This window comes from Macaca mulatta, chromosome 19 (genome assembly GCF_049350105.2).
Source record: "Macaca mulatta isolate MMU2019108-1 chromosome 19, T2T-MMU8v2.0, whole genome shotgun sequence".
NCBI lineage: Eukaryota > Metazoa > Chordata > Mammalia > Primates > Cercopithecidae > Macaca > Macaca mulatta.
Genome location: NC_133424.1, coordinates 50,087,437 through 50,151,196, shown reverse-complemented (window position 1 = coordinate 50,151,196; position 63,760 = coordinate 50,087,437). Strand labels below are relative to the sequence as shown.

The window sequence follows — 63,760 nt, the reverse complement described above, 5'->3', positions numbered from 1 at the left end:
TCAGAAGTGGGAGAGAGGCCTGAAAAAGCACTAGTAAAAACAGCCCATGTTCAGAAGTCTCAGAAACCCCCCAGTGCTTTCGGGAGAACATTTCACACACACGGACACACATATACAAACTCCATATATGAATGCTTTGGGCTGCAAGTAATAGCAAACCCACAGAGATGTGTAGTCTGTCCAGATGCTCACTGATGTCACTGACATCCTGGGTTCCTGTTTCTCTGCTCTGCGATCTCTATCTAGTTTTATCTTCATCCTGAAGATAAGGTTGTTAGTGAAAGGCTGCCAACACCACTGCGACATGCTTTCTTATTTGAGTTCAGCAGAGGCAAGGGAGAGAGAAAGACAGAATAAGAGAGAGAGAAGCTGTCTTCCTGGGGGACTCCCTCGAGAGTGCAGAGGGAGCTGTGGGGTGTTTGAGGGGAACGAACAGTAATGATACTGATCAACAGTTACATGCAACTTTCTGTGCTGCAAGCACTGCTCTTAGCCTTCCCGTGCGCCCTATTCCACCAACTCTAGGTGGAATGTGCATAAGGTGCTCTGTGCATAAGAGCCATCTCAGAAAGAAAAAAAAGCAGCCAGGTGCAGTGGCTCACGCCTGTAATCCCAACACTTTGGGAGGCCCAGGCAGGCAGATCACCTGAGGCCAGGAGTGTGAGACCACCCTGGCCAACATGGTGAAACCGTGTCTCTACTAAAAATACAAAAATTAGCTGGGTGTGGTGGTGGGCACCTGTAATCTCAGCTACTCAGGAGGCTGAGGCGGGAGGATTACTTGAACCTGGAAAGCGGAGGTTGCAGTGAGCCGAGATCGTGCCACTGCACTCCAGCCTGGGCGACAGAGGACTCCATCTAAAAAAAAAAAAAAAAAAGCCTGGTGTGGTGGCTCACACCTGTAATCCCAATACTTCGGGAGGCAGAAGAGGGCAGATCACCTGAAGAGTTTGAGACCAGCCTGACCAACATGGAGAAACCCCATCTCTAATAAAAATATAAAATTAGCCAGGCATGGTGGTGCATACCTGCAATCCCAGCTACTCAGGAGGCTGAGGCAGGAGAATTGCTTGAACCTGGGAGGCAGAGGCTGCAGTGAGCCGAGATCGCGCCACTGCACTCCAGCCTGGGCAACAAGAGCGAGACTCCATCTCAAAAAAAAAAAAAAAAAAAAAAAAAAAAAAGCAGAAAAGACCACTGTTGATTAAACCGCAACAGATCGTCTATTTTAACACCCATCCCAATTCCATGGATCAGTGAAATACCCCATAGTAGCTCATTCGATCCTCTCCACAACCCTATGAGGTAGGTAGCATTATCATCCCCATTTTATACAGGGGGAAACGCAGGTCAGAAAGACTGAGCGGCATGCCCAGAGTCCCCCAGTGAGCCAGAGGTGGAGCCTGGATTTGAACCCGGGCAGTCTGGCAGCAGAGCCCTGGCTCTTATCTGCTCTCCACACTGCCTCTCTGCTTCCAGTCTGAGTTTGGAGAAGTAGGCCCAGGAATCACACAGACAGCTCAAAGTATCTGCCTATTGGCATATGAAAAGGTGCTCAACATCACTGATCATCAGAGAGATGCATATCAAAACTACAGTGAGATACATCATCTCACCCCAGTTAAAGAGCCTTATATCCAAAAGGCAGGCAATGACAAATGCTGGCAACGATGTGAAGAAAAGAGAACCCTCGTACCCTGTTGGTGGGAATGTAAATCCGTACAACCACTATGGAGAACAGTTTGGAGGTTCCTCAAAAAACTCAAAATTGAGGCCGGGCGCAGTGGCTCATGCCTGTAATCCCAACACTTTGGGAGGTCCAAGCAGGTGGATCCCGTGAGGTCAGGAGTTCAAGACTAGCCTGGCCAACATGGTGAAACCCCATCTCTACTAAAAATACAAAAATTAGCCAGGCGTCATGGTGCATGCCTGTAATCCCAGCTACTCCCGAGGCTGAGGCAGGAGAATCACTTGAACCTGGGAGGCAGAGGTTGCGGTGAGTGAGATCACACCACTGCACTCCAGCCTGAGGGACAGAGCTAGATTCTGTCTCAAAACAAAAACAATGACAACAACAACAAAATCCACCCTAAAATTGTGCTACCATATGATCCAGCAATCCCACTGCTGGGTATATATCCCAAAGAATGGAAATCAGTGTATCTGTTAAGGAAATATCTGCACTCCCATATGTATTGCAGTACTGCTCACAATAGCCAAGATTTGGAAGCAACCTTGTCCATCAGCAGAGGAATGGATAAAGAAAATGTACATATGCACAGTGGAGTACTATTCAGCCATAAAAAAGAATGAGATCCAGTCATTTGTAACAACGTGAATGGAACTGGAGACCATTATGTTAAGTGAAATAAACCAGGTTCAGAAAGACAAACATCACATGTTCTCACTTATTTGTGGGAGCTAAAAATCAAAACAATTGAACTCATGGACATAGAGAGGCTGGGAAGGGTAGGTGGGGGTTGCGGGGGAGGTGAGGATGGTTAATGGGTACAAAAAAAATAGAAATAATGAGTAAGACCTACTATTTGATCACACAACAGGGCGCCTATAGTCAATAATAACTCTCTATTTTGCAATAACTAAAGCAGTATAATTGGATTGTTTGTAACACAAAGGATAAATGCTTGAGGGGATGGATGCCCCATTCTCCAGGATGTGGTTATTATATATTCTGTGCCTGTATCAAAACATTTCATGTACCCCATAAATAAGGACAACTACTATGTACCTACAAAAATTAATAATTAAACAAATATGTATCAGCCTATTGGTCAAGGCTTAGCTGGGTGGCCACAGTGCGCTTCCCAATACCCCTAAATGAACTTACTGTCTAAAATGGAGGCTCCTTGGCCAGGCGCGGTGGTTCACGCCTGTAATCTCAACACTTTGGGAGGCCGAGATGGGCAGATGACCTGAGGTCAGGAGTTCGAGACCAGCCTGGCCAACATCGTGAAACCCCGTCTCTATTAAAAAAAAAAAAAAAAAAAAGAAAGAAAATTAGCCAGGCTTGTTGGCGCACGCCTGTAATCCCAGCTACTTGGGAGGGAGGCTGAGGCAGGAGAATCGCTTGAACCCGGGAGGCAGAGGTTGCAGTGAGCCGAGATTGTGCCACTGCACTCCAGCCTGGGCAACAGATAGACTCTGTCAAAAAAAAGAACAAGGTGGGCGCGGTGGCTCAAGCCTGTAATCCCAGCACTTTGGGAGGCCGAGACGGGTGGATCACGAGGTCAGGAAATCGAGACCATCCTGGCTAACACGGTGAAACCCCATCTCTACTAAAAAATACAAAAAAAACTGGCCGGGCGAGGTGGCGGGCGTCTGTAGTCCCAGCTACTCGGGAGGCTGAGGCAGGAGAATCGCGTGAACCCGGGAGGCGGAGCTTGCAATGAGCTGAGATCCGGCCACTGCACTTCAGCCTGGGCGACAGAGCGAGACTCCGTCTCAAAAAAAAAATAAAAAAATAAAAAAAAGAACAAGGAAGTGGGCAGCCTGGATTGACAACGGCCACTGTCCTTGCTCAACAGGGAGACCAGTGCAGAATGGACCTGACCCTGTAAATGACAGGTGACCACAGGTAACAATATAAGTCACCATTTTGTCTCCACATATTGTGAACCACCAGTGCTCCCTTAACCGTGGCAACAGGGTTGATGATGCTCTTAAGCCCTCCAATTAGAAAACCGGCTGCAGATGCCCTTCCCTAGGGCTCTGTTCCCCTAGAATCACTATCAGTCAGGAACTGATTATCAGTAGGCTGAATCACGGCCCCCAAATATATTCAGGACGGCGATGGTCTCTTTTTTTTTTTTTCTTTTTTTTTGAGATGAAGTCTCGCTCTGTCGCCCAGGCTGGAGTGCAGTGGCAGGATCTCAGCTCACTGCAAGCTCCGCCTCCTGAGTTTATGCCATTCTCCTGCCTCAGCCTCCCGAGTAACTGGGACTACAGGCGCCCGCCACCTCGCCCGGCTAGTTTTTTGTACTTTTTAGTAGAGACGGGGTTTCACCGTGTTAGCCAGGATGGTCTCGATCTCCTGACCTCGTGATCCACCCGTCTCGGCCTCCCAAAGTGCTGGGATTACAGGCTTGAGCCACCGCCCCCGGCCGCCGGTGATGGTCTCAATGTTTGTATCCCCTCTGAAATTCACATACCGAGGCCAGGAGCAGTGGCTCATGCCTGTAATCCCAGCACTTTGGGAGAGCAAGGCGGGAGGATTGCCCGAGCTCAGGAATTCAAGGTCAGCCTGGCTAACATAGTAAGATCCCCATCTCTACAAAAAATTGGCCAGGCATGGTGGGATGCACCTGAAGTCCCAGATACTTGGGAGGCTGTGGTGGGAAGATCACTTGAGCCTGGGCGGTCGAGGTCGCAGTGAGCTGTGACTCCAGCCTGGGCAACAGAGAGAGACCCTGTCTCAAGAACAAACCCCAAAATTCATATATGGAAATCCCAACCCCCAGGGTGATGGTATTAGGAGGTGCAACCTCTGGGAAATGATTGGGTCAAGAGGGCAAAGTCCACATGAATAGGATTAGTGCCCTTATAAAACACGCCACAGGGAGCGCCCTTGCCTCTTCCACCATGTGAGAACCCAGGGACAAGACCCCCTCTATGAGGAAGCGGGGCACTTATCAGACACCGAATCTGCCAGCACCTTGATCTTGAACGTCCCAGCCTTTACAACTGTTGAGTTTAAATACATTTCTGTTGAGTTTAAACCTCCCAGTTTATGGTATTTTGTTACAGCAGCCTGAACAGACTAAGACGGGAACCCAATCCCTGGAACCTATAAATGTTATGTTATACAAAAGAAGCGTCTTTGCAGATGTGAGAAAGTTAATGATTTTTTTTTTTTTTTTTTTTTTTTGGAGATGGAGTCTTGCTCTGTCACCCAGGATAGAATGCAGTGGCGCAATCTCAGCTCACAGCAACCTCCGCCTCCTAGGTTCCAGCAATTCTCCTGCCTCAGCCTCCTAAGTAGCTGGGATTACAGGCGCATGCCACCATGCCTGGCTAATTTTTGTATTTTTAGTAGAAACAGGGATTTGCTGTGTTGGCCAGGCTGGTCTCGAACTCCTGATCTCAGGTGATCTGCCCACCTTGGCCTACCAAAGTGCTGGGATTACAGGTGTGAGCCACTGCACCTGGCCAAGTTAATGATTTTGAGATGAGATTATCCTGAACTACCTGTTAAGCCATATATGCCATCACAAGTGTCCTTATAAATGAGAGGCAGAAGGAGGTTGCACACAGAAGAGGAGAAGGCAAAATCACTCCAGCGGCAGAGATTGGAGTGATGCAGCCACAAGCCAAGGAATGCTGGCAGCCTCCAGAAGCCAGGAGAGGCAATGAATGGCTCCCCCTTGCCTCCAGAAGGCAGGCAGTCCTGCCACTCCTTTGACTCCAACCCAATGAAACTGATTTTAGACTCTGGCCTCCAGAGCAGCAAGAGAATAAATGCCTGTGTTTGAAGCCATGAAGTTTGTGATAATTCGTTACAGCAGCAATGGGAAACTAATACAGGACTCCAGCAGAGAGGCTGAGCTGACCAGCCCTCCTGGAGCCTGCATACAGTTAACAAGTCACAGTGACAGGGAAGGTGGCCATGACCAGTGGCTGGATGAGTGGGACGGTGAGAGGGAGCTGTGAAGTCTATGGAAGGTTTCTGAGAAAATCAGAGTAGGCAAAGGGGGTAAAAGGGGCAGGGTGGTGGCCAGGTGTGGTGGCTCACACCTGCAATCCCAGCACTTTGGGAGACTGAGGTGGGAGGATCACTTGAGGCCAGGAGTTTGAGACCAGACTGACAACATAGTGAGACCCCATCTCCATAAAAAATTACAATTATAGGTTCTGTGTGTGCACCTATAGTCTCAGCTCCTTGGGAGGTTGAAGTAGGAGGAATTGCTTGAGCCTAGGAGTTCAAGGTTGCAGTGAGCCACGATCACACCACTGCACTCCAGCCTGGGCAACACGACTAGACCCTGTCTCAAAAAATAAAAATAAAAATAAAACACTAGGAGTTCAAGAAAAGGCAGGGTGGTTAAAGTATTAAAGGCAGTGGTCAGGGGAAGCCTGACTGGGAAGGCAATATTTGAGCAAACTTTGGAAGGAGGGTAGGGAGTGACCCACAGGGAGGGACAGCCAAGCAAAGGCCCTGTGGTGGGAACAGAATAATAAGCAGCGGCCGGGCTGGGTGAGCAAGGAGCCCATGGGAGGCCACAGAGTCAGAGCAGGGCGGGGCAGATCATGTGAGACCTGGTGGGCCCTGAGGGAGGACTTTGCCCTTTACTCGGGGCAGGATGGCACCCCAGGCGGATTCTGGGCAGAGGAGTGACACAGGTGTTCACAGGCTCCCTATGGCTGTGGAACAGATTGCAAGGGTGGGGTGGGGAGGAGCAGGGAGTCTGTGGATGGGAGTGATGGTCCAGATGGAGACAAGGGTGGACGGATCCAGGGTGGTGGCCATGGTTGGGGGAGAAGGAGCAGGTGCTACGCTGGTTTTGTGCAGCTGGAGCTGCCTGGGTTTGCTGAAAGGTTGGGTGTGGGCGTGAGAGATGGACTCGGCCTGGGCACCGCAGGATGGAGCTGCCTGGTACTGCCCAGGGCACAGGCCACAATGAGGCTGCCTGTGCCAGCCCTGTGGGGGCCGTGCTGCCTTCTGGTTCCAGATTGTGAGCCAGGATGCAGCATGGTGTCCTGGGTGTGGACCGGCTGAAGATGACTGTTTGCCACTGTCCCCAGGTGGATGGCAATTTCCCAGCCTCTCCCACAGGCCTTTGTATGGGGACCAAGCAGGGCCGGCGGCACCTGGGCTGGGTGGGGCTGTGGCCAGCTGGGTTACAGCAAGGCACAGAGGCAGGAATGGATGGGAATGAGTCCTGTGGCCCCTTGGGGGCAGGCAGGAAGCCCCCAGTGCCCTGACTCCTAGAAGGAGGAGGGAAGTGGGCAGAGGGAGGCTCGGAAAAGCCTGGCCTGGGGCAGGAAGGGGTTAAGGTGGTTCTGTGAGCCTAAAGTAGGCTTGGGCTCAGAGCACACTAAAATCTGCCTCCTCCTCTGTCTAACGCCTCGGCAAGGTCTTTCTAAGCCTCCCTTTGTTCCCCCTAAACAGGATCAAAATGCCCATTGTTGTTGAGACTAAATGAAGTCATTTATGAAAATGTTTAGCATCATCAATGCTTTACAACCTCATGTGGAATTGGGGCAGGCAACACCTGGGGGTTATGAGGGAAATGGTTTCACATCCTTGCTCTGTGCTTCTGGGCTTTCCTGAGCCTCATTTTCCCCAAAATTAAGCCCCGATTTTCCTTTTCCTTCCCCTAATCCTGCCCCATTCCCCTTCCCAGTAAATGGCAACATGGCTGGAAATCTTGGAGAACTCCCGAGTCTGGAAATGCTGGACTTCGCTGTTTCTCTCACACCCACCAGGAACATCCTTGGACCAGGCAAGTGGGGGTCCTGCACTGTGTGGTACTTTCCTCTAAGTCCCTCTCCAGTAGCTGGCGCCAGCCAAGCGACAGTGCTCTCAGGGCAGGGCACGCCCAGTTCAGACCAGGACCTGTGCAGGCCCGTCCCGTTTCTCCCCTTTAGGGTGCTCTGCAGAGATCTAGTGCCACCTCCACCACCGCCCCTGTGGGCATAGGCTGGAAGCTGCCAGGAACTCTAGGACTCTTGCTCTGTGGCTGGACCCCAGTTCCAGGACTGCTGCCTGGCAAGCACATGGCGCCCCCTGGTGGCCACCAGACTGGTGCCACCACGAAGATTCTGGACGTCCCTGGGCACAGGACACATTCAGGGCATTGGGTCATCAATGGTCCATGACCATCTCTTAGAGTGGAGCCAGGTAGATGGGTCCATGTATCAACTTTCTTTTTTCTTTTTTTGAGACAGAGTGTTACTCTGTCACTCAGGCTGGAGTGCAGTGATGCAATCTCGGCTCACTGCAACCTCTGCCTCCCAGGTTCAAGCGATTTTCCTGCCTCAGCCTCCCAAGTAGTTGGGATTACAGCTGCGTGCCACCACGCCCAGCTAATATTTGTATTTTTAGTAGAGATGGGTTTTTGCCGTATTGGCCAGGCTGATCCCGAACTCCTGGCTTCCAGCAATCCACCTGCCTCGACCTCCCAAAGTGCTGGGATTACAGGCATGAGCCACCATGCCCAGCTAAAATACAGATTATATACACATAGGATGTCTTCTGGTACTTCATATTTAAATAGCCTATTATCTCAGAATTGTACTTTCCCCAGTGTTTAGACTGAGGCTAGTTACTTCATAAACTTGGATTTACAATAAGGCAATGCCCCTATTTTATTTTATTTTATTTTATATTTTATTTTATTTTTTATTTTTTATTATTATTTCTTTTGAGACAGAGTCTCACTTTGTTGCCCAGGTTGGAGTGCAGTGGCATGATCTCCACCAACTGCAACCTCCGCCTCCCGGGCTCAAGCAGTCCTCCTGCCTCATTCTCCCCAGTAGCTGGGATCACAGACGGGTGCCACCGTGCGCAGCTAATTTTTGTATTTTTCTGTAAAGACAGGATTTTTGCCATGTTGCCCAGGCCAGTCTTGAACTCCTGAGCTCAAGCGATCTGCTTGCCTTGGCCTCCCAAAGTGCTGGGATTACAGGCGTGAGCCACCGTCCCTGGCAGGCAATGTCCTTTTAGAAAGGAGCTATTTTATTTCCTTGCTATCTGCGAAGATTCCTTCGTTTCTCCCGCAGAAACTGGTATTCATGGCCTGTAACTCCTGCTGCCGGGAAGAAAGACATCAGGCTCTTGAAGAACTGGCCAGTTTCTTCTCCATAATGGGCAAATTGTGCCTCCCCCCTCCCCTGGGCCAGATGCTGTCCAGTCAGTCACAGCTGGGCTCCAGGAGGGACAGACACGTGGTCACTGTATCTGCTTTGCTTATTCTCACAGGTTGAAGGGGTATTGAAGGCTAAGACAAGGTCCGTGTTGAAGGACTCTAGTGGCCAGGCACGATGGCTCACGCCTGTAATTCCAACACTTTGGGAGGCTGAGGCAGGAGGATCGCTTGAGCCTAAGAGTTCGAGATCAGCCTGGGTGACATACTGAGACCTCAGCTCTAAAAATAAAATTGTAAAAAGTTTTTAAAATCTTGGCTGAGTGCAGTGTCTCCCACCTGTAATCACAGCACTTTGGGAGGCCGAGGCAGGCGGATCACTTGAGGTTGGGAGTTTGAGGCCAGCCTGGGCAACATGGGGAAACGCCATCCCTACTGAAAATACAGAAAAATTAGCCAGGCGTGGTGGCGTGCACCTGTAGTCTCAGATACTCAGGAGGCTGAGGTGAAAGAATCACTTGAACCTGGGAGACTGAGGTTTAGGTGAACTGAGATCGCTCCGCCTGGGCGACAGAGTGAGACTCTGTCTAAAAAAAAAAAAAAAAAAAAAAAACTTTATGAATGCAGGGATGATGGCCTAAGGACAGACTTGGGTGGAAGGTGTGTGGTTCTACATTTCTATCAGGAAATTCCAAATATGGTCATTTAACATGACCAGAAATTTCTTGCTCACATTACTCTGGTTAAAACTTTTTGGGGCCACGTATGGTGGCTCACATCTGTAATCCCAGCAGTTTGGGAGGCCGAGGTGGGCAGACCACGAGGTCAAGAGTTCAAGACCAACCTGGCCAACATGGTGAAATCCCATCTCTACTAAGAATACAAAAATTAGCTGGGCGTGGTGGTACGTGCCTGTAATCCCAGCTACTCAGGAGGCTGAGTCAGGAGAATCACTTGAACCTGGGAGGCGGAGGTTGTAGTGAGCCGAGATCACGCCACTGCACTCCAGCCTGGGCGACAGAGCAAGACTCTGTCTCAGAAAACAAACAAACAAACAAACAAAAAACTTGCGTTACGCTGGGTGCAGTGGCTCATGCCTGTAATCCCAGTACTTTGGGAGGCAGAGGTTGGAGGATTGCTTGAGGCCAGAAGTTCGAGGCCAGCCTGGGCAACATAACAAGACCTCGCCTCTGCTTAAAACATCTTTTTAAAATTTTTAAAAGATGCTGAGGCAGGAGAATCGCTTGAACCCGGGAGGCGGAGGTTGCAGTGAGCCAAGATCGTGCCACTGCACCCTAGTCTGGGTGACAGAGTAAAATTCCATCTCAAAAAACAAAAAAAATTTTTTTAAGAGGCTTGCATTTGATCCTTTTGTAGTTCGTAAACTCGATGATTGGGTTTTCACACTCTTATGTGAGATGCGTGAAATGGTTTGGCTGTGTCCTCACCCAAATCTCATCTTGAATTGTAGCTCCCGTGATTCCCATGTGTTGTGGGAGGGATCCAGTGGGAGATGACGGAATCATCCAGATGGTTTCTCCCATACTGTTCTCATGGTATTGCATAAGTTTCACGAGATCTGATGGTTTTGTAAGAGTTTTTCCCCTTTCACTTGGTTCTTATTCTCTCTCTTCTCTGCTGCCATGTAAGACGTGCCCTTTGCCTTCCGCCATGATTGTGAGGCCTCCCCAACCACGTGGAACTGTGAGACCATTAAACCTCTTTTTCTTTATAAATTACCCAGTCTCAGGTATGTTTTTATCAGCAGCGTGAAAACGGAGTAATACAATGTGCCTCCCTTTTAAACCCTGTTATGACATTGGCACATTACTGTCTGACAAGAAGAATAAAGATTGGCATTGGCGTTTGTGTTCGTCATCCACCCAGCCCAGGAAATCCTCTGACAAAGTCGCCAGAAGCCGGTACTCATGGATGTCACAACAGATGAAGCAGCCTCCTGAGGCAGTGTCATGAGGAACGATGTGACCAGTGTTAAACAGATAGCCGTACAGATCAGCAGAGGTGGCCAGGGGCAGTGGCTCATTCCTGTCATCCCAGCACTTTGGGAGGCTGAGGTGGACAGATCACCTGAGGTCAGGAGTTCGAGACCATCCTGGCCAACATGGTGAAACCCCATCTCTACTAAAAATACAAAAATTAGCTGGGCGTGGTGGCACTTGCCTGTAGTCCCAGCTACTCGGGAGGCTGAGGCAGGAGAATCACTTGAACCCAGGAGGCAGAGGTTGCAGTGAGCCAAGATTGGACCACAGCACTCCAACCTGGGGACAGAGCAAGACTCCATCTAAAAAAAGAAAAATAGTCATAGATAAATAAAAAATAAATAAAAATAAAATAAATAAAAAATTTAAAAATCAGCATAGGCAAGGATGTTGAGTGTAACAGCAATGCTGCCTCTTTTGCATGCTGAGGGATATTAAGTTAGCCCAAAATGACACAGGATGACAAAAAAGGAATATGAGGAGATGGTACCTGGACACTCTGGAGGATTTCATGGCCATGGGTTCAACAAAAAGTAAGTATCTAAGTATCTCTTCTCTATGCGTTATTCTATGTCATTGATAAATCACTATACCTCACTTGGGTCCATGAATTTGGTAACAAATTTTTCTTTTTTTTTTTAATTTTCCCTTTTTTTAGGGTGCTGGTAATCCCAGCACTTTGGGAGGCCAAGGCGGGCAGATCCCAGCAGTTCCAGACTATCCTGGGCAACGTGGCTAAACCCTGTCTAGTCAAAAAAGAAAAAGAAATTAAATTGTTTTTTCCTTTTTTTAAAAAAATAGAGATGGGCTCTCTTCGTGTTGCCCAGGCTGGTCTCAAGCTCGTGACCTGAAATGATCCTCCCACCTCATCCTCCCAAAGTGCTGGGATTACAGGCGTGAGTCACCACACCTGGCCACATCTTTCAATCAAATTGTTGCTATAGACAGGGACTTCACAAAAAACATCACCTGAGGCCGGGCGCGGTGGCTCACGCCTGTAATCCCAGCACTTTGGGAGGCCGAGGCGGGCGGATCACAAGGTCAGGAGATCGAGACCACAGTGAAACCCCGTCTCTACTAAAAATACAAAAAATTAGCCGGGCGCGGTGGCGGGCGCCTGTAGTCCCAGCTACTCAGGAGGCTGAGGCAGGAGAATGGCGTAAACCCAGGAGGCGGAGCTTGCAGTGAGCCGAGATCGCGCCACTGCACTCCAGCCTGGGCGACAGAGCGAGACTCCGTCTCAAAAAAAAAAACAAAAAACAAACAAACAAACAAACAAAAATCACCTGATATCCTGAACATGTTCTGTGTGGCCCAGTATCTCATGCCCAATTCTTCAGCAAACGCTCTGGGCACCTTCAAATCTATCCAGAATTAGCCACTTCTCCTGGCGCCTGTGCCCTGGTCCTGGACTGGTCCATCCTTCTGTCTCACCTGTTTCTGAGCAGAGTCCTTCTTTCTCTGTTCCTTACTTCCTCCGGCCCCCACACACAAGAAAAACAAACCTGGTTTCTCCTGCTGCATTCTCACAACACAGAATACTTCAGGGACTCTGGATGTATAGGGGGGTTTTCTCTTCCACACCAAGTAATTCGACAGCAGACACCAGTTGGGTGTCTTCTCATTCAGTTCAGTTCTGACACTCGCTGGGTGTGGTGGCTCATACCTGTAATCCCAGCACTTAGGAAGGCCGAGGAGGGCGGCTCACTTGAGGTCAGGAGTTCGAGACCAGCCTGGGCAACATAGCAAGACCCTGGCTCTACAAAATAATTAGTTAATTAAAAAAATTTCAGGCCGGGTGCTGTGGCTCACTCCTGTAATCCTAGCACTTTGGGAGGCCAAGGCGGGAGGATCAGTTGAGCTCAGGAGTTCAAGACCAGCCTGGGCAAAATAGTGAGAACCTATCTTTGTTGGATTTTGAAGTGAAGGTGAGGGTTAAAGAAAGACACACGCACAGAAGGAGGGTGGCTTGACAGCAAATACAGGCTCTATGTCCAGCATAAAACCAACAGAAGTGGGGGACCAGCCTAATGCCAGAGCCCATCGCTATTTACAGGCTGGGGCAATTTATAGGTATGGGTGGGAGGGGTCTGGGCAGTCTGGCTTGCTGCCCGGCAGGATATTGTATTGATAATATCTTCCAGTAGGATGTCATCATGGTGTTCCTTGGACTTTTGTCCAGCAAGATATGATAAGGATGCTTTTTTTTTTTTTTTTTTGAGACGGAGTCTTGCTCTGTCACCCAGGCTGGAGTACAGAGGCACGATCTCAGCTCACTGAAACCTCTGCCTCCCGGGTTCAAGCAATTCTCCTGCCTCAGCCTCCCAAGTAGCTGGGACTACAGGCATGCATCACCATGTCCAGCTAATTTTTGTATTTTTAGTAGAGACGGAGTTTCACTATGTTGGCCAGGCTGGTCTTGAACTCCTGACCTCAAGTGATCACCCTGCCTTGGCCTCCCAAAGTGCTGGGATTATAGGCATGAGCCACCATGCCCAGCCGACTGTACATACATCTTATTGTAAATCACAATATCACAATGCCTGAATCAGATCACATCCCTCCTTCAAACCCTCCCATGGCTGCATCTCACTCACAGGACAAGTAAGTTCCTACCACAGCCCACAAAGCCCCCACAGTCTGCCCCATCACCTCTCAAAGTGCATTTCCTACCACTCTCCCCTTGGCTCTAGCCCCACAGCCTTCTTGCCCCTTGCTCCTGCCTCATGGCCTTTGCACTTGCTGTTCTCTCTTCTAAGAGCACTCTTTCCCCAGATAGTGATCTTGATGCTGGACAGGAAAGCATCAGAATTGGGGCTTAGCCTGGGAGGGATCTTGTCTTCACTCAGGAAGGAATTCAAGGATGAGCCCGTGGTGTTTGACAGCAATCTTTTAGAGAACACTGCTGCTCCTTGCAGAACAGAGCTGGCTCATAGGCAGTGCACCCAGACTAGACAACTTATAGGCTGTTGGCAACTATTTATACTCACTTCTATCCACTTTCAGTGACATGCAAATTAGGGGGCGGGTTAATGCAAATTGAGAGGGTGGGTCATTTAGAACTGTGTGAAATGGGAGATAACTTCCAGGTAGCAAAGGGGCGGTAACTTCCAGGTCGTTGCCATGGCATTTGTAAACTGTCATGCTCTGGTGGGAGTGTCTTAAGCTAATAGACAATGAGAGCAGCTAGGGATTCCTGCCTAGGGGTTGGCTGGTTTCTGCCAGTTTCTTTACTTCATCCCGTCTGGACCAGATCCTGTTTTGGTCAGCAGGGTTGTGACCAGAAAACAAGTCCTGCTGGTCTCCTACCTCAATCTGGCTTAATCCTTTATCCCCTCCAGATCTCAGCTCAAAGGTCAGCTTCTCAGAGAGACCTTCCCTGGGTGCCCTGCCTGAAACTTACAGCTCCCTCCCGCTCTTCCTACCGCCTCCCTGGCTTAGTTTGCTTTCTGCCTCCACAGCACTTACCACCCTCGTAGGTTCTATTTATTTACATCCTTCCTTACTGCCTGTTTTACGCTATAGAACGTCAGTTCCTGGAGGGCAGACATTTTACCCCTCTCTTTCACTGCCCCAGTGCCTAACCCAAAGCCTGGCAAACAGCTGGTGCTCAGCAAATGCTTGCGAAATGTGAGTGAGGATGGCACTTCCTCACGGGGCCATGGTTTCATGTTAACTAGCTTCTGTGTGGGGCTGCCACATGAGGATGGTTACGGGCCATGTCAGGAAATCATTGCGTGGCTATGGGAATAAAGGTGCCAGCCCATGTTTAATTCAGGAAGAAATTTGTTTATTTATTTATTTATTTATTTATTTATTTATTTTGAGATGGAGTCTCACTCTTGTCACCCAGGCTGGAGCGTAGTGGCATGATCTCGGCTTACTGCCACCTCTGCCTCCTGGGTTCAAGCGATTCTCCTGCCTCAGCCTCCCAAGTAGCTGGGATTACAGGCACTTGCCACCACACCTGGCTAAGTTTTGTATTTTAGTAGAGATGGGATCTCACCATGTTGGCCAGGCTGGTCTCAAACTCCTGACCTCAGGTGATCCACCTGCCTCAGCCTCCCAAAGTGCTGGGATTGCAGGAGTGAGCCACTGCACCCAAATTTCTACTTGATTTCTTTTTTTCTTTCTTTTTTTTTTTAATGGGGGTCTTGCTATGTTACTGAGGCTGGTCTCGAACTCACAGGCTCAAGTGATCCCCTTGCCTCAGCCTCCCAAGTAGCTGGAATTACAGGCACACACCACCACATCATGCTGCCAGCTGGAAATATCTGATGGGCAGAACTAATGATTCCAAAAGTCCTTATTCCCTTCTGCCTCATCTGTTCTTGCTTCAAAGGTCAGTTCAGCCTTGCTGGGAAGACTCTCTTCTCCCATAAATGATACACATTGGAAAAAAAAAAAAAAAAAGATACACATTGGATTATTTTCTCCTTTTTCTACAGATTGTTGTTCCAAAATTATTACACTGTATAGCATTGTTTTATGTGCTTTTTGTTTTGTGTTTTGAGACACAGTCTTGCTCTTTCACCCAGGCACGAGTGCAGTAGCATGATCTTGGCTCACTGCGGCCTCAACCTTCTGGGCTCAAGTAATCCTCTCGCCTCTAGCTGAGACTACAGGCACGTGCCACCACACCCAGCTGATTTTTATTTTTATTTTTTGGAGAGAGGGGGTCTTGCTATTTTGCTCAGGCTGGTCTCAAACTCCTGGCCTCAAGCAATCTTCCCTCCTCAGCCTCCCAAAATGCTGGCATTACAGATGTGAGCCACTGTGCCTGGCCAAGGTTGTGGTTTTTGCAGAGTCTTTCGTGATAGTTTTGTGATCAGGCACACAAGTGTGAGAACCCTATCTTCATGGCCTTCCCCAGCTCTGTTTTTCAGGGTTTTCTTAATCTTAGTGACTCCACAGTGACTCTGACAACTTTCACATTTCTCCTTTTTGATTAAGATCTTTCTCCAAAAGCATCACTGATTGATCATCCTGTATTTGGGTTTTGATGTATCTTGGTGCTGTGATGTACCTGTCCCAGTTGCAATTCATGTTGTGGGGAAGTGACTGGTGTCCAGAAGTATCAAAACTGTAGCAATCCCTCCTCCTTTTTTTTTTTTTTTTTTTTTTTTTTGAGACAGAATCTCACTCACTCTGTCACCCAGGCTGGAGTGAAGTGGCGTGATCTCGGCTCACTGCAACCTCCGTCACCCAGGTTCAAGTGATTCTCCTGCCTCAGCCTCCCAAGTAGCTGGGATTACAGGCACACACCACCACACCTGGCTAATTTTTGTAATTTTAGTAGAGATGGGGTTTCACCATGTTGGCCAGGCTGGTCTCGAACTCCTGACCTCAAGTCACCCGCTTCGGCATCCCAAAGTGCTGGGATTATAGACATGAGCCACTGTGCCCAGCCTCAAAACACTTTTAATCTAAAGCCTGAGAAGGAACTGGAAAAAACAATGTATTTGAACAACAAGGGAAGTGTGACGGGAGTGGCTCTCAGACTAAGTCTTCATGGCATCTATTATTAAGTTCAGTTTTATCTGTTCTGTAGTCTTTTATTAACATCTCAAAATGCTGGGCCAACGTTATTTTGTTAGGAGTTGTACTGAATGCAAAAATTTAACAACATACAAAGTTGTTTTGTTTCGTTTTGTGTTTTGTTTTTTAGAGACAGGATCTTGCTTTGTTGCCCAAGCTGGACTGCAGTGGTACAATCCTAGCTCACTGCAGCATCCACCTCCTCGGCCCAGGTGATCCTCCTGCTCGTCTGCCAAGTAGCAAGTGTGGGAAATGTGACTGGGGGCTACATGCATCAGCTAACGGAACAAAAAGTTTTACAATGCTTTTTTTCATACAGTGTCTGGAATTTACAGATAACACAAGTAGTTTAGGTCAGGAGTTGATGTTATTATTATTACTTTTTTTAACTCCTAGGGCCAGGTGGTGGTGCCAAGGTTGTCTGGCTATTTATCTTACTTTTGTTTCTTTCTAACTTTTTGCTCTCTCTCTTTCCTCTTGTCTTGTGAACGAAGCAAGGTAGGGGGAGGAGGGCAGCAGGAGTAGCAGTGGTCTCCTTCCTTACTGCCAAATGAAAAGGATAGCATTAAGGGGGTAAAAATCTTATTATGAGTTAGTCTTGTTCCAAATGTCTTGGGAAAAGCCGTCTGCAGTGTGAAAACATCAACTTCTCCCGATTTTCAGTTTGTACGTCTTTGGTCATGATGTCAGACAGTTTGGTGAGCTTTTGTGTGGCCTATACATTGGGCACAAGGTTTGTTCCTTAAAATTGGTCTCATTTCAGTTTATAGAGCTTTGGAAACAGAGCAGCTTTTACTTTATTTATTTATTTATTTATTTGTTTGTTTGTTTGTTTGTTTATTGAGACAGACTCTTACTCTGTTGCCCAGGCTGGAGTGCAGCAGAGCAATCTCAGCTCACTGCCACCTCCACCTCCCAGGTTCAAGCAATTCTCATGTCCCAGCCTCCCGAGTATCTGGGTCTACAGGTACATGCCACCAAGTGCGGGTAATTTTTGTAATTTTATTAGAATGGGGTTTCACCGTGTTAGCCGGGCTGGTCTCGAACTCCCAACATCAGGTGATCTACCCACCTCAGCCTCCCAAAATGCTGTGATTATAGGCATGAGCCACCTTACCCATCCAGCTGTTGCTTTTAGTTGGAGAGCTGTAGCAATACATTGGAGGAAGTCAGGAGAATTCAGGAACTCGTCCAGTCTATAGGTAGATAACAAGAACTTAAAAACAATGCACAGGGCTGCAATCTATTAATAGGTATATTATAGTTTTTCTTTAGAAACGTAAATTTTTCTCTCCACATTTATCATATAGGAATCTCAGATTTAAAAACCTCTTGAGGCTCAGAAGCCAAACCAAGGCAGACTTTAGATTTTACCAATAGGTTCTTAAGGTTCTTAAGGTTCTTGGGCCTGCCAGAAATGGGCCATTTTTACTCATTCACTGTAAGACTGAGAACTCTTGCAGCCAGGCATTTTATGTATATTTTAAAATACAATATTTCAGGCCAGGCATGGTGGCTCACACTTGTAACCCCAGCACTATGGGAGGCCGAGGTGGGTGGATCATCTGAGGTCAGGAGCTCGAGACCAGCCTGGCCAACATGGTGACACCCTGTCTCTACTAAAAATACACACACACAAAAATTAGCTGGGCATGGGGTGCACACCTGTTATCCTAGCTACTCGGAAGGCTGAGGCAGGAGAATCACTTGAACCTGGGAGGCAGAGGTTGCAGTGAGCCGAGATCACACCACTGCACTCCAGCCTGGGTGACAGAGTGAAACTCGGTCTCAATAAATAAATTAATTAATTAATTAAAATAAAATATGACACTTCAGTCAGAGCCTTGTGATATAGCCAGTGTTTTCTGTTGTATCTTGCTTATAAAGAAAGGGCAGACTTTTTCTGAACTTACATAAATAAAAATAAGAATACTCACAAATAGTTTCCAGATTTTGGAGGAATCAAGTGAGGGGAAAAAGCAAATGCTTTACCTTTGTTTTTTTGGTTTTGTTTGTTTGTTTGTTTGCTTTTTGAGGAGTCTCGCTCTATTACCTGTCACCCAGTCTGGAGTGTAATAGCAAAGTCTCAGCTCACTGCAACCTCCATCTCCTGGGTTCGAGCAATTCTCCTGCCTCAGACTCCCAAGTAGCTGGGATTACAGGTCTGTGCCACTATGCCTGGCTAATTTGTGTATTTTTAGTAGAGACAGGGTTTCACCATTTGGTTAGGCTGATCTCAAATTCCCGATCTCAAGTGATCTGCCTGCCTTGGCCTCCCAAAGTGCTGGGATTACAGCCATGAGCCACCACGCCTGGCCAAGATCTGATGGTTTTATAAGGGGCTTTTCCCCGTTTGCTCAGCACTTCTCTCTCCTGCTGCCCTGTGAAGAAGGGCATGTTGCTTCCCCTTCTGCCATGATTGTAAGTTACTTGAGGCCTCCCTAGCCACGCTGAAGAACTGTGAGTCAATTAAAACTCTTTCCTTTATAAATTATCCAGTCTTGGGTATTTCTTCATAGCAACTTGAGAATGGACTAATACAGTAACCTTAAATTTTAGTGAAAACCTGGGAAGTAAGAAATCTTGAATTGTCTGTCACATATCAGTATTTTGTAAATGAAAGTCATTTAATAACTTTACAAACATGTTTTCCCATAATTTTTATATGTATTAATAGACTCCAAAATATTTAGTTTTTATAATTATAAGAAGCCAGCTGGAGCTGGGCATGGTGGCTCATGCCTGTAATGCCAGCACTTTGGGAGGCTGAGGTGGGTGGATCACTTGAGGTCAGGAGTTCGAGACCACTCTGGCCAACATGGTGAAACCCCATCTCTACTAAAAATACAAAAATTAGCCCAGCATGGTGGTGGGTGCCTATAATCCCAGCTACTTGGGAGGCTGAGGCAGGAAAATCTCTTGAGCCCAAGAGGTGGAGGTTGTAGTAAGCTGAGATCATTCCATTGAACTCCAGCCTGGGAGACAGAGCAAGACTCCATCACAAGAAAAAGAAGAAGAAAAAAAAAAGAAGCTGGCTGGGCACAGTGGCTCATGCCTATATTCTAGCACTTTAGGAGGCCAAAGCAGGCAGAACACTTGAGCCCAGGAGTTCAAGACCATCCTGGGCAACATGGCAAAACTTTGTCTCTACAAAAAATAAAAAATTTAGCTAGGCATGGTGGTGCACACCTATAGTTCCAGGTACTTGGGAGGCTCAGCTGGAGGATCACCTGAGCCCAGGGAGATTGAGGCTGCGGTTAGCTGTGATCATGCCACTACACTTCAGACTGGGTGACAGAGTAAGACCCTGTCTCAAAAAATAAATAAATAAAAATTTAAAAATATAAGAAGCCAAGAACAAACATATATATGTTCAGCAATTTGTTTCTGTTTATCTTATTTAAAAATGACCCAGAAATTTAATGAATATCTATTATTTAATTTACCATAACATAATTTAGAGATTTCAAGTTATATAAAAAGTTCATTTTTAAGCATATATCCCATTTACACTTACCCAAATTTTTTTAACATTTACCTAGATTCCTTAGGAAAATTTAGATATTAGACAAACCTAGCAATCACTTTGTTATTTCTCATTTCACAAAATTTGTAGCCTGTAAATATATGATTATTTTGCCAATATCTCAGAAGACACAGGTATTTTTATTAAACCAACCTTACTTTAAAAAATTACACCAGGATAATTCTATTTTAGACTAGGTTTATAGCTTTATAAACTTTGTGCCAAATCCTGTCATATTATAATATCTAGCAGTGACAAATATAAAACTGACCATTAAACCCAGGAAAAAAAGTTTATACTGACAATTTTGAAGATGTTTATGTTTTTAATTTTACCAATAATTTAAAAACCAGCTTATTTATTAAAGATTTACTTAACTTACATGAAATAAAAGGCATTTGGGTTATTATATATTTTATATTTTGTATTTTATATGAGCACTCTTTTTTTTCTTTTTTTTGAGATGGAGTCTCACTCTGTCTCCCAGGGTGGAGTGCAGTGTCATCCCAGCACTGTGGGAGGCCGAGGTGGGCGGATCACTTAAGGTCAGGAGTTCGAGACCAGCCTGGCCAACATGGTGAAACCCCATCTCTACTTAAAAAATACAAAAATTAATTGGACATGGTGGCTCATGCCTGTAATCCCAACTACTCAGGAGGCCGAGGCAGGAGAATTGTTTGAACCCAGGAGGCAGAGGTTCCAGTGAGCCAAGATCAAACCACTGCACTCCAGCCTGGGCAACAGAGCGAGACTCCATCTCAAAAAAAAAAAAAAAAATGTGCACAAGAATAGGCCATAATATGTGCCAGCTGGAAACCGCCCCCCCAACAGAAAACCTGACATGCCTTAATGTTTGAGAATCCCTTTCCACTTCGTATTAATCTTCCAAGAGCAAAGAAAATCCTGTAAATCCTGTCAGGGAACGTCAGGAGTTTAGACAGGTATTTTAGATAATGGTGACCACCCTGGTGGCTGTTAATTAGCCATCACACACCCACCATTTAGAATGTTTATTTTTCACATGCCTATAATCCCAGCTACTTAGGAGGCTGAGGCAGGAGAATCACTTGAACCTGGGAGGTGGAGGTTGCAGTGAGCCGAGATTGCGCCATTGCACTCCAGCCTGGGCAACAAGAATAAAACTCTGTCTCAAAAAAAAAAAAAAAAAAAAGAATTTTTATTTTTGCTCTTGAAAGATTTTTTGGAAACAAGCGAGTGAAGGGTCAAACCAAATCAAAAGAAACCAAGATAAAAGTGTTCACAGAAATGTTAACTGAGGTGTGCAGATCAAACAAAATATGAAACTAGGTGCACAAACCAGAAGAGGCGTGCCTCACAGATAGAACGCAAACTCTGCAGAAACCAAGAGTACGCAATTCACAAAGACACTGCTCTCTATACCGGGAAGGGCTTACCAGAAAAGACAAAAAAGTATTTTATCATTTCAGGAAGGATGTATGGTCCTTTACTAAGGTGGTCTTGTCCAAGCCGGGCACGGTGGCTCACGCCTGTAATCTCAACACTTTGGGAAGCTGAGGCAGGTGGATTACTTGAGGTCAGGAGTTCGACACCAGCCTGGCCAACATGGTGAGACTCCATCTCTACTAAAAATACAAAAATTAGCTGGGCATGGTGGCTCACCTGTAATCCCAGTGACTTGGGAGGTGAAGGCAGGAGAATCACTTGAACCCAGGAGGTAGAGGTTGCAGTGAGCCAAAATCGTGCCACTGCACTGCAGCCTGGGTGACAGAGGGAGACTCCATCTCAAAAAAAAAAAAAAAAAGGCAGGGGGTCTTATGTAAACCAGATCTCAAATAATACCAAAAAGACTCTAACAAAATAAATCAAAAAGCCTCTTAACAAAAAGAAGGGAGGCTCAGCCTGAGATGGGACTCACCATGGTAAAAAAGAAGAGCCATCCATGTAAGGAGAGAGCTCAGAGAGCCCAAGTGAGCTGCACAGCAATTCCAAGAACCACCAATTCCTTCAGATAGTAATCTCATGCAGGTCCCATTTCTGACACCATATATATCAACTTAATCAACAAACAGAAGAGGTTCTATAAAAGAAGAGATGTTTGCCTCAGGCCCGTTGGCTCACACCTGTAATCTCAGCACTTTGGGAGGCTGAGGTGGGCAGATCACCTGAGGTCAGGAGTTCGAGACTAGCTTGACCAACATAGTGAACTCCCATCTCTACTAAAAATACAAAAAAAGTAGCTGGGCGTGGTGGTGGACGCCTGTAATCCTAGCTACTCAGGAGGCCAAGGCAGGAGAATCACTTGAACTGGGGAGGCAAAGGTTGCAGCGAGCCGAGACTGCGCCACTGCACTCCAGCCTGGGCAACAGAGCCAGATTCTGTATCAAAAAAAAAAAAAAAAAAGAGAGAGAGAGAGAGAGAAAGGAGAGATGTTTGTTTGGGAATACAGCATTGCAATGAGAATCTGCATGCCATAGTGAACTATGTGCAGATTCAGGCAGGTAAAGGAAGACAAAGGCTCTTACAAGAAAAAATGAGGAGGAGTTTTGAAATAATTATCCTTGGCTACAAAGATCAAGATCAAGGGTGACGCCAATTCGAGGTCAGACAGGCAGTTCTTCCACAGAGGGCTTTGTAGAACCATTTTTTGTGTAAAGTTGTAATGCCCTTAGGGCAAGTTTATGGTTTCTGTAGAGTCTTTTGTAATTGTTTTTGTTATCAGGTGTATAAATGTGAGAACTCTGTCTTCACGGCGTTCCCTGGCTCTATTTGTCAAGGTTTTCTTTTTCTTTCTTTCTTTCTTTTTTTTTTGAGACGGAGTCTTGCTCTGTCGCCCAGGCTGGAGTGCAGTATGACGCCATCTCGGCTCACTGCAACCTCCATCTCCTGGGTTCAAGTAATTCTCCTGTCTCAGCCTCCTGAGTAGCTGGGACTACAGGCACACACCACCATGCCCGGCTAATTTTTGTATTTTTAGTAGAGACGGGGTTTCGCCGTGTTGGCCAGGCTGGTCTCGAACTCCTGATCTCAAATGATCCGCCTCCCCCTCAGCCTCCCAAAGTGCTGGGAATAAGGCATGAGCCACTGCGTCCGGCCCACCCAGGAAAATATTCAAGGGCAATCCAGAGGTAGGAGAAACAGCTTTATTGAAGTGGCAGTGTCACAGCTTGGTGGCCGCTACTGCAGAGCAGGGCTATTCATAGGCAGGCAGTAGCAGCCCAGGGCAGTTCCGCAGTCATATTTATACACATCTTTAATTTTGCATGTAGATTAAGGGGCGGTTCATGCAGAAATTTCTAGGGAAGGGGGAGTCATCATTGGGTCATTGCTACAGAAAGGGGCAGTAACGCTACGGTGTTGCCATGGCAATGGTAAACTGACATGGCATACTGGTGGACCTGTCTCATAGAAAGCTGCTTCCAGCTGAGCGCGCTGGCTCACACCTGTAATCCCAGCACTTTGGGAGGCCAAGGTGGGTGGATCACCTGAGGTCTGGAGTTTGAGACCAGCCTGGCCAACATGGTGAAACCCCATCTCTACTAAAAATACAAAATTAGCCAGGTGTGGTGGCGGGTGCCTGCAATCCTAGCTACTCGGGAGGTTGAGGCAGGAGAATCACTTGAACATGGGAGGCAGAGGTTGGAGTGAGCTGAGCTTGCACCATTGCACTCCAGCCTGGGCGACAGAGCAAGACTCCGTCTCAAAATAATAATAATAATAATAAATAAAGCTGGTTGGGTGCAGTGGCTTACACCTGTAATCCCAGCACTTTGGGAGGCTGAGGCAGGTGGATTGCGAGGTCAGGAGATGGAGACCATCCTGGCTAATAGGGTGAAACCCCGTCTCTACTGAAAACACAAAAAATTAGCCAAGCATGGTGGCACACTACTGTAGTCCCGGCTACTTGGGAGGCTGGGGCAGAAGAATCGCTTGAATCTGGGAGGCAGAGGTTGCAGTAAGCCAAGATCGCACCACTGCACTCCAGCCTGGCAACAGAGTGAGACTCCATCTCAAATAAATAAACAAATAAATAAAGTAATAAAGCTGCTTCCCACCCTCCCACCCTCCCGCTGTCCCCCACCGCCCTGTTTTACCAAGTCCTCAGTCTGATCTGGTGTCCGAGCCCCACCTCTGGAGTCAAGTCCCGCCTCCTACCTCACTCTAATCTTGTTACAATGGCCTCTAGGGAGAGCTGTAGTCAAGAAAGTCACATTGGTGGAACCTCTAACACCCTTGGAATTATTTGTGCAGCCCACTTCTCTGTACCCGGAGGTCCATGACATTTCTACTTCTGCAAACCGGACCAGCAGGACTTTCCCCAGCTTCCCACCCACACCCCAAGCAGAGAGAGAAGCTTGCAGCCCCTACTCACCTCTTGCTTTGCATCAGTGTTGCTCAGCCTCATCAGAGCCAATGCCCCTGATTTATAGCAAATAATTTCTCATGCCGCCTTTATTACCTTGAAATGAAATACTTAGATAATAAAACCTAGCTCCAAAATGCCCTAACTATAATGTAAAGGGGAAATAAAAGGAGAGAAATTTAAGTTAGCCGGGCGTGGTGGCATGTGCCTGTAATCCCAGCTACTTGGGAGGCTGAAGCAAGAGAACCACTTGAACCCAGGAGGCGGAGGTTGTAGTGAGCCAAGATCGCGCCACTGCACTCCAGCCTGGGCAACAGAACGAGACTCCATCTCAAAAAAAAAAAAAAAAAAAAGAATACGTGTATCAACATGCAAGGGATGCTTGGCTTGATTCCTGTAAGATTCAGCTACTCAGTGCTTTGTCCTGGAAGCATCAGCTTTGGCATCTTCTGGGAATTTGTCACAAATGTGGACCTGATGATTTGGAATCCCCAAGGGGTTTGGTATAGCTCTAGAACATTTCCCCCTCTGTGTGGAGTCTCTGAAGCAACAGCTCCATAAAACCCACAGCTGGCCCTCCTAAATTAAGAGATTTTCTGGTTTGCTGAACTGAAGAACAACTCTGCTTTATCCATTACAAAGAAGGTAATTTTGAAAGTACCAATCTGTTTTTTTGTTCTCTGTTTCTGCTCTCCTCAGCCCTTTTCTTTCTATAAAGTATAGAGACAAGGCCAGTGTGATGGCTCACACCTGTAATCCCAGCACTTTGGGAGACCAAGGCAGGAGGATTGCTTGAGGCTAAGAGTTTGAGATGAGACTGGACATTGTAGCAAGACCCCATCTCTGCAAAAAATTTTTTTAATTACCCAGACATGGTGGGACTATAGCTGTGCCTATAATCCCAGCTATTCGAGAGGATCACTTGAGGCTGGGAGGTCAAGGCTGCAGTGACCTGACTCATGCCTGCAATCCCAGCACTTTGAGAGGCTGAGGTGGGAGGATGGCTTCAGCCTGGGAGGTCAAGTCTGCAGTGAGCCAGGATCACACCACTGCACTCCAAACTGGGTGACAGAGTGAAACCTCATCTCAAAAGAACTTTTTAAAATTTTTAACAAGTGAAGGGACAGGTGAAACTTTCCATCCACCATCTCTGAAGGCTTGATCATTTGAGTCTCTGAAATAAACTTGACAGTAGACAAATTAACCAGAGAAAAGGCACACAAATCCATTATGTGCACACACAGAGAAACCCCACAAAGTATGAGATTCAAAGACAGGCCAGATGGTTGAAGCTTAAATAGCATTTTGAGATACAGAAATAGATAGGGGCTAGGAGGCTTCTGGACCATGGCGGTGATAAGCTAAGGTAGGGTGAGGGGCAGAACTGCACTGAGAACAAAGGTCATCTTATTTGCAGATAAAGTCTCTCAGGTAGCAGTCCTTAGAGGGATCCGTGAAAGTCTGTCTGGGTGTGGTGTCTTTGGGGTGGAGTCCAAAAGTCTTGCCCTTGGGAGGAGAATTGGGGACTGGAAAAAGACACTGACTTTTCAGTATCTGCCCTTTTGACCTACTTGGATTTTTTTTTTTTTTTTTTTTGAAATGGAATCTTGCTCTGTTGCCCAGGCTAGGGTGCAGTGGCGCAATTTCAGCTTACTCCAACCTCTGCCTCCCAGGTTCTAGCAATTCTCCTGCCTCAGCCTCCTGAGTAGCTGGGACTATAGGTGCATGCCACCACACCCAGCTAATTTTTTATTTTAAGTAGAGATGAGGGTTTCACCATGTTGGCTAGGCTGGTCTCGAACTCCTGACCTCAAGTGATCTGCCCGCCTCGGCCTCCTGAAGCGCTGAGATTACAGGCATGAGCCACAGTGCCTGGCCAACGTACTTGAACTTTTTAAACATTTTAACTGTTAAAAAAAAATCAGGCCAGGTGCAGTGGTTCATGCCTGTAATCCCAGCACTTTGGGAGGCCAAGGTGGGAGGATCACCTGAGGTCAGAAGTTCGAGATCAAGCCATTGCACTCCAGCCTGGGTGACAAAGTGAAAAAAGTTTAAAAAAAAAAAAATCAAATACTTGGGTCATCATATCTCATTATCAACAAGATTCCCACTGCTTACACATTACATTAAAACTAATATATTAGTTTTAGTGGGCACAGTGGCTCATGCCTATAGTCCCAGCACTTTGAGAGGTAGAGGCAAGAGGACCACTTGAGCTCAGGAGTTCAAGACCAGCCTGGGCAACAGGAAGACCTTGCCTCTCCTTTAGTCCCAGCTACTCAGGAGGCTAAGGCAGGAGGATTGCTGGACTCCAGGAGTTTGAGACTAAAGTGAGCTATGACAGAGTGAGACCTGGTCTCAACAAATATATATAAAAGATTTTTTTTTTAGACAAATTTTCACTCTTGTTGCCCAGGCTGGAGTGCAATGGCGCGACCTCAGCTCACTGCAACCTCTTCTTCCTGGGTTCAAGCCATTCTTCTGCCTCAGCCTCCTGAGTAGCTGGGACTACAGGCACACACCACCACACCCAACTAATTTTTGTATTATTATTATTTTTAGTAGAGATGGGGTTTCACCATATTGGCCAGGCTGGTCTCGAAATCCTGACCTCGTGATCTGCCCACCTCAGCCTCCCAAAGTCCTGGGATTACAGGCGGGAGCCATCGCGCCCAGGTTTTTGTATTTTTAGTAGAGACGGGGTTTTACCATGTTGATGAGGCTGGTCTCAAACTCTTGACCTCAGGTGATCCACCTGCCTCGGCCTCTCAAAGTGTTGGGATTACAGGCATGAGCCACCGTGCCCGGTTGAAACGAAATTTTTAAAATGAAAATATATGTATTGAGAAGAAATTAAACCAGCACAATAGTTCATCCATCTCTCCTAATTCAGGGTCTGCCTCTCCTATCCACTCAACCCAACCTCATTATGCCCCATTTTCCCTTGTCTGCTCTAATTTTTCATAGCACTAATAACTGTTTAACACACACACATACTTATTATGTTTACTGTTCATCATGGCAGATGCACATTACAGGCTCGTTTAAAGTGTATGCACTAATACAACTGTTTCATCCTTTTTTTTTTTTTTTTGAGACAGGGTCTCGATGTGTAGCCCAGGCTGAAGTGCAGTGGCAGAGTGCCAGCTCACTGCAGCCTCAACCTCCCGGGCTCAAGCCATCCTCTCACCTCAGTCTCCCAAGTAGCTGAGACTACAGGTGCACACCACTATTTGCAGCTACTTTTTAAATTTTTTTGTAAAGACGGGGTCTCACTGTGCCGCCAGGGCTGGTCTCAAACTCCTAGGCTCAAGAGATCCTCCTGCCTCAGCCTCCCAAAGTGCTGGGATTACAGGTGTGAGCCCCCATGCCGGGCCCCATTTATTTCTTTTCTGCATTTGTGGAGAGGATTCTAAGAGGGTCAAAAGGAGGTTTTATTCTATTTATTTATTTATTTATTTATTTATTTATTTATTTATTTAAGACAGCATCTCACTCTGTCACCTAGACTGGAGTGCAGTGGCGAGGTCTCGGCTCACTGCAACTTCTGCCTCCCTTGTTGAAGTGATTCTCATGCCTCAGCTTCCCAAGTAGCTGGGATCACAGGCATGTGCCACCACACCCGGCTAATTTTTGTACTTTTAGTAGAGACGGGGTTGCACCATTTTGGCCAGGCTGGTCTCGAACTCCTGACCTCAAGTGATGTGCCTGCCTCAGCCTCCCAAAGTGCTGGGATTACAGGCGTGAGCCATCCTGCCTGGCCTGGAGGTTTTATATTTAATTATTTCCCTGATACTATGTAATTTGCTCATTATGCCAACAGTTTATCATGTCTGTCCCTCCAGAAGGTAAGTTCTTTGTAGGGAAGAATCCATGTCTGGTTTTGTTTGTTGAGGTCTTAAATTATGTATACGGCTCACAGTATGTCGAAGCCAAATAAAATATAGAGATATAGAGACAAATCTCTAAATTTAAAATGTTTTATCGCGGTGGCTTATGCCTGTGACCCCAGCACTTTGGGAGGCCGAGACGGGCAGACGACCTGAGGTCGGCAGTTTGAGACCATCCTGGCCAACATGGTGAAACCCTATTTCTACTAAAAATACAAAAATTAGCTGGGCATGGTGGCGCGCACCTGTAATCCCAGCTACTCGGTAGGTTGAGGCAGGAGAATCACTTAAACCCAGAAGGAGGAGGTTGTAGTGAGACGAGATTGCCCCACTGCCCTCCAGCCTGGGCGACAGAGCGAGACTCTATCTCAAAAACATAATAAAACGTTTTATTTGGAAAGCAAGAATTGAAATTCGAGGCATCCACACAGACCAGGTGGTCTTCAGTACATTCAAAGAACAAAGAGGTTAGAGGTTTTCATAAGAAACAGAAATGTTAGGTATTGTTTTGCAAGAAAGATCATTGACACTACCAACGTTGTGGGGAGCTGGCAAGTTCTGATTGGTAAGTGACAGCAGAGGGAAAAACCAGTCTTAGAGTCGCAGCAGGCTGTTTCAGTACCAGTTAGACTGCTTCCAGGTTACAACAGGCAATTTTAACAGCCAGGCTTGCAGAGAATCACATTCTTGGGGCAATGGTATCTGCCCTAAGTGTTTTTTTTCCCCCTGGTCTCTCAACTTTGTTTTCGTTGGATATGACAAGAAGGATCCAATTCATATGATCAACTCTCACAATAGTTTTTTTCCTGTTTGTTTTTTGAGACAGAATCTCACTCACTCTCTTGCACAGGCTGGAGCGCAGTGGTGCAGTCTCTGCTCACTGCAACCTCCCACTCCCGCGTTCAAGTGATTCTCCTACCTGAGCCTCCAAATGAGCTGGGATTACAGGTGCGAGCCACCACGCCCAGTTAATTTTTGTATTTTTAGTAGAGATGGGGTTTCACCATGTTGGCCAGGCTGGTCTCGAATTTCTGACCTCAAGCGATCTGCCCGCCTTGGCCTCCCAAAGTGCTGGGATTACAGGCATGAGTCACCGCACCCAGCCACAATTGTATTTTTATTGGACAGAGCTGATCTAGAGGTTAAAATGAGGTGTTCCGGAGCTAAGCTGGCTGGATTCAAGTCCCTACTAGCTGGTGATCATAGGCAAGTCACCTGGCCTCTGCTGGTCTCAGTTTTTTCACCTGTGTGAAGTAAAGGGCGTAACAGCACCTACTTCATGGGGTTGCCAAATTGGCTGTCAGCAAAACCGTCCATAAAAGTTGGCTGGTGTTACTACTGGTTGCAGCATTCATTTTTAGCAGCTGGAGCCTGTTTTCTCCTGTGAAGTGAAGATAACCATGCCCGACCTTATAGGTGATGGAAATTTTTTAACACGTTAACGGATATGAGGCCTCCCACTCAGAAGCCTGACCAAAATAACAACGGTTGCTCGGAGCCAGACGTCTCATTGCCACTAACGAATTAGGGACATTTCAAGGGGCCGGCTGGAGGGGAAGGCAGTGAGCGGCAGACTCTGGATCCCCACCTGGCCCCCTCGCAGGAAGCAGGTTGGGTCTGGAGAAGGGAAGGGAGTAGGTGGGAGGGGCTGGGGAGTAAGAAAGAGGATGCAGGGGTGGGTGACGCTGGCTAGTAAGAGGGGAGGGGCGTGGGGAGCTTGCAACACAGCTAGGGTATCCCGGGTAGGAGCGCCGCCAGGCCCTGGGGTAGGATTTGGGGTGGGGTGTCGGTGGGGCCGCCGAGGGGGGCTGATTGCACGCAATTCGGGGCATACACACAGACCGCGGGGTCTCCGAGATATCGGGGCTATCAAGGACGGGCTGGGGGAGGGGGATTCGGGGACGGGGCTCTGGGATGGTGAAGGTAGGGGTGCGGCTGGCTGAGTCAGGGCAGGCAGAGGCTGCGCGCCGCGGAGGCTGCTGGTCCCTGACGCCTTGACCCTTCCTCTCCCGCAGCCACAGCCGGGCCTGGCGGGGGGACCATGGGCGCCTGGGCCTCTAGGGGCCGGGCCGCCCGGGTCCCCGCGCCGGAGCCGGAGTCGGAACCCGAAGAGGCGCTGGACCTGAGCCAACTGCCCCCGGAGCTGCTGCTGGTGGTGCTGAGCCACGTCCCCCCGCGCACGCTTCTCGGGCGCTGCCGCCAAGTGTGCCGGGGCTGGCGAGCCCTGGTGGACGGCCAGGCCCTGTGGCTGCTGATCCTGGCCCGCGATCACAGCGCCACCGGCCGCGCGCTACTGCACCTCGCCCGCAGCTGCCAGTCTCCCGCCCGTAACGCCAGGCCTTGCCCCCTTGGCCGCTTCTGCGCGCGCAGACCCATCGGACGCAACCTTATTCGCAACCCCTGCGGCCAAGGTGGGATCTCGAAAGAGGAAGTCCAGGATGCTGGGCCACTGTGGGAGCGGCGGAGGGGCCGGAGGGGCGGGGCCGCAGTGGAACCGGTGGGAAGGGCCGGAAGGGCAGGGCCGCAGTCGGACCGGTGGGAGGAGTCGGAGGGGCTGGGCAGCATCGGGAGCCGGTCGGAGGTGTCGGAGGGGTGGGGCAGCATCGGCACGCCGGGTGCGGGGCTGGCTGGGCAGAGCTTCACTGGTTGCCTGTGGGAGGGGTAGGAATGGGGCAGTTCTGGGAGCCAGAGAGAGGGGCTGGAGGGGCAGGGCTTTGCTGCAAATCGGTGAGAAGGGTCAGAGGAGCGGGGCTTTGAGTGAGCTGGTGGGAGGGGCAGGGGGCGGGGCCTCGGTGGGGGGCCAGGAGTCTCACTAGGAACCAACAGGCGGGCGACTGGAACTTGGGCACAAGCCTTTTTTATTTCACAGAAGGCCTCCGAAAGTGGATGGTGCAGCACGGTGGGGACGGCTGGGTGGTGGAGGAAAACAGGACAACCGTGCCTGGGGCCCCTTCTCAGACGTGCTTCGTGACCTCATTCAGGTGAATGCCCCTGCTATCCTAAGGTCTGGCGCCTTGTTGAGAAAGGCCTGCCTGTTCTCATTACCCTGTCTCCTGCATTTCCCAGCTGGTGTCGCAAGAAGCAGGTCTTGGACCTAGAGGAGGAGGGTCTGTGGCCAGAACTGCTGGATAGTGGCAGGATTGAGATTTGTGTCTCTGACTGGTGAGTGTGACGATTAAAATAGCCCCTTGCTAAGCACTGACCACATGTGACATGACCTTTTTATGGGTGACTTAATTTAGGCCTCCTAACCCCTCCTTACAGATAAAAAATCTGAAGTTCCAGCCGGCCATGGTAGCTCACACCTATAATCCCAGCACTTTGTGGGGTCGAGGCAGACAGATCACTTGAGGTCAGGAGTTTGAGACCAGCCCACCCAGCATGGCAAAACCTCGTCTCTACTAAAAATACAAAAAAATTAACCAGACCTGGTAGTATGCACCTGTAGTCCCACATACTTAGGAGGCTGAGGGAGGAGAATCGCTTGAACCCAGGAGGTGGAGGTTGTACCACTGCCCTCCAGCTTGGACAACAGAGTGAGACTCAGTCCTGGAAAAAAAGAATAAAAAGAAAAGAAACTGAAGTTCAGAGAGGTGAAGTGACAAACATACTCACAGTTCTAGTGATTAGCAGAGTACACGCCCTGAACCTCTCTGCTCATGCCCAAAGGGATGTGGATTGGAAAACAGAAGATGAGAGGCCTCGGGCCCAGCTCAGTCTTGTCGGTAAATGAATGAGATGCTCCTTGCCTTAGGAGGAGAAAACATAGCATAGTTGGCCAAGAGCTTAGGTTCTGGAGCCAGACCTCCCAGATTCAAACCCTAGCCTGCGGCTTTGTAGCCTTGGGCAAGTCACAGCATGCCTCTGTTTTCCCTGTTTACAAGATAGGGCTTTTGCAGTGACAATTATTACATGGCAAGCACATAGCAAGTACTTTATATGAGCACCTTTTTTGAACCTTGATCCTGTGGGAAGGTGTATTTCAAGCCCTCAGATCATTCAGAGCTTCGCAGGAAACTGAGAGGTTGAGAAAGGGGAGAGGTTCGGCTCATTGCAACCTCCGCCTGCCAGGTTCAAGTGATTCTCCTGCCTCAGCCTACCGAGTAGCTGGGACTACAGGCACATGCCACCAACTGAGAGATTGGGACAGGCTGGGCATGGTGGCTCACCCCTGTAATCCCAGCACTCTGGGAGGCCAAGGTGGGCGGATCTCTTGAGGTCAGGAGTTCGAGACCAGCCTGGCCAACATGGCAAAACCCGTCTCTACTAAAAATACAAAAAATTAGGCAGGAGTGGTGGTATGCGTCTGTAATCCCAGCTACTTGGGAGGCTGAGGCAAGAGAATCACTTGAACCCGGGAAGTGGAGGTTGCAGTGAGCTGAGATGGTGCCACTGCACTCCAGCCTGGACAACAGAGTGAGATGCCACCTAAAAAAAAAAAGAAAAGAAAAAAAAAGGAGGAGATGGCTTGCCTGGGTCACACAGCCTGGGCTTAGCAGAACCTGGTATAAGGCCCAGACTCATCTGACTCCGGAGCTTGTCCTCTGTGTCGATGGATGGTCTTGAAACTGGGGTGCATGAAGACTTTCCAGGGGGTATATGACCCAGATGGTTTTATGGGAGTCAAATTTCAGGTCCACTACAGCCAGAAACCCCCTATTATACAATTAATCTGCTATAGATTACATCTGTGTGGGAAGCATCATATGGTTCTCCTTCCCCAAGCTCTTTCTCAGTGTCCCCCTTCTCTAGTTTTATAGGAAAAAAGCCCCTCACTAAGGTGTCATCCCCAGATGTAAGGACTACTAGGGAGCCAGGCAAAGTGGCCATTGGAAATTTGGGGCCTTAGCAAATCTACTTTTTTTTTTTTTTTTTTTTTTTTTTTTTTTGAGACGGAGTCTTGCTCTGTAGCCCGGGCTGGAGTGCAGTGGCCGGATCTCAGCTCACTGCAAGCTCCGCCTCCCGGGTTTACGCCATTCTCCTGCCTCAGCCTCCGGAGTAGCTGGGACTACAGGCGCCCGCCACCTCGCCCGGCTAGTTGTGTTTTTTTTTGTATTTTTAGTAGAGACGGGGTTTCACGGTGTTAGCCAGGATGGTCTCGATCTCCTGACCTCGTGATCCGCCCGTCTCGGCCTCCCAAAGTGCTGGGATTACAGGCTTGAGCCACCGCGCCCGGCCTACTTTTTTTTTTTTGAGACAGTCTTACTCAGTGGCCCAGGCTGGAGTGCAGTGGTGCGATCTCAGCTCACTGCAACCTCTGCCTCCCAGGTTCAAGGGATTCTCCTGCCTCAGCCTCCCAAGTAGCTGGGATTACAGGTGTGCACCACCACACCTGGCTAATTTTTGTATTTTTAGTAGAGATAGGGTTTCACCATGTTGTCCAGGCTGGTCTCGAGCTGCTGATCTCAGGTGATCTGCCTGCCTCAGCCTCTTAAAGTGCCAGGATCACAGGCCTGAGCCACCTTGTCTGGCCAGCAAATTCACTCTTAATCAAGGCACCATAACCCTACTCCCCAACTCCATCTCATTAAGAGATACATCTCCAATAAGATTTTAATTTTTATTTTGTATTTTTTTTGGAGAGAGAGTCTTGCTCTTTCACCCAGGCTGGAGTGCAGTGGCATGATCTCAGCTCACTGCAATCTTCACCACCCGGCCTCAAGCAATCCTCCCACCTCAGCCTCCTGAGTAACTGGGACTACAGGTGCATACTGGCTAATTTTACGTGCCTGGCTAATTTTTGAATTTTTTGTTTTTTTGAGACAAAATTTCAGTGGTTGCCCACGCTGGAATGCAATGGCACCATCTCAGCTTACTGCAACCTCCACCTTCTGGGTTCAAGTGATTCTCCTGCCTCAGCCTCCAAAGTAGCTGGGACTACAGGGATGCACCACCACACCTAGCTAATGTTTGTATTTTTAGTAGAGACGGGGTTTCACCATGTTGGCGAGGCTGGCCTCGAACTCCTGACCTCAGGTGATCTGCCCGCCTCTGCCTCCCAAAGTCCTGGGATTACAGGTGTGAGCCACCACGCCTAGCCATATTTTTTGTAGAGACAGGGCTTTGCCATGTCACCCAGGCTGGCCTTGAACTCCTGGATTCAAGCAATCCTCCCACCTCTGCCTCCCGAAGTGCTGGGATTACCAGTGTGAGCACCCACACCTGGCCAGATTTTATTTTTTATTACTATTCATCAAACTATGTGACGTATTTGTGTTGTTTTGATCAGTGGGGTACTATTTGATTGTGATAATCAGTGGCTCCCGAAGTTTGCTGCACATCATAAAGGTAACTTTTAAAACATACAGTGCCCAGGGACCAGTCATACCAATTAAATCTGAGTGTCTGAGGGTGAGAGCCAGGCACCAATATTTTTTTGGGTTTTTTTTTTTGAGTTTTGAGACAGGTTCTCCCTCTGTCGCCCAGGCTGGAGTGCAATGGCACGATCTCAGCTCACTGCAACCTCCACCTTCTGGGTTCAAGAGATTCTCCTGCCTCAGCCTCCCAAGTAGCTGGGATTACAGGCAGCCACCATGCCTGGCTAATTTTTGTATTTTTAGTAATTTTTGTATTTTGTATTTTAGTAGAATATTTAGTAAATTTTGTATTTTGACCACGTTGGCCAGGCTGGTCTCGAACTCCTGACCTCAAGTGATCCACCCGCATTGGCCTCCCAAAGTGCTGGGATTACAGGCATGAGCCACCATTCCCAGACAGGCATCAATATTTGTGAGAAGTTTAGAGCTCATTACAAAGTTTGGGGATGGAATCCCTTAGACCATCCTCACTTCTGACACAATATGTCACAACAATACAAATATGTAGTTTGATGAGTAATAATTAAAAACAAAATCTGATTGGGCATGGTGGTTCATGCCTGTAATCCCAGCACTTGGGGAGGCAGAGGCAGGAGGATCGCCTGAGTCTAGGAGTTCAAGACCAGACTAGGTGACGTGGCAAAACCCCATCTCTACAACTCTACCAATTGCAAGTTTGGAGGACTTCCAAACCACCTTCACAATTCAATAATTCATTGGAAGAACTCACAAAAAGCTACTACACACTTCTGGTTTATTACAGGGAAAAGATACAGATTAAAGTCAGCCAAGGAAAGGAGGGCATAGAGCAGCATCCAGGGAAAAGATCAAACACAGAGCTTCTGTTATCCTTCTCCCGTGGTGTCAGGACGTGTTACCATGCTGGCACTGATGTGTGACAAGATGCATGGAATTTTGTTGACCAAGGGAGTTACCTTGAGCCTCGGTGTCCAGAGTATTTCTTAGGTTCATTACATAGGTGTGATGGATTGATCAATTGCCCACATGGTTAATCTCAGTCTCCAGGTCAACTGATGTTCCCTGACTCCCAGCCCCCACAGAAAGTCACATGGTGGGTCTTTCTGGAGACTCCCCACTGAGACTATTTCTATGAGTGTGACTGGCCCCTGCCCTAAATCACATTGGTAGACTATCCAGTACCACCTGGGTCACCATTAAAGACACTCCTGTCTGACACAACATTCCAAGGGTCCAGAGATCACCTCCCAGGAGTCCCTTTAGAGGAACTGGATTTGCATACATGGGAAGGGCATTCGGACAAGGCAGGACAAGGTAGGCAGACACCCAAAGAGATGGGGTGGCAGGTCCAGCCTTCATGGCCTCCTTCCTCCCACAGGTGGGGAGCCCGACACGACAGTGGCTGTATGTATAGACTACTTGTCCAACTTCTAGACGCCAACCAGACTGTTCTAGATAAATTCTCTGCTGTGCCTGATCCCATCCCACAGTGGAACAACAATGCCTGCCTTCACGTGAGTCTTCTATGGGGGTTTGGGGAAAGGATGTTGGGGGCCTATTGCTGTGAAATAAATCACCCCAAAACTTAGTGGCTTAAAATCAATGACAGTCTGGCTGGGTACAGTGGCTCACACTTGTAATCCCAGCACTTTAGGAGGCCAAGGCAGGCAGATCACGAGGTCAGGAGTTTAAGACCAGCCTGGCCAACATGGTGAAACCCCATCTCTACTAAAAATACAAAAATTAGCTGGGCGTAGCAGCGGGCGCCTGTAGTCCCAGCTACTCGGGAAGCTGAGGCAGGAGAATCGTTTGAACCTGGGAGGCAGAGGTTGCAGTGAGCCGAGATCACGCCACTGCACTCCAGCCTGGGTGACAGGGTGAGACTCTGTCTCAAAAAAAAAAAAAATTAATGATAGTCATTTGACTACTTCTCGTGATTTCTATGAGTTAGTAATTTCAGGAGGGCTCACCTGGGCAGTTCTGGCTCCTGACTTTCAAAGTTCAGACAGTGACATTCTGACGATGTCTGGAGCTGCAGGCCAGGGCGGTGGGTGGTGTGTGTGTAGCAGTTGGTGGCTGGCCAAACATCTCTTTCTTCATTTCGTCTCAGAGCTTCTCCATGGGATCTCTCTGCTTGGGCTCCTTTGGGCTTCCTCACAGCATGGCGGCTCCTAGGCAGTCAGAATGCTTATGTGGTTGCTCAGGGAGGAGGGTTCTAGAGAAACAATAGAAGCTGCCTTGCTTTTTCTGACCTAGCCTTAAAAGTCACTTGGCCAAAGTCACTGAGCATAATTTTCACCACATTCTTGGTGACAAGCAAAGCCACCTAGATTCATGGGGAAGCGAATTAGATTCTACTTTTTTTTGAGGCAGAGTCTCACTCTATCATCCAGGCTAGAGTGTAGTGGCGTGATCTCGGCTCACTGCAACCTCCGCCTGCCAGGTTCAAGTGATTCTTCTGCCTCAGCCTCCTGAGTAGCTGGGACTACAGGCACATGCCACCAAGCCTGGCTAATTTTTTTTTTTTTTTTTGTATTTTTGGTAGAGACGTGGTTTCGCCATGTTGGCCAGAATGGTCTGGAACTTCTGGCCTCAAGTGATCCACCTGCCTCGGCCTCCCAAAGTGCTGGGATTACAGGCGCGAACCACACCGCGCCCATCCAGATTCCACTTTTTGATGAGGGAGTGGAAGATTCTATAAGATTCTAGAAGAACATGTGGCCCAATGGGAGATTTTATAGCCATCCTTGGAAAGTAACCATCTGCCAGAAGGCCCCAACCTCAGCTTTAGAGGGGAGGCTGTGGCACAACGGGGCTGAGCCCCTCCTCTGCCTACAGGTCACCCACGTGTTCTCCAACATCAAGATGGGCATCCGCTTTGTGTCTTTCGAACACTGGGGCCAGGACACACAGTTCTGGGCTGGCCACTATGGAGCCCGTGTGACCAACTCCAGTGTGATCGTGCGAGTCCATCTGTCCTAGTCCAGGACTATCCTTCTTGCAAGACAGCCTGACTGTGCCTTCCAGGGCCCGGGACCATTGGCTGGGACTCACCATTAACCAATTGACCACTTGTACCTCCCTGGCATACTGAGAATTCCTGGGTCCAATCAAAGGCCCTGACGGGCCCCGTCTTCAGGTTCTAGAAACTACCAGAAGAAGCTTCTTCCATCTTATCTACCTACTGTAGCTGCTGCTTTGGGGGGGCCTACTCTACTGAGGGGAACCCACAGGTGAGCCTGGGGGAACGCCCATCTTGGAGAAGAATTCTCGCCCTCCCCTCTCTTCTCTTCCCACCCAAAACCCTCCGATCCAGCCCCAGACCCCTCTGTCCCATCCCCTCCCCTCCCCGCCATTGACCTCTTGTCTCCTATTGTTTCTGCCATAGGGACTTCTTTGGTCCCTTCAGAGAAGCCCTCTACTCGTCTCTGAACTTAGAGCCTCATCCTTAGGGCTCAGAAAGTCCTAGCCCTAAGGGTGCGAACCTCACCTCCTGGGGCTTCCAAGCTGCAGGGCTGGGACCAGGTCATGCAGCTGAAAATCCACGTTAAAAAAAAAAAGTCTGGGCCGAGCACAGTGCCTCATGCCTGTAATCCTAGCATTTTGGGAGGCCAAGGCAGGCGGATCACCTGAGGTCAGGAGTTCAAGACCAGCCTGGCCAACATGGTGAAACCCCGTCTCTACTAAAAATCCAAAAAATTAGCCGGGTGTGATGGTGGGCGCCTGTAATTTCCAGCTACTCAAGAGGCTGATGTAGGAGAATCGCTTGAGCCTGGGAGGCGGAGGCTGCAGTGAGCCGAGATTGCGCCACTGCACTCCAGCCTGGGCAACAGAGCGAGACTCTGTCTCAAAAAAAAAAAAAAAATTGGGCCGGGTGTAGTGGCTCACACCTGTAATCCCCGCACTTTGGGAGGCCAAGGTGGGAGGATCCCTTGAGCCCCAGAGTTCAAGCCCAGCCTGGGCAATGTAGTAAAACCCCCATCTCTACAAAAAATACAAAAGTTAGCCAGGTGTGGTAGTACACACCTATAGTCCAAGCTACTTGGGAGGCTGAGGTGGGAGGATCATCTGTGCCCAGGTTGAAGCTATAGTGAGTCATGATCATACCACTGCACTCCAGCCTGGGTGACAGAGTGAGACACTGTCTCAAAAAAATAAAAATAAAAAATAAAAAAAGAATTTGGAGATGGATCTGCCCACTCTGATTTCTCTGAAAAACGAGGTAATTCCCTGAGCCCAACCCTGATCCTCAAGGACCTGTAATTGTGTGGTATTTAAAATTAAAATAACATTATTTTTCATTTTGACTTTTTTTTCAAACAGTAAGAATAATATATCAGCAGCATGTATCTGCCAATCATATGTAATAAATTTCTTATTTTGCCAAAACTGCTTCAGATCTTTTTAGTAGAAATGCAGTGTTGCTGCCTTGGTTGAGAATCGTAAGTAGTCCCAGTTGAGGAGGGAAACCATACAAAAGAAAACACCGGCTGAGGCCGGGCGTGGTGGCTCACACCTGTAATCCCAGCACTTTGGGAGGCCGAGGTGGGTGGATCACTTGAGGTCAGGAGTTCAAGACCAGTCTGGCCAACGTGGTGAAACCCCGTCTCTACTAACAATACAAAAAATCAGCTGGGCGTGGTGGCAGGTGCCTATAATCCCAGTTACTCGGGAGGCTGAAGCAGGAGAATCATTTGAATCCGGGAGGTGGAGGTTGCAGTGAGCCAGGATCGCATCACTACACTCCAGCCTGAGTGAAAGAGTGAGACTCTGTCTCAAAAAAAAGACAATAGGCCGGGCGCGGTGGCTCAAGCCTGTAATCCCAGCACTTTGGGAGGCCGAGACGGGCGGATCACGAGGTCAGGAGATCGAGACCATCCCGGCCTACACGGTGAAACCCCGTCTCTACTAAAAAATACAAAAAACTAGCTGGGCGAGGTGGCAGGCGCCTGTAGTCCCAGCTACTCGGGAGGCTGAGGCAGGAGAATGGCGTAAACCCAGGAGGCGGAGCTTGCAGTGAGCTGAGATCCGGTCACTGCACTCCAGCCTGGGCGACAGAGCGAGACTCCATCTCAAAAAAAAAAAAAAAAAAAAAAAAAGACAATAGGTCCAGCCTCTGGAAAGCTGACTCCCTGGATCCCCTGGCTGATTTTGGTGAGTGCTGGCTACAATAAGGAAACAAAAAAGCATGGCCCAAGTGACACCTTTGGCTTTTTTCCCTCTCTTCTGTGGGCTGCAAGAGAAAGGGCCAAGACTTTCCCAAAATGAGTTTTTGGTGGGTCAAATACAGTTAACAGTTTATAGGTACCGTCTCCTCCAAGTGGGAGTAAAAGAGATTAAATCCATTGCCGGCCAGCTCAAAGCTTTCGATAAGCCAGATGGAAAAAAAAAAAAAGAGTAAGAAAAACATACACAGTTGGCCGTCTGTGTGGGTGACTTCTGCATCTGTGGATTCAACCAACTGTAGATTGGAAATATTCGGGAGGCTGGGCACGGTGCCTCACGCCTGTAATCCCAGTACTCTGGGGGACCGAGGCAGGTGGATCACCTGAGGTCACTTCGAGACCAGGCTGGCCAACATGGTGAAACCCCGTCTCTACTAAAAATACAAAAATTGCTGGGTGTGGTGGCTCATGCCTGTAATCTCAGCACTTTGGGAGGCTGAGGCAAGCGGATCACCTGAGGTCATGAGTTCGAGACCAGCCTGGCCAATATGACAAAACCCCATCTCTACTAAAAATACAAAAAAATTAGCCAGGCATGGTGGTGGGCACCTGTAATCCCAGCTACTTGGGAGGATGAGGCAGGAGAATTGCTTGGACCTGGGAGGCGGAGGTTGCCTTAAGCCAAGATCATGCCATTGGTATCCAGCCAGGGCAACAAGAGCAAAACTCTGTCTCAAAAAATAAGTAAAATAAAAATGCAAAAATTAACCAAGCGTGGCAGCGGGTGCCTGTAATCCCAGCTATCTGGGAGTCTGAGGCAGGAGAATTGCTTGAACCTGGGAGGCAGAGGTTGCGGTGATCCAAGATCGCACCACAGCACTCCAGCCTGGGCGACGGAGACTTTGTCTCAAAAACAGACAAACAAACCAAAAAATTAGCCAGTAATGGCAGCACACATCTGTAGTCCCAGCTACTCAGGAGCCTGAGGTGGGAGGATCACTTGAACCTGGGAGGCAGAGGTTGCAGTGAGCCAAGATCACACCATTGCACTTCAGCCTGGGTGACAGAGCAAAACTCTGTCTCAAACAAAAGACGATATTCGGGAAAGACTGGATATGGTGGCTCACACCTATAATCCCAACACTGTAGGAAGCCTAGGCAGGAGAACTGCTTGAGCCCAGGAGTTCAAGACCAGCCTAGACAACATAGTGAGACCCATCTCAACAAAAAATTTTTTTAATTAGCTGGGCGTGGTGGGGGGGTGTGTGCCTGTAGTCTCAGCTACTTGAGAGGCTGAGGTAGGAGGATCACTGGAGCCCTGGATATTGAGACCACAGCACTCCAGCCTAGGAAATGGAGTGAGACCCTGTCTCAAAAAATAAATAAATAAATAAATAAAAATAGAAAATGCTTGGGGAAAAAAACTTCCACAAAGTTCCAAAAAGTAAAAACTTGAATTTGCCCCATGCCAAGTACTATGTTGAATCCATGAGAATGAAGTGATGTGCGAACATTACACGGTTGATCCACACATTATACAGTTAACCCATGAACAACGTGACGGTTGGGGTGCCGACCCTCCTTGCTGTTACAAATCTGAGGATAGCCAGGTGTAGTGGCCCACACCTGTAATCCCAGCGCTTTGGGAGGCCGAGGTGGGTGGATCACAAGGTCAGGAGTTTAAGACCAGCCTGGTCAACATGGTGAAACCCCGTCTCTACTAAAAATACAAAAATTAGCTGAGCGTGGTGGCGCAGACCTGTAATCCCAGCTACCCGGGAGGCTGAGGCAGAAGAATCTCTTGAACCTGGGAGGCAGAGGTTGCAGTGAGCCAAGATCACGCCATTGCACTCCAGCCTGGGCAACACAGCAAGACTCCATCTAAAAAAAAAATTTTTTTGAGTATAAATTTTGATTCCCCTAAAACTTAACTACTAATAACCTACTGTTGACCAGAAGCCTCACTGATAGCATAAATGGTCAATTAACACATACTTCATATGTTATTATATTATATACTGTATTCTTACACTAAACTAAAGAAAAGAAAATGTTGGGCAAATTGTAAGGAAGAGAAAGTACATTTACTGTTCAGTAAGTGGAGGTGGTCATCATAAAAGTCTTCATCCTCGTCGTCTTCACAATGAGTAGGCTGAAGAGGAGGAGGAAGAGGAGGGCTGGTCTTGCTGTCTCAGAGGTGGCAAAAGTGGATGAGGTGATGGAGGTGGAGGGGGAGGCAGGAGAGGCAGGTACTTCACAGAAATACGTCATAGTTTCTGTCTGACTTTTTGCTTTTTCATTTCTCTAAAAATGTTTCTATATGGCACCAAACCTTCTTCCACGGTTTGCTTTAGTGTCAGTTCCTGTATCATAGAAGGGTCCATGTCATGAAAGAAGTCAAAAACATCTTCAATTAACATCTTCTGGCCGGGCACGGTGGCTCACGTCTGTAATCCCAGCACTTTGGGAGGTGGGTGGATCACCTGAGGTCAGGAGTTTGAGACCAGCGTGGCCAACATGGCAAAACCCTGTCTCTACTAAAAATACAAAAATTAGCCGGGCATGGTGGCAGGTGCCTGTAATCCCAACTACTCAAGGCTGAGGCAAGAGAATCACTTGAACCTGGGAGGTGGAGGTTGTAGTGAGCCGAGATTATGCCACTGCACTCCAGCCTAGGTGACAGAGTGAGACTCCATCTCAGAAAAAAAAGAAAAAAAAATATTCTGTTAATTCCTCTGGTGTAGAATCTATTAGCTCTTGAATTTCCCCAAGATCCATAGCTTGAAACCCTTCACCCCTTACTTTTTTTTTTTTTTTTGCCATATCGACAATCTCTTTAATGATTTCCTTGATTGGCTCTGTTGTAAATCCGGTGAGGTCATGTACAGTTTTCTCCTGCAGGAATTTATTATTTTCACTCAACGGCATTCGTAGCTTTTCTCTAACAAGGACGGCATCTTCAGTGGCGTCATCCTTCCAGACTTTCCTAATGTTCTCTATATCAGTCTTCTCTTCCATGGTGTTGACAGTCCTTTCCACAGTGTGTAATGAGCCTTAAAGCTCCTTATCACCCCCTGATCTAGAGGCTGAAGTAGAGGCATTGTGTTTGGGGGCCATGAGATCACTTTGACACCGTCAGTGTTGAATTCATGAGGTTCTTGGTGGCCAGGGACATTATCTAGTATCAAAGTAACTTACTGGCAAGGTACTTCCTAACTTCAAGGACAAAGCGTCGGTGGAACCAACCCAGAAGAAGGGTTCTCGTTGTTCAGGCCTTCTTGTTGTACAACCAAAAGACTGGCAGCCTTATCTTTGAAGGCTTGGAGGTTAGCAGTTTTCTATGTAAGGGCAGCCTGATCATAAATCTGACAGCATTTGCACACAACGGTAGGGTCAGCCTATCCCTACCTGCCTTAAGTGCTCACCTCTCTTCCTTACTAATAAATGTCCTTTGAGCCATTTTTTTTTTTTTCCAGAATAGGGCACTTTAGTCTGCATTACAAACCTCTTCATGATGGAGCAAGGTGTGGTTCATGCCTGTAATCCCAGCACTTTGGGAGGCCAAGGCGGGCGTATCGCTTGAGGTCAGGAGTTTGAGATCAGCCTGGCCAACATGGTGAAATCCCATCTCTACTAAAAATATAAAAATTAGCTGGGTATGGTGGCGGGTACCTGTAATCCCAGCTACTCAGAAGGCTGAGGCAGTAGAATCGCTTGAACTCAGGAGGTGGAGGTTGCAGTGAGCTGAGATTGCGCCACTGCACTTCAGCCTGGGCAACAGAGTGAGACTCTGTCTCAAAAACAAAACAAAACAAAAACCCCTCTTTAGGCAGATATCTTTCCTCCTCAATGATTTCCTCACTAGCACCTGGGAACTCATCTGCTGCCTTTTGGTTGGCAGAAGCTGCCTCTCCTGTTACCTTGATATTTTTTTAGCCAAACTCTTTAGAATTATCAAACCATCCTTTGCTGGTATTAAATTCTCCAGCTTTATATCCTTCACCTTCTTTTTTCTTTAAGTTGTCATATAATGACTGCACTTTTCCTAGAATTATATTAGAATCTATAGGTATGTCTTTTTTACAGCAATTCTGCACCCACAGAAAAACTACATTTTCTTTCTTTCTTTCGTTTGTTCTTTTTTTTTTTTTTTTTTTTTTGATGGAGTCTTGCTCTGTTGCCCCAGCTGGAGTGCAGTGGCGTGATCTGGGCTCACTGCAACCTCTGCCTCCCAGGTTCAAGCGATTCTTGTGTCTCAGCCTCCCAAGTAGCTGGGATTACAGGCACCTGCCACCATGCCCAGTTAATTTATGTATTTTTGGTAGAGACAGGGTTTTGCCATGTTGGCCAGGCTGGTCTCAAACTCCTGGCTTCAAGTGATCTGCCCACCTCAGCCTCCCAAAGTGCTGGGATTCCAGGCCTGAGCCATCACACCTGGCCTTGCATTTTCAGTATGAGATAAAAAGATATTTCACAAAAAGTGCAAGGATTTCCTGCCTGCCAGCATAACTGCGACCACTTCGGGAATGTCATTTTCTTTTTTTTACAATGCTCCTCAATGCTGAATTCATCTTGAAATATCAGGCACCTGCAGCTGCAGACCTCAATCTATGATACATATCAAGCAAATCAACTCTTTCTTGTAATGTCATGACTTGTCTATTTCTTGGGAGCACTTTCAGTTTCACCAGTGGCACTCTGTATGGGTCCTGTGGTGTTATTCAGGGTTTACGATATTGCACTCAACAAGATGAAAAATGAACGAGAACCAGAAGAGATCGCTGTATACTGGCTATGCAATTTGCTGGAGAAACGGACTCCTTGGAGACGATTAGCATCACATGGTGTTTAAGCTAATACTCACAACACTTCAGCTCACTGCAACAACAACAGGAGGTGGCTACGAAATTATTACAGTAGCGTTACTTCAGTTAATTTCGTTCAATTATGATTTCACACTGCATCTTTGCATTGGTTTACATTTCTCTCAACTGCAAATAGTACCATGCAAAGTCTTGTGTTTATGTGTGTAAGTTTCGGCCAACATGGTGAAACCCCATCTCTACTAAAAATGCAAAAAATTAGCTGGGGGTGGTGGTGGGCGCCTGTAAGCCCAGCTACTTGGGAGGCTGAGGCAGGTGGATCGCTTGAACCTGGGAGGCTGAGGTTGCAGTGAGCGAGATCACGCCATTGCACTCCAGCCTGGGTATCAAGAGTGAAACTCCATCAAAAAATAATAATTAATAAATAAAGTATATGGGAGGATGTGTGGAGGTTATATGCAAATATCACTGCATTTTATATAAGGACTTGAGTATCTGTGGATTTTGGGATCTGTAGGGGTTTCTGGAACCAATCCCATGGATACCAAAGGCTGCCTGTAGATTCTATCCATATCTTTAGCCTACAGGTTGCAGCAACCCTGCCTTCTATTCCAACTATTAAGTGTTTAATTTATTGATAGACATTTGAGTAGATTTGCAATGAGAAAAAAAAATGGAGAAATTTGAAAAGCTCCTTTGTATTTTGTGACTGTTTCATCTAGATGTATGATTTTATTTTATTTTATTTTATTTTATTTATTTTTGAGACAGTGTTGCTGTCACCCAGACTGGAGTTCGGTGGCTCAATTTCAGGTCACTGCAACCTCCACCTCCCAGGTTGAAGTGATTCTCAGACTCCCAAGTAGGTGGGATTACAGGCACGTGCCACCATGGCTGGCTCATTTTTTTGTATTTTTAGTCAAGACAGGGTTTCACTATGTTGGCTGGGCTGGTCTCAAACTCCTGACCTCAGGTTATCCACCCGCCTTGGCCTCCCAAAGTGATGGGATTACAGGCGTGAGCTACCACACCTGGACTAAATGTATGATTTTTTTAAAAAAATCAATGTAAAATGTTTATGCTTGCAATATACACTATGGAGATCATCTGAATTAGAGAAAGCTGCAAAAGTCGTTGTGTGTATATAAAACAACTCCCTTGCTTTTTGCCAACAATGGGAGGATTGGAATTTTAATTCCGAGTATTGGAAACAGAACAAGTACAGTCTCTGTAAATGATGATTTTTGCCATGATTTTGGCTTACTGAAGGCTTTGGAGAAAGCAAGAAGCAGTAAAAAGAGCGACGCAATCTCTGGATGGAAATAAACTTTTGGAGTTTCACTTTAAAACAAAAATTTATTTTTTGAGACAGGATCTCACACTCTTACCCAAGCTGGAGTACAGTGGCGCGATCATGGCTCACTGCAGCCTCGACCTCCTGGGCTCAAGTGATCCTCCTGCTTCAGCCTCTGAGTAGCTAGGACTACAGGCACGTGCCACCACACCCAGCTACTTTTAGAGTTTTAAAAAACACTTTTTAGTCTGCTAATAAGCCCTTGTTAAAATCAAGTGCTGGACCCTTAAAGGCAGCTGATGGGGCAGCCTGGTGTGCATATTTTTTTATATGTCTGAAAAAGTTTTGTTTCTTTAATATACTTTTTGTTTTTGTTTTTTTTTTTTGAGACGGTCTCACTTTGTTGCCCAGGCTGGAGTACAACAGTGCGATCTCGTCTCACTGCATCCTTGACCTCCTAGACTCAAGCAATCCTCCCACCTCAGCCTCTTGAGTAGTTGGAATTACAGGTGTGTGTGCCACCACACCCAGCTAATTTTTTGTTTACTTGTTTGTTTGTTTGTTTTGACAAATTAGAGACAAGGTCTCACTATGTTGCCCAGGCTGGTCTCGAACTCCTGAGTTCAAGTGATCTTCCCACCTCAGCCTCCCAAAGTGCTAGGATTACAGGCGTGAGCCACCGCACCCAGCCTAGACTTTATTTTTAGAGCAGTTTTAGGTTCACAGTAAAACTGAGCAGAAAGTATATAATTATCCTATATCCTCTGTTTCCCCCAGCCCCTCACACACACACACACACACACACACACACACACACTCCCGTCCCCTATCAACATCCCCCACCAGAGTGGTACATGTTATAATCAATGAACCTATGTTGACACATCCTTATCACCCAAAGTCCATCGTTTGCATTAGGGTCAAACTTGGTGTTGTACATTCTCTGGGTTTGGACAAATGTGTAACGACATGTATCTACCACTGTGGTATCACACAGACTAGTTTCACTGCCCTAAAAGTCCTCCGTGCTCTACCGATTCACTCCTCCCTCCCTCAACACCAGATGACCACTGGTCTTTTGTTGGTTTTGTTTTGTTTTTGTTTTGAGATGGAGTCTTGCTCTGTCACCCAGGCTGGAGTGCAGTGGCACGATCTTGGCTCACTGCATCCTCTGCCTCCCGGGTTCAAGAGATGCTCCCACCTCAGCCTCCCGAGTAGCTGAGATTACAGGTGCCCACTACCACGTCTGGCTAATTTTTTTGTATTTTTAGTAGAGATGGGGTTTTACCATTTGGCCAGGCTGGTCTCGAACTTCTGACCTCAAACGATCCACCAGCTTCAGCCTCCCAAAGTGCTGGAATTATAGGCATGAGCCACCCTGCCTGGCCAACCACTGATTTTTATATTGACTCCATAGTTTTGCCTTTTCCAGAATGTCATATTGTTGGAATCATACAGTATGTATCCTTATCAGATTGGTCTCTTACTTCTTGATATGCAGTTAAGGTTCCTCCAGGTCTTTTCATGGCTTGAAAGATCACTTTTAGAGACAGGGTCTCACTCTGTTGCCCAGGCTGAAGTGCAGTAGCATGATTAGACCACGGCTCACTGCAGCCTAAAACTCCTGGGCTCAAGTGAGCCCCCTGCCTCACCTCCCGAGTAACTGGGACTACAGGCGTGTGCCACCACACCTGCCTCTTTTTTTTTTTTTTTTTAAGATGAAGTCTTGCATTGTTACCCAGGCTGGTCTGAAACTCCTGGGCTCAAGCGATCTGCCCACCTTGGCCTCCCAAAGTGCTGGGATTACAGGCATGAGTCCCCAGACTCAGCCTTTTTTTAGAGACAGAGTCTTGCTCTGTCACCCAGGCTGGAGTATAGTGATGTGATTATGGCTTACTGCAACCAGTGCCTCCCAGGCTCAAGCAATCCTTCTGCCTCAGCTTCCCGAGCAGCTGAGACCACAAGGGCACACCACCACATTCAACTGTTTTCTATTTTTTGTAGAGATAGGGTTTTGCCACGTTGCCCAGGCTGGTCTCAAACTCTGGGATTCGAGCAATCCACCCACTTTGGCCTCCCAATGTGCTGGGATTACAGGTGTGAGTCACTGCACCTAACCTCTTTTTTTTTTTTAAGACAGAGTTTTGTTCTGTTGCCCAAGCTGGAGTGCAATGGTGCGATGTCAGCACACTGCGAACTCCGTCTTCCAGGTTCAAGTGATTCTCCTGCCTCAGCCTCCCAAGTAGCTGGGATTACAGGTGTGTGCCACTCCTATTGAGTTTTAAGAGTTCTTCGTACATTTTGAATAACAGTCCTTTATCAGATATGTCTTCTGCAAATACCTTCTCCGAGTCTGTGGTTGTCTTCTCTTTTTCTTGAAGGTATGCATTTTTGTTTGTTTTTTTTTTTGTTTTTGAGACAGGGTCTCACTCTGTTGCCCAAGCTAGAGTACAATGATGCAGCCATGGCTCACTGCAGCGTCGACCTCCCGGGCTCAAGCAATCCTCCCATCTCAGCCTCCTAAGTAACTGGGACTGCAGGTGCCCACCTCCATGCCCAGTTAATTTTTAATTGTTCTGTTCTTTTTTTTTTTTTTTTGGTAGAGACACAGTTTCACTATGTTGCCCAGGCTGGTCTTGAACTCCTGTACTCAAGCAATCCTCCCCGCTCATCCTCCCATAGTGCTGGGATTACAGGCAAGAGCCACTGCGTCCAGCCCGTGCATGTCTTTGAGTGCATCATTTCCAACTCTAAGACTGACAAGGGAAAAGGGCTCAGGAAAGCCTTGTTTGTCACTTGCACTTGAAACAGAACCTTCTAGCCTGCATCGTCTTGGCTTTGCTGCAGCCAAAGAACAGCCACTGATTTGTGGCTTCTTGAATGCACAGATCCTAATGGCCTGGACCTGACTGTAAGCCAAAACCTGATACTGCTCTCTGTTCTGTGCTGTTTCAGTCTCAGCATGTGCTGTGCTAAATTGAAAACGGGCACACACTCCAGGAACAGGACTTTGACTGTGAGACCATTGCAGACTTAGGGCACCCTCTGTGGGACCTAAACTGAAAACATCATGGATGCTGGCTGGACCATCTGGATCACATACAAATGCCCACAGGAAAGGGCTTCTTATTCTTCTTCTTCTTTTTTTTTTTTCCTAGACGGAGTCTCACTCTCTCACCCAGGCTGCAGTGCAGTGGCCAGATCTCAGCTCACTGCAAGCTCCGCCTCCCGGGTTCACGCCATTCTCCTCCCTCAGCCTCCTGAGTAACTGAGACTACAGGCACCCGCCACCACACCCAGCTAATTTTTTGTATTTTTAGTAGAAATGGGGTTTCACGGTGTTAGCCAGGATGGTCTCGATTTCCTGACCTCGTGATCCGCCCACCTTGGCCTCCCAAAGTGCTGAGATTATAGGCTTGAGCCACCGCACTGGGCCAAGGAAAGGGCTGCTTCTTTGAGGAAACCATCTACAATCAACTGACTTCTTGACTTCTTGGCTCTTTATTTCTTTCTTTCTTTTTTTTTTTTTTTTTTTTTGAGGCGGAGTCTGGCTCTGTCGCCCAGGCTGGAGTGCAGTGGCGCGATCTTGGCTCACTGCAAGCTCCGCCTCCCGGGTTCCTGCCATTCTCCTGCCTCAGCCTCCCGAGTAGCTGGGACTACAGGCGCCGCCACCACGCCCGGCTAATTTTTTTGTATTTTTTTTTTTAGTGGAGACGGGGTTTCATTGTGTTAGCCAGGATGGTCTCGATCTCCTGACCTCGTGATCTGCCCGTCTCGGCCTCCCAAAGTGCTGGGATTACAGGCTTGAGCCACCGCGCCCGGCCTATTTCTTTCTTTTTCTTTTCTTTTCTTTCTTTTTTTTTTTTTTAGACAGAGACTCCCTTAGTCGCCCAGGCTGGAATGCGGTGGTGCGATCTCGGCTCACTGCAACCTCCGCCTCCTGGGTTCAAGCAATTCTCCTGCCTCAACCTCCCGAGTAGCTGGGATTACAGGCATACACCACCATGCCTGGCTAATTTTTGTATTTTTAGTAGAGACAGGGCTTCACCGTGTTGGCCAGGCTGGTCTCAAACTCCTGACCTCAGGTGATCCTCCCACCTCGGCCTCCCAAAGTGCTGGGATTACAGGCGCGAGCCACCACGCCCAGCCATTGAATGCATTTCTAACCTGTGATTCCTGCCAAAAGCTGTAAGTTCAAGGAGGGCACCTCTCAGGGACTGTGACCTCTCTGGCTGCTTCTGACAGGTTGGACACTTGGGAGATGCCTCATTTCTGTTGCCTTGTGCTCAACTTTCTGGATTGGTTGCAGTTTGCAACCGTGGCCTGTAGCCTGACTCTACTTCCCCACTTCTCTCCTGCTACACACACCTTAGGAAGGCAGTTTGATTACTGAATGCAGCTGTCCCCAGAAAGGGACTGAGCTTTTGCAGGAAGCTCATTGGATGATGATCAGTTAAGAGGTTGTAGGAAACCATTTTGAAAATTTAGGATTTTTGTGGGTTTTTTTGTTTTTGTTTTTTGTTTTTTGAGACAGGGTCTCACTCTGTTGCCCAGGCTGGAGTGCAGTAGTGCCATCTTGACTCACTGCAACCTCCGCCTCCCAGGTTCAAGCAGTTGTCCTGCCTTAGCCTCCCAAGTACCTAGGACTACAGGCCCACGCCTCCACATCTGGCTAATTTTTGTATTTTTTTTTTTTTTTTTTTTGTAGAATCGGGTTTTCACCATGTTGGCCAGGATGGTCTCAAACTCCTGACCTCAGGTGATCCAGCCTCCTTGGCCTCCCAAAGTGCTGGGATTACAGGCATGAGCCATCGTACCCAGCCTCTGTTCTTGATATATAAGCTGGTAACAAAAAAAAAAAAAGAAGAAGAAAATTTAGAATTTCATCCTGACCAATTCCTGGACACGATGTGTCTTTCTAGTCAACCTGTATAAAAATGTTTTTTCTGTGAAATGCTTCCATCCCTTTTGTACCCAACCCTTCTGGATGAAACATTTAGATGAGAATTTAAAAATGAGGCTTGGCGCGGTAGCTCACGCCTGTAATCCCAACACTTTGGGAGGCTGAGGCGGGTGGATCTCCTGAGGTTGGGAGTTTGAGACCAGTCTGGCTAACACAGAGAAATCCTGTCTCTATTAAAAACACAAAATTAGTAGGGTGTGGTGGCAGATGCCTGTAATCCCAGCTACTCAGGAGGCTGAGGCAGGAGAATTGCTTGAACCTGGGAGGCGGAGGTTGCAATGAGCAAAGATCGTGCCATTGCACTCCAGCCTGGGCAACAAGAGCGAAACTCTGTCACAAGAGAAAAAAAAAAAAAAAAAGTTAATAAATTCAGGAAAGTTTTGGGATACAAATCAATATTGAAAATCAGGGCTCAGCTCAGTGACTTATGCCTAGAATTCTCAATACTTTGGGAGGCGAGATGGGAGGATTGCTTGAGGCCAAGAGTTCAAGACCAGCCAGGGCAACAAAGGGAGACCCCCCCCCCCATCTCTGCGAAAAATAAGAAAAGAAATTAGTTGTATTTCTATACACTAGCAATGCCAATCTGAAAATGAAATTAAGAAAACAATTCCACCTGTACACTGAAAACTACAACATTGCTGAAAGAAATTAAATAAAAGCTAAATAAATAGATACCCCATGTTCATCAATTGGAAGACTTTTTATATATATATTATATAATATATATATTATATATATTTATTTTATATATATATTATATAATATATATTTTTTATATTATATATATATATATATTTTTTTTTTTTTTGAGACAGAGTCTCACTCTGTCACCCAGGCTGGAGTTCAGCGGCGTGATCTCGGCTCACTGCAAACTCTGCCTCCCAGTTTCACACCATTCTCCTGCCTCAGCCTCCCAAGTAGCTGGGATTACAGGCGCCTGCCACCACGCTCGGTTAATTTTTTTGTGTTTGTTTTTTTTTTAGCAGAGACAGGGTTTCACTGTGTTAGCCAGGATGGTCTCGATATGCCGACCTCAGGTGATCCTCCCGCCTTGGCCTCCCAAAGTGCTGGGATTACAGGTGTGAGCCACCGTGCCCAGCCTATATTTTTAAGATGGCAATACTCCCTAAATTGATCTACAGGTTCAGTTGCAATGCCTATCAAAAAAAATTTTTTTTGAGAGAGAGAGTTTCTCTCTGTTGCCCAGGCTGGAGTCCAGTGGCACAGTCTCAGCCCACTGCAATCTCCACCTCCCAGGTTCAAGCAACTCTCATGCCTCCGCCTTCCAGGTAGCTGAGATTACAGGCAAGTGACACCACACCCAGCTAATTTTTTGTATTTTTAGTAGAGATGGGGTTTCACCATGTTACCCAGGGTGGTCTCAAACTCCTGACCTCGGGTGGTCCACCCGCCTCAGTCTCCCAAACTGCTGGAATTACTGGCATGAACCAAATTTTGATAGGTGCCTGGCCACCTATCAAAATTTTAAGAGCCTTTTTTTTTTTTTTTTTTCCAGAAATGGGCAAACTGATCACAAAATTCACATAGAATTGCAAGAGCTTCCAAATAGCCAAAACAATCTTGAAAAAGAAGAACAAAATTGGAGGTTTCATACTTTCCAGTTTCAAAACTTACTACAAAGCTACAGTAATCAGAACACTATGGCCCTGGCATAAGTGATGCTGGACAGGTGAGCCCCAAAGTGGGACTTAGCCCATGAGGTTCTTGGCTTTGCCCAGGAAGGAATTCAAGGCCAAGCCAATGGTAGAAGAGAACAGCTTTACTGAAGGGGCAGTGTTACGGCTCCAGCCCTGTTACAACTCTGACTACTCCTGCACAGCAGGGCTGTAGGCAGAGACTAGCAGCTCAGGGCAGTTTTGCAGTCATTTATATCTACTTTTAACACATGTAAATTAAGGGGCGATTTATGCAGCAATTTCTAGGGAATGGGTAATAACTTTTGGGTCATCGAGTCATTGCCATGGAAGAGCGGGGGATAACTCCCTGGTGGTGTGACGGCAACAGTAAACTGACATGGCACACTGATGGGCGTGTCTTATGGAAAGCTCCTTCCACCCCAGCCCTGTTTCAGCTAGTCCTCAATTTGGTCCAGTGTCAGAACCCTGCCTCTGGAGTCAAGTCCCACCTCCTACTTCATAGGGAGAGACATAAATCAATGGAATAGAATCTAGAGTCCAGAAATAAACTCATACACCGATGATCAATTGATTTTCAACAATGGTGCCAAGACCGTTCAATGGGGGAAAGAATCATATTTTCAACAAATGGTGCTGGACAGTCACATCAAAGGAGTGCAACTGGGTCCCTATCTCACACCATATACAGCAATTAACTCAAAGTGCCTCAAACACCTAAATGTAAGAGCTAAAACTATAACATTCATAGAAGAATACAGGGATACATCTTTATGACCTTGATTTGGTGATTGATTCTTAGATAATACTAAAAGCACAAGCAACAATAGAAAAAAAAAAAAGGAAATTTGACCTCATCAACATTTTAAACTTTTAGGCTGGGTGCAGTGGCTCACACCTCTAATCCCAGCATTTTAGGAGGCTGAGGCAGGAGGATCACTTGAGCCCAGGAGTTCGAGACCAACCTGGCCAATATGGTGAAACCCTGCCTCTACAAAAAATATAAAAATTGGCCGGGTGTGGTGGCAGCCACCTGTAGTCCCAGCTACTCAGAAGACTGAGACCTGAGAATCACTTGAACCTGGAGGGCGGAGGTTGCAGTGAGTTGAGATCACGCCACTGCACTCCAGCCTGGGTGACAGGGTGAGACTGGGTCTCAAAAACAAACAAACACACAAACAAACAAAACCACAACTTTTGTGCATCAAAGGATGCAACAAAATAATGAAAAGATAACCCACAGACTAGGAAAGAATGTTTTGCAAATTATATATCTGATAAGGGTCTAGTATCCAAAATATATAAAGAACTCTTACAACTCAACAAAAACAGACAAGCAACTCGATGGTGGTGATGGTTGTACAACATTGTGAATGTACCAAAGGGGCAAAGGACTTGAATAGGTATTTTTCCAAAGAAGATATACCAATGTTCAGTAAGTACATGAACAGATGTTCCACAGCATTAATCCTTAGGGAAATGCAGATCAAAGCCACAGTGAAATACCACTTCCTACCCACTAGGATGAATATGAGTAAAAAGAAAAAAAAAATAAGAAAATAAGTGTTGGTGATGATATGGAGAAATCGCAATCCTCACACATTGCTGATGGGAATGTAAAATGGCGCATCTGCTTTAGAAAGCTGTTTGTCAGTTCTTCAAAAAGCTAAACATAGAATTCTACTGTATGACACAGCAATTCCACTCCTACATATATACCCAAGAGGATTTAAAACAGGTGTTCAAATAAAATCTTGTACACGAATGTTCGTAACTGCATTATTCATAAGAGACAATGAGTGGAAACAGCCAAATGTGCTTCAACTGATGAATGGATAAACCAAAAGTGCTCCATCCATACAATGGGAAATTATTCCATCATAAAAGCAATAGGCCAAAACACAGGCAGGGTGCGGTGGCTCACACCTGTAATACCAGCACTTTGGGAGGCCGAGGCAGGCAGATTTCTTGAGCCCAGGAGTTCGCCCAGCCTGGGCAACACAGGGAAACCTCATCTCTACAAAAAATGCAAAAATTAGCCAGGCGTGGTGGTGCGTGCCTGTAGTCCCAGCTACTTGGGAGGCTGAGGTGGGAGGGTCACTTGAACCTGGGAGGCAGAGGTTGCAGTGAGCTGAGATTGCACCACTGCACTCCAGCCTGGGTGACAGAGCGAGACTCCATCTCAAAAAAAAAAAAAGAAAAAGAAAAGAAAGAAAAAGAAAAATAGCTCAAACACAAACTTGGCATCTGAGGAGGTGCAGTTAGGGGTGGGCAGTAGTGACTTTTGTCTTTCAGAGCTACTCCTGGAAGCTTTCCCCTCCTCCCAAAGAAAAATAATAAGAAACACCCTGTCTTGCCTTTCCAAGCGGCTGGACTGCTTTGAATTCAAATTGACTGCGACCCTCCGCTTGACCCCTATCCTTCCACCTGCTCACCTGCTGCCTGGGGCCGCCCAGCTCCCGGATATTCCACCAGAACGCCCACCTGGGGTTGCTGTGCACACCCCTCAGGCAAAGATACTGTTGTGATGGACATGCAAAACCCGTCTGGAATTGACTGCCTTGGGCATTCCCTCTGACAGCAAGGACTGAGCAGAACGGTTTGGACTAGTCTGGCAACTTTAGGGCTGAAGGACCCAGGCTGCAAGACCACACTGGGGCCCCTGAGCCTCTAATGGATGCACCTCTGGCCTGGAGTTCCCTAAAAACTGTCAACTCTCCGTCTCCAGGGGGCACCACGTGTGCCCTCTGGGATTGTACTTTTCTCTCACCTTTGTTTTTTTTTTTTTTTTTTTTTTTTTTGAGACGAGGTCTCACTCTGTCACCCAGGCTAGAGTGCAGTGGTACGATCTCAGCTCACTGCAACTTCGAATTCCTGGCCTCCAGTGATCCTCCTGCCTCAGCCTCCCAAGGAGCTGGGACTATAGGTGCGCACCACCATGCCTGGCTAATTTTTGCATTTTTTGTAGAGATGGAATTTCTCTATATTGCCCAGGCTGGTCTTGAACTCCTGGGCTCAAGTGATCTTCCCGCCTTACCCTCCCAAAGACATAGGCATGAGCCACCACGCCTGGCCTGGGATTGTACTTCCTGTGCTTATTGTCCCCTGATTATTAGGACACTGTCTCAGCCCTGAACACTATTCAGATCAACTTCAACTTAGTGGACAGCTGTATCTGCTGTGCCTGAGTCAATGTCTTGAACCATATAATTCATAGAGAAACAGGAAGCCACCTGGCTTTCGAAGACAGATCTCTATGGTTACTGGGATGTGCATTTTTTTTTTTTTTTTTTTTTTTGAGACGAAGTCTTGCTCTGTTGCCCAGACTAGAGAGCACTGGCACAAACTTGGCTCACCGCAACCTCCACTTCCCAGGTTCAAGCAATTCTCCTACCTCAGCCTCCCGAGTAGCTGGGATTACAGGCATGCACCACCGTGCCCGGCTAATTGTTCATATTTTTAGTAGACACAGGGTTTCTCCATGTTGGTCAGGCTGGTCTCAAACTCCGAACCTCAGGTGATCTGCCCACCTCGGCCTCCCAAAGTACTAGGATTACAGGCATGAGCCACATGCCTGGCCAGGCCAGTTTTTCTTTGTACAATGTCTCTCCTTTTGCTTCTGTCTGATGTTTCTTTGTAATTAGATTCAGATTATACCTCTTTGGCAAGAATATCACAGAAGGGACTTTTTTGTGTGTCCCCACTGCATTTTTCATGTGCTGCAAGGTTTCAGTTTGTCCCAGTATTGATGACATTTCACTTTGATCACTTGATTTAACCATCACTGTCAAGCTACTTTCCTCTTTGTAATTAGTGTTTCGTAAGTTCTTTAAAACAGTGTAAATATCCCATTCTTCATCAACCTTTCCATTCATTCATTTATCTATGTATATCAGTATTTGACTTGTGGTTTCCTATTTTATTCAGTGGGTTAAAATGTTATTCTCTGTATCCATTGGCCGGGGCTCCCGGAACAAAATTCACAGACTTGGGGGCTTCAACAACAGAAATTTACTTCTCACAATTCCAGAAGCTGGAAGTCCAAGATCGGGTGTTGGCCTGGCCAGGCGCAGTGGCTTATGCCTGTAATCCCAGCACTTTGGGAGGCCGAGGCGGGCGATCACTTGAAGTCAGGAGTTTGAGACTAGTCTGGCCAACATGGTGAAGCCCCGACTCTACTAAAAATACAAAAAATTAGCTGGGCATGGTGGCTCATGCCTGTAATCCCAGCCACTTGGGAGGCTGAGGCACAAGAATCACTTGAACGTGGGAGGCAGAAGTTGCAGTGAGCCAAGATCATACCACTGTATTCCAGCCTCAGCCTGGAGGACAGGAGACTCTGTCTCAAAAAAAAAAAAAAAAAAAAGAAAGGTGTTGGCAGGTTGATGTCTTTTGTTTCTTTTGAGTGTCATGCTCTATTACCCATGCTGAAGTGCACTGGTGTGACAATAGCTCACTGCAGCCTCAACCTTCCGGGCTCCCTGGGCTCAAGCTATCCTCCTGCCTCAGCCTCCCGGAGTAGCTGGGACTTCAAGGCGTGCACCACCACACCTGGCTAATTTTTTTTTTTTTTTTTTTTTTTTTTTTCTTGAGACGGAGTCTCGCTCTGTAGCCCAGGCTGGAGTGCAGTGGCTGGATCTCAGCTCACTGCAAGCTCCACCTCCCGGGTTCACGCCATTCTCCGGCCTCAGCCTCCCGAGCAGCTGGGACTACAGGCGCCCGCCACCTCGCCCGGCTAGGTTTTTTTTGTATTTCTTAGTAGAGACGGGGTTTCACCGTGTTAGCCAGGATGGTCTCGATCTCCTGACCTCGTGATCCACCCGTCTCGGCCTCCCAAAGTGCTGGGATTACAGGCTTGAGCCACCGCGCCCGGCCACGCCTGGCTAATTTTTAAAATTTTTTTGTAGAGATGGGATCTCCCTTTGTTGCCCAGGCTGGTCTAGAATTCCTGGGCTCAAGTAATCCTGCTACCTTACCCATGAGCCACGGTGCCCAGCCTGGCAGGCTTGCTTCCTCTTAAGGCCTTTCCTTGGCTTGCAGATGGCCGCCTTCTGGCTGTGTCCTCTCTCTCTCATGGCCTTTCCTCTGTGGCACACATCCTTGTTCTCTCCTTCTTACAAAAACATAGCATAATTGGCCGGGCGCTGTGGCTCACTCCTGTAATCCCAGTATTTTGGAAGGCCAACGTGGGCAGATCACCTGAGGTCAGGAGTTCAAGACCATCCTGGCCGACGTGGCAAAACCCTGTCTCTACTTAAAAATACAAAAATTATCCAGGCATGGTGGCGCATGCCTGTAGTCCCAGCTACTCGGGGAGTGAGGTGGGAGGATCATTTGAGCCCAAGAGGCGGAGGTTGCGGTGAGCTGAGATCAAACCACTGCACTCTAGCCTGGGTGATGGAGCGAGATTCCATCTCAAAAAAAAAAAAAAAAAAAAAAACAGTGCCGGGCGCGGTGGCTCACGCCTGTAATCCCAGCACTTTGGGAGGCCGAGGTGGGCGGATCATGAGGTCAGGAGATCAAGACCATCCTGGCGAACACGGTGAAACCCCGTCTCTACTGAAAATACAAAAAAATTAGCCGGGCGTGGTGGCGGGCGCCTGTAGTCCCAGTTTCTAGGGAGGCTGAGGCAGGAGAATGGTGTGAACCCGGGAGGTGACAGAGCTTGCAGTGAGCGGAGATCGCGCCACTGCACTCCAGCCTGGGCAACAGAGCAAGACTCCATCTCAAAAAAAAAAAAAAAAAAAACCCAAAGCATGATGGAGTAGGGTTCCATCCTGATGACCTCATCTGATCTTAATTACCTCTCTAAAGACTCTGTCTCTAAATACAGTCACTCTAGAGATTAGGATTCAACATATGAATCCGGGACAGAGGCACAATTCCGTTCATCACACTCTTCTTATTTATTTTGGTTCTAAAATTAGCCAAGAGTGGTGGCTCATGCCTCTAATCCTAGCACTTCGGGAGGCCGAGGAGGGCGGATGACCTGAGGTCAAGAGTTCAAGACCAGCCTGGCCAACATGGTGAAACCCTATCTCTACAAAAATACAAAAATTAGCTGTACATGATGGTGGATGCCTGTAATCCCAGCTACTCGGGAGGCTGAGGCAGGAGAATCACTTGAACCCAAGAGGTGGAGTTTGCAGTGAACCAAGATCATGCTATTGCACTCCAACCTGGGTGACAGAGGGAGGCTCCATCTCAAAAAAAAAATAAATAAATAAAATTGCCCCAGATTCGGCCATTTAGAGATCCTTCAGGCTGATTCCTGTGTCCTTTTAATACGTCCTCATCATTCTTCAAGCACTTCCTTACTTTTCTGGCACAACAATACGTGCCAGGTTCCTCTCATACTTCCATAGTGGAGGGATGTAGAAGCCAGTATCTGGGTGCTTGGTGTGTTCATTACTACTGGGGTGTCATCGCTCCCAGACCCTCTCAGTGGACAGAACTAGGGAGTGTGTGTATGTGTGTGTGTGTGTGTGTGTATAATGTTGATAGATGAATACGTGGATAGATGGAGATAAACACACATTCTATCTATATTTATTTTCATTTTTTCTTTTTAATTTTTCTTGCCTTTTAACAGTCCTACTGCAGAATATATTTATTTATCTAAATCTTTATATACATATATTGACAACCATAAGTTGCCACTGCCCTGTAGTAGAGCCAGAGATGTGCCACTCAGATCCCATTCCAAGAAAGAGCTTGCAGTGAGGTGTGATGGCTCACACCTATGATCCCAGCACTTCGGAAGGCTGAGGCAGGAGGATCGCTTGAGCCCAGGAGTTCAAGACCAGTCTGGGCAACATAGCAAGACCATATCTCTACAAAACATACACAAAATTAGCCAAGCATGACGACACATGCCTGTGGTCCCAGCTACTCAGGAGGCTGAAGTGGGAGGATCACCTGAGCCCAGGAAGTTGAGGCTTCAGTGAGCTGTGATTGCGCCAGTGCACTCCAGCAAGACCCTGTCTCAAAAAACAAAACAAAACAAAACAAAACAGAAAAAGAGAAAGAAAAAAGCACTAGCCCCTCAGCTACATGGAGTTTGCTAAACAATGACGTTCTTCCAGTGGCTCCTTCAGGGTCTGCTTCGGCTTGGAGCCAAGTCAAGCTCTACTTGTGGTGGTTTCCAGTCAATGAATGAACAAGGTGGTAACAGCTGAGCTGTGGCAGCCAAGCCATTTCCACACAATGCCAACTCCTCTAACAGGCAGCCTTTGCTCCAGAGCTCCCCGCCTGGCTGCCAGAGATGTCCTCAAGTTTGCATCACGGCCTGATAGCTTCCCTTCCCTTCCCTTCCCTTCCCTTCCCTTCCCTTCCCTTCCCTTCCCTTCCCTTCCCTTCCCTTCCCTTCCCTTCCCTTCCCTTCCCTTCCCTCCCCTCCCCTCCCCTCCCCTCCCCTCCCCTCCCCTCCCCTCCCCTCCCCTCCCCTCCCCTCCCCTCCCCTCCCCTCCCCTCCCCTCCCCTCCCCTCCGCTTCGCTTCCCTTCGCTTCGCTTTGCTTTGCTTTGCTTTTTTTTCTGAGGCAGAGTTTTGCTCTCGTTGCCCAGGCTGGAGTGAAATGGCGCCATCTCAGTTCACCACAACCTCTGCCTCCTGGGTTCGAGCAATTCTCCTGCCTCAGCCTCCTGAGTAGCTGGGATTACAGGCATGCACCACCACGCCCAGCTAATTTTTTGTATTTTTAGTAGAGACAGGGTTTCACCATGTTGGTCAGGCTGGTCTCAAACTCCTGACCTCAGGTGATCCGCCCACCTCGGCCTCCCAAAGTGCTGGGATTACAGGCATGAGCCACCGCACCTGGTTAATACTTTTCATTTCACAAGTGTTACTCCTTGAAAATGCTTTTGCACTTTTTTTTTTTGGAAGCAAGGTCTTGCTCTGTCACCCAGGCCCAGGAGTACAGTGGCACAATTATAGCTTGCTGCAGCCTCAACCCCCTGGGCTCAAGGGATCCTCCTGCCTTAGCCTTCTGAGTAACTAGGACTACATGTCAACCACTATGCCCAGGTCATTTTTTATTTTTTGTAGATACAGGGTCTCACTATGTTGCCCAGGCTGGTCTCAAACTCCTAGCCTCACATGATCCTCCCAAAGGGCTGGGATTATAAGTGTGAGGCACCGTCTCTGGCCTGCACTTCAAAATCCAACTCAGGATTGCTTCTTAGTGAAGCAGAACCACACAGCTTCTACCAGGAGTGGTCTGAGAAGGCAGATGGTAACATGAGGCTTGGGAACCAAATCTCTCGGCGCCTGGCTGACAATGAGAACACCATCCCAGGGGCTAGGGGAAGCACAGTCCCTGGCACAGGCGACAGTCCAGTTGTTCAAACTGTCACCAGTGGAGGTTTAGGAGAATGTGCTGGTTGAGGAGATGCATGGGCAAATGAGTTGATTCAGCCTTTTGAGATATACGACAGGAAAACTAAATACAAGGAAAATGGAACTGGATGATTATTACCACATTGCCTGATATCCTCAGGCATCAAATGAAAGACTGGGGGGTGAGGCTGAGCACAGTGGCTCACACCTATAATCCTAACATTTTGGGAGGCTGAGGCGGGTGGATCACTTGAGGTCAGGAGTTCAAGACCAGCCTGGCCAACATGGCGAAACCCCATCTCTACTAAAAATACGAAAATTAGCCAGGCATGGTGGCTCACGCCTGTAATCCCAGTACTTTGGGAGGCTGAGGCAGGGGGATCACCTGAGGTCAGGAGGTCGAGACCAGCCTGGCCAACATGGAGAAACCCCATCTCTACTAAATATACAAAAATTAGCCGGGTATGGTGGCACGCACCTGTAATCCCAGCTACTCAGGAGGCTGATACAAAAGAATCGCTTGAACCCAGGAGGCGGAGGTTGTAGTGAGCCAAGATTGCACCACTGCACTCCAGTCTGGGTGACAGAGCAAGATTCCGTCTCAAAAAAAAAAAAAAAAAATTAATGATTAAATGAGTTATCACGGAAGTGAGTGCGTTATCACTACAGTGGGTTTGGCATAAAAAGCCAGTTTGGCTCTCAGTGCGCCACTCTTGGCCGTGATGCCTTTTGCCATATTATGACGCAGTACAAGACCCTCACCAGAGGCTGACCAGAAGAAAACCCTCAGCCTTGGACTCCCCAGCCTCCAGAAGTGTAAGAAATAAACCTCTTTTCTTTATAAATTACCCAGTCTCAGGTATTCAGTCACAGCAACATAAAATGGACTAAGACCGTTCTTTAAAGGTAATTTTTCTTTTTTCTGTTTTTTTTGTTTGTTTGTTTGTTTGTTTTAGACAGAGTCTCGCACCTTCACCCAGGCTGGAGTGCAGTGGCGCGATCTCGGCTCACTGCAAGCTCCGCCTCCTGGGTTCACGCCATTCTCCTGCCTCAGCCTCCCAAGTAGCTGGGACTACAGGTGCCCGCCACCACCCCAGCTAATTTTTTGTATTTTTAGTAGAGACGGGATTTCACTGTGTTAACCGGGATGGTCTCAATCTCCTGGCCTCGTGATTCGCCCACCTCGGCCTCCCAAAGTGCTAGCATTGCAGGCGTGAGCCACCGCGCCTGGCCTAAAGGTAATTTTTCTAATTAAGTTGGATACGTGTTACAGGATTTTGGTAGGTTCCTTTTATCAGATTGAAGACTATTATCATGGCTTATTGTAGCCGCAAACTCCTGGACTCAAGCAATCCTCCTGCCTCAGCCTCCTGATTAACTGGGACTACAGGAGTGTGCCTCCACACTTGGCTAATTTTTTAATTTTTGTAGCAACAGGGTCTTGCTTTGTTGCCCAGGCTGGTTTCAAACTCCTGGCTTCAAGTGATCCTCCCACCTTGGCCTCAAAAAGGGCTGGGATTAGAGGTGTAAGCCACTGTGCACAGCCTAGAGTGTCAAATTTTATCAAATGATTTTTATCCTTTCATCTGTTAATATGATGTATTACATGAATATATTTTCTTTCTAAATTTTTTTTTTTTTTGAGATGGAGTCTCTCTCTGCCACCCAGGCTGGAGCACAGTAGCAAGATCTCGGCTCGTTGCAACCTCTGCCTCCCAGGTTCAAGTGATACTCCTGTATCAGCCTCCCAAGTAGCTGGGACTGCAGGCCCCCGCCACCACATCCGGCTAATTTTTGTATTTTTAGTAGAGACGGGGTTTCACTGTGTTGGCCAGGCTGGTTTTCAACTCCTGACCTCAAGTGATCTGCCCACCGCAGCCTCCCAAAGTGCTGGGATTACAGACGTGAGCCACTGCGCCTGGCCTCTTTCTAAATTTTTGTTGTCAAATACATCGTAGGTACAAAGGCGTGCTGGATGCTGTAATATGCCACCCACATCCGCCTCTTCAGGACTGAGGCATTCTTTCTGCCAGCTGCCTGGGGTGTTGGTAGCTGATGGCTTACAGCTGCACCTGTCTTGGGGACTTCAACTGAAGAAAGCCATCTGGCTCAAGGTTATCCCCAATCCCCAGGGGCAGCCTACATTCTACATCTGGTTCATAAGGAAGTACAAAGGCCTGGCCCCATGCCTCAGCCAGGGATCCCTCGGACAGGCCACCCCAGCTCCGCATTCTCTGCTGTCCTGGCTGAGGCTCTGGTGGCAAGCACATCACGCTTCCATGTGTCCCTCTGCCCACCTTGCCCTCCTCGCTTCCTTAGATGTTTCCCCCCACAGAGCACTCCCCCAAAACCATCTGCCTGCAAATCTCCACCTCACAGTCTGTTTCCCAGGAAACCCCACATAAGTAAAAAAGTATGTGTGCTTGTATATTTATTTTTAAACGATAATAAAATACTTATCTGTCTACCAACTAAGTTCTGAAATGGAATATTACCAGTGCTTTAGGAGCCTGCTTTCCTTTCCCTTCCATTGTACTCAGAGATCATCAATAATCTGATTTTTTTTTTTTTTTTTTTTTTTTTTTGAGACAGGGTCTTGCTCTGTCACCCAGGCTGGAGTGCAGTGGTGTGATCTCAGCTCACTGCAGCTTCTGTCTCCTGGGCTCAAGGGATCCTCCCACCTCAGCCTCACAAGTAGCTGGGACTACAAGTGTGAGCCAGAACACCTGGATAATTTTTGTTGTTTTTGCTGTTGTTGTAGAGATGGGGTCTTACTATGTTGCCCAGGCTGGTCTCAAACTGCTGGGCTCAAGTGCTCCTCCTGCCTTGGCCTCTCAAAGTGCTGGGATTACAGGGGTGAGCCACCATTCCTGGCCTCTGATTTGTTTTATAATTTTTATTTATTTAAAAAAATATATATATATATACACACACACATTTTTTTTTTTTGAGATGGAGTCTCACTGTCACCCAGGCTGGAGTACAGTGGTGCAATCTCTGCTTGATCTTGGCTCACGGCAACCTCGCCTCCTGGGTTCAAATGATTCTCCTGCCTCGGCCTCTCGAGTAGCTGAGATTACAGGCATGTGCCACCACGCCCAGCTAAT

At 47.6% G+C, this 63,760-nt stretch overlaps 1 protein-coding gene and 1 pseudogene across 49 annotated transcripts; both read left to right on the top strand.

Moving 5' to 3' along the window:
- The first annotated feature begins 10,187 nt into the window (after positions 1-10,187).
- On the top strand, positions 10,188-10,248 carry LOC114674266 (small nucleolar RNA U13; annotated as a pseudogene).
- Positions 10,249-29,618: 19,370 nt separating this feature from the next.
- Positions 29,619-63,124, top strand: FBXO17 (F-box protein 17). Of its 49 annotated transcripts, none has more exons than XR_013410645.1 (8): positions 30,123-30,529; positions 30,988-31,099; positions 31,185-31,280; positions 35,793-35,928; positions 47,837-47,954; positions 52,179-52,352; positions 61,774-61,891; positions 62,612-63,124. XR_013410645.1 is itself a non-coding variant. In XM_077982728.1 (7 exons), exons 2-7 carry the CDS (start codon positions 30,160-30,162, stop codon positions 62,635-62,637), a joined length of 855 nt encoding a protein of 284 aa, XP_077838854.1. In that variant the 5' UTR covers positions 29,838-29,884; positions 30,134-30,159; the 3' UTR covers positions 62,638-63,124. The 49 variants fall into 49 exon arrangements, 28 of the variants coding, with proteins under 28 accessions (XP_014979370.1, XP_014979369.1, XP_028694535.1 ...); XR_013410650.1 differs by lacking the exon at positions 47,837-47,954 and adding an exon at positions 37,253-37,647 and having other exon boundaries at positions 61,610-61,891; XR_013410643.1 differs by lacking the exons at positions 52,179-52,352; positions 61,774-61,891; positions 62,612-63,124 and adding exons at positions 48,855-49,236; positions 50,251-50,377; positions 50,784-50,998.
- The last annotated feature ends 636 nt before the right edge of the window (positions 63,125-63,760 follow it).

Coding starts and splice junctions, on each gene's coding strand:
- FBXO17 (XM_015123883.3), top strand. CDS start 30,160: ATGGGCGCCTGGGCCTCTAGGGGCCGGGCCGCCCGGGTCCCCGCGCCG. Junction 31,100..31,184: donor TGCTTCGTGACCTCATTCAG/GTGAATGCCCCT, acceptor TGCATTTCCCAG/CTGGTGTCGCAAGAAGCAGG. Junction 35,929..62,611: donor ACAACAATGCCTGCCTTCAC/GTGAGTCTTCTA, acceptor AATACATCGTAG/GTACAAAGGCGTGCTGGATG.